General features: G+C 40.8%; 1 long non-coding RNA gene across 1 annotated transcript; it reads right to left on the reverse strand.

The window, feature by feature from the left end:
* Window positions 1–16,744: 16,744 nt before the first annotated feature.
* On the reverse strand, window positions 16,745–46,977 carry LOC140211020 (uncharacterized). Its single transcript, XR_011889375.1, has 4 exons — window positions 46,868–46,977; window positions 39,515–39,608; window positions 37,077–37,177; window positions 16,745–16,838 (listed from the first exon to the last, which is right to left on the reverse strand). It is a non-coding gene; the product is annotated as an uncharacterized lncRNA (long non-coding RNA).
* Between the last annotated feature and the right edge of the window lie 25,112 nt (window positions 46,978–72,089).

The raw sequence follows: 72,089 nt of genomic DNA on the forward strand, positions 1-72,089 counted from the left end.
GAATTTCTTCCACCGATCCTTTCCATCTCTTTTACAATCTTCATTGAAGTTGTTTTTTAAAGCGTACCTCTTTTATTGAGCATTCACTCATTTTGTGGATTTTGCTTGATCTGGCAACCTGCCTGTGCTTTTTTTTCCATGCCTTTCTCTTGGCTACACTTGCCTTGTGAGTGGTCAGTAGAATTGCTCAGTCCAGAGGTCTGGATCCTTCAGCCATTCTGCAAAGTAGACCCAGCGTGAGTGTCAATAGGCTCAACGTCTAACTCTGATATCTTCCCAATGGCTTGCCATCTTAGACCACTTCAGTTGCTGTGAAATGTCTGTTGGAGTGACCCAAAATCAATTCAATTAATTCATAATAAAAATATATACAAGAATAAACTGTGTTCATTGTTTTCATTCATGGACAATGTAATCAGCAGTGTAATATTTTTAAAATAATAACTCCTTGTGGCTTCACGAACTGAAACACGAATGCAATAGTTAAGGGATTACCTCACCCAATCCCTCCCTGACCAGGAGCAGAACACCAGACTATTGTCCTTCCTCACAAGCCCTTGCTTTGGCTGTATCAGGCTTCAGTACTTCCCCCAGCATGTAAGACCTTAAGACCATGAGATATAAGAGCAGAAGTTGGCCAGTTGGCCCATCAAGTCTGCTCCGCCATTCAATCATGGGCTGATCCAATTCTTCCAGTTATCCCCACTCCCCTGCTTTCACCCCATTACCCTTTGATACCCTGGCTAATCAAGAACCTATCTATCTCTGCCTTAAATACATCCAGTGACTTGGCCTCCACAGCCACTCGTGGCAAAAAATTTCTCAGATCTACCACCCTCTGACTAAAGTAATTTCCCTGCATCTCAGTTCTAAACGGACATCCTTCAATCCTGAAGTCGTGCCCTCTTGTCCTAGAATCCCCTACTATGGGAAATATTGTAACTTTGCCATATCTAATCTGTTCAGGTCTTTTAGCATTTGGAATGTTTCTATGAAATCCTCCCCTATTCTCCTGAACTCCAGGGAATACAGCCCAAGAGCTGCCAGACGTTCCTCATACGGTAACCCTTTCATTCTTGGAATCATTCTTGTGAATCTTCTCTGAACCCTCTCCAATGTCAGTATATCCTTTCTAAAATTAGGAGCCCAAAACTGCACACAATACTCCAAGGGTGGTCTCACGAGTGCCTTATAGAGCCTCAACATCACATCCCTGCTCTTCTATTCTAAACCTCTAGAAATGAATGCCAATATTGCATTCACCTTCTTCACAACCAACTCAACCTGGAGGTTAAGCTTGAGGGTATCTTGCACAAGGACTCCCAAGTCCCTTTGCATTTTGAACTCTCCCCATCTAAATAATAGTCTGCCCGTTTATTTCATCCACCAAGGTGCATGACCATACACTTTCCAACATTGTATGTACTCCTGCAACATTTTTAACCAAAATAAACTTTATTCAAAATAAAAAAAAATATTTTCCCCTGCTGTCTGTAAGAATTTTTGTATGTTCTCCCCATGATAGCATGGGTTTCCTCCGGGTGCTCCAGTGTCCTTCCACATTCCAGTATGTTAATTGTTCACACCGGTGTAATTGGTCTCATTGGGCCAAAAGGGTCAGTTACCATTCTGTATCTCTAAATAAATAACTAAATAAATAAACTCTGCAATGCCTTTTCATTCTTAAATTCATTGACACTGTATTAGGTAATGTTCAATTACATTTCTCAAGATTAAAGATTAGCTTTATTTCTCAAATATATATATATAAAATACAGTGAAGTGTGCTGTTTGCATCAAATCAAATCAGTGAGAATTGTGCTGGGAAGCCTGCAAGTGTTGCTACACCTCGGCACCAACACACTGAAGCAGGTCACAACTCATTAACTGTAATCGGTACATCTTTAGAACGTGGGAGGAAACTAGAGGAAGCTTACGTGGTCATGAGGAGACCGTAGAAACTCCCTGTGACAATGGCGGGTTTCCACTCATATGGCCCCCTGGTGTGGCACAATACTGCAAGAATTGAGGGGCTTCCTCAACCAACCTGGCTCCTCCTTTTCCAGCAGCAGAAGAACCCTTAACCATGGTCCTCCTCCGCTGAGCTCTTGTGATGGATGCACCAAGCTTCAGTGTATTGCTCAGCATGTACTCCTGCAGACTGGACTGTGCCAGTTGGCAGCAGTCCTCTGTGAACATCCTGATGTGTTGACACACAAACAAGTTTTGGGCAGAACAGAGGACGTCTTTTATCGAGTTGATGATTCTTCAGTGACATTTGATGTCTGTCTCTGTGATGTCACTGGGAACAGGCCCTAGATTAGAGAGTCCACTGTCATGCAGCAGTTTGGGATGAACGATGACAAAGGCCCTTGCATCTTTCTCTACACCTTCTTCGCAAACCCACAGTCTATAAAGAGGAGAGCAACTGTTTTGTCCCTACTACAGCGATCTCAGAGACAGTATGCGGTGGGAACGATTTCCAGAGAATGCATGAAGGATCTGACTGGGAGCACCTAACTCACTGCCAGCCAAACAAGATCTTGGTGCCTTTCGGTGAGATCTGGCGATCCGCTTACCTGCACTTTTTAACTCAAAGCAGGTGACTCTATTGAAATTAATGAAGTGGTTCTTCTTTTGAGAGTCATGGCAGAAAGCTGGGACTTGGGATGCAGGGTGCATCCTACTCCTTAACTCTGCTCAGAGAGCAAACTTGTGTGAACTAGAATCTGATCTCTAGCTCTTACCTGACTTTGCATTTCAGTGCAACGCGCGGAAGTCAGAGTGGGACTGGTGTGAAGGGTTCTCCATGCAACCTCCAGCCAGAGGTAAATGCAACCAAGTATCTTCATGAGTGTCTTGGCATCAAATTTGATTGATAATGCTCTGATGAAGCACTTTGAGCTGTTTTAGTACATTAAAGGTAGTGTTGAAATGCGAATTATTACCTCATTATTATTGAGTCAGACCCCTACTACTCTTTGAGTAACTTTACCATGCAGGCTGCAATGATGCAAGAAGCTCTCTCAACAACAATTAGTGATTGTCAGTAAACTCTAGCCTAGCCAGTAGTATCTCTACTTCAGGAGTGAAGAAATAAAGGAAAATACTCATGAACGCTATTCTAATTCTTTAAATGAGAGCATTAACCATAAAACCATAAGATACAGGAGCAGAATTAGACGATTTGGCCCATTGAGTCTGCTCTGCCATTTCATCGTGGCTGATCCATTTTTTCTCTCAGCCTCAGTCTCCTGTCTTCCCCCCCCCATATCCCTTCATGCCCTGACAAATTTAAGAATCCATTAACCTCTGGTTAAATATACATAAAGACCTGGCCTCCATAGGAGCCTGTGGCAACAAATTTCACAGATTCACCTCTCTCTGGCTAAAGAAATTCCTCCTCATCTCCATTCTAAAAGGACGACACTCTATTTTGTGTCCTCTGGTCTTAGACTCTCCCACAATAGGAAACATCCTCTCTACATCCACTCCATCAAGGCCTTTCACTGTTCAATAGTTTGCAGTTTGGTCACTCTTCATTGTTCTAAATTCTGGTGAATATAGGCCCAGAGGCATCAAACGCTCTTCAACATGAAAAGCTGTTTAATCCTGGAACCATTTTCATGAATCTCCTTTCAACCCTCTCCAGTTCAGAATGTCCTTTCTAAAATAAGGGGCCAAAAGTTGCTCACACTACTCCAAGTGAGGCCTCACTGGTGCTTTGTAAAGTCTCAACATTACATCCTTACTTTTATATTCTAGTTCTCTTGAAATGAATGCCAATATTGTATTTGTTTTCCTCACCACAGACTCAACCAGCAAATTAAACCTTAGAGAACCCTGCACAAGGACTCCCAAATCCTTTGTGCCTCAGATCTTTGTATTTTCTCTCCATTTAGAAAATAGTCAACCATTTACTTTCTTCTGCCAATGTGCATGACCATACACTTCCCAACATTTCAGAAGATTCAGGAATACTTAACAATAATTTACTCTTTTTTTGCCTTCAATATACTCCAGGGCAATTTTAAATTCAAAGCTCAAATATAATACAACTGGAAATGCCCTTCAGGAGTGATATAAGTATTCAATATATAAACTGGATAATTGTGCAAGGCAGCAAAGAAGTACAAGTCAGATCTAGCCATCATGTTGATGAGAGTTAAGCTCCTTAACTTTTCCACTGCAGCCTTATTTCATGTTGTCACAGGATGATAGCTTAAAAAAAAGATGAATTCTTGATTTTGAAAAAATCAGGTTTTTTTGTACATAGAGTTTTAGGTTATGCACTTAATAAAAACCACACCATTATTTTAATGATTGCTGCAAGGTGCAATTATGATGAACTTTCACTCATAATCAGATCTTTTGGGGTCATGATAATGAACATAAGTTTAGTAAAGGTGCCCTCAAACGGGAAGTCTAAAGGGAGGAGTAGGGAAACGTTATGGCAGAATCTCAAAGGCCTCCCATCCTGTTGGATCGTTGACATTAAAAACATACTTTCTAAATTTTTAATTTCCAAGCGAACGTACTCAAGGGATCAGATATAGAGCAGTTTTGGCTCTTCAGCAAAGAGAATATTTGGATTATAACAAAGCGGGGGATGAATAGGCTCCTCTCTCAAATAGCATGGAGTGTGTGGTGAAATAATGCATTTTGTATTACATTCATAGAAGTATATAATTCCCTTTGAAATATAGGAATATCAATTGGATGTCTTCTGGCAAAGGTACTGTATGTGAAAATGAGAGAGTTAATACCCTCTAATACCAGCTTGATCAGGTATTGGCAGAGCAAAGGTGAAATGCATAGGGCAGTATTTTGTTCTCCATTGTTACCTATGAACTCTTTTTCTACCCCACATGAATGCATTTACAATATCCACACATTCCATACATGTATTAAAGGTGTTAATACAGCATTACTTATTATACTGTTTATATATTACTAATGTTACGCCATAGAAATGTAACACCCTGGTTAAGATTTTTACTGCTATGCTATAGGCATTTCATTTTAGCAGGTTTGTAAGAGCAGCCTGTTTTACTTTTAGCATGTTTGGGTTTGGCTGAGAACCCTCGGCAGTTTTTCTTGTTGCACTGGTTCTCATTTGTAATGTTTAATATCTACAAAACTCTGATTAAAACTGACATTCAATCCTTCACAAACCAAAAAATTGTTGTATGTAACAGAATACAGCAAGAACATCAAACCCCAAAATCCCTCCCCTTGCACAACAAAACGGAAAAGGAACGGACAAAAGGCACAGAAAATAAAAACTATAAGTCTGAAAAAATCCACAGTCCATAACACAATGGTCCTATCCATAAACCCAGAACCACGGTAAGACCCACCAACGTCACCTAAAGAGAGGGACACCACACGAACACAGAGAGGCCCACCCACCTGCCACAGTGAGCCGCACCGTATATCATTGTGATGATTGTACGTTCTAGTATCAATTGTTTGGTGACAATAAAGTATAAAGTATATTTGTTCTGCTATTTGTTGACATAATAGGGTAGGGATAAAGGAGAAACTAGGGGCAGTTGAAGAAGTAGCGCCTTTTCATCTTGTAGCACACTGACGTACAGTATTTCCTCAAGATGACTTCAAACTTTCTGCATAATCACCCAGAGTTGAACTGCATGTGCATGTAACAAGAGCTGTTTAACTCATCTCCTTCTACCTTAGGCCACAAACTTATCAATTACCCCTGCTGCGGACCACTTTCTGGAGGTCCAAGATGCCGACTCCTACAAAGCAGGGATCCATATGCTCCATGACCGCTGGACTAAATGCCGTAAATATAAGAAAAATAAATGTGGTAGGTTTTCTAAAATTAACTCCTTCTACCTTAGGCCATGAACTTATCAATCACCTCTCGTAAAATGGAGCCGATGTTCGACTCCAATTTGCCAATTAAAGTGTCCATTAATCGCAGTTTAAAGCATCGAGGAAGATTGAGAAATTGGGACGAATATGGAAGGAGAGCGAGAGTTCATCGACAACTGCCTGCCTTTTGATTGCTGCCGGAGAAGGAGTTGGTGAGCAGCCTGTCGCTGTGCGGCTCACTGTGGCAGGTGGGTGGGCCTCTCTGTGTTTGTGTGGTTTCCCTCTCTTTAGGTGACGTTGGTGGGTCTTACCGTGGTTCTGCGTTTATGGATAGGACTATTGTGTTATGGACTGTGGATTTTCTCAGACTTATAGTTTTTATTTTCTGTCCTTTTTGCCCGTTCCTTTTCCATTTTGTTGTGCAAGGGGAGGGATTTTTGGGTTTGATGTTCTTGCTGTATTCTGTTAGTTTTTTTGTGCAGGGGAGGGGTTGATAAGGATGTTCTTGATGTCGTACGTGCAGGAGAGGGGGATATGGGAGTCGATGTACTTGTTGCATTTTGTGCAGGGGGAAAGTGTGGGGTGGGGTCAATTTTGTGCGGGTGAAGGGGATTTGTGGGTTGATGATTGGGATACAATTTTTTTAATGTGTGTGCATGTGTGTGTGGGGGGGGAGTGGGGTGATGTTTCTCTCTGAACGACTTTCATATTTTTTCTTTGTTTCATGGCTATCTGGAGAAGATGAATCTCAGAGATGCATACTGCATACATACTTCGATAATAAAAGAACCTTTAAACCTTTGAAATTCAGTCTCATTCAAGTGTATTTTTATGGTGCATCAGATGCTATATAGTTACAAAAGCTGCTGCATTTGTGATGGGTCTCATGTTGGTGAAGGCCTAACAGCACTGTGCAGAGCAGGAGGATTACTATGACAGTCAGCTGAATTGGTGCAGTCACTGTTAGTTTAGGGACTGAACTCGAACATGTTTATCTACCTGTTCTACCACTTTCAGGGATCTTTGAATTTGTAGATCAAGGTCCCTCTGTTTCTCTAAGGTCCTAGCATTCTCAGTGTAAGTATCTGCCCTTTTAGTCCTCCCAAACTTCATCTGACACTCATCAGATCGGGATTAAATATTCATTTGTGTGTATTTATGTATACTGGCCAAAGACTGTGATTGTAGATATCTTATGAGGAAGGCAAGGTATATCATATTCTCAACAGTTCTGGCTGGACAAGGTTGCCATACTTCATCTTGTCCATGGCCCCGACATGTTGAGCCTTGCCACCACTGTGATATGTCCTTGAGTTGTTCAATGCCTGTTAGCTGGTTGGTGGTGTACCATTGTTCAGGACTGGCTGTAGCAGTGTTGTGAGTCTTGTTCTACAAGGATGTTTGTGAGATTGCCTATTGCTGTCTATCACATGCTTCTTGCTCTTCAGTGTGCAGGTAGTCCAGCTTTACCAGGTTAGCATCTCAGTTTTAGAAGTTACACATGTTGCTCTCAGCATGCATATTTGCATTCTTCATTAAACCAGGGTTGATCCTGTAACTTGTTTGAATGGCTGACTGAGGTTTTATGATCTGATATGCCAGACCATGAGTTACAAATTGTGGTGAGATGTACACTTTTTTGCGACTACAGATGGTCCATCACAACTTATTGATACTTAGCTTTGAGCTGCCATATCTGATCTGATACTAACCTATCCACCTTCCAACATGATGTAGATCAGGGGTTCCCAACCTTTCTTTATGCCATGGAGCCTTACCATACCCAAGGAGTCGGTGGACCCCATTTGGGAACCCCTGCTCCAGATGAAGCTGGTCTCCACAAGGATATGAGATGGTCAGTTCTATCAATGATGTCCTGTACAGATGCATTAGCAATTTCGTAGCTGTGTCTTCCAACAACTGGATAGCTGAGAGTGAGTGATGCCACCAGTCCACTCTTATTGAAGTTTCTCCGTACTTGCTACTTTCAATGCTTTTTCCAAGTATTGTTCAGTGTAAAGGAGGAAGATTTATCAGCTGAGGGAGGAGGCATTGTTTGATTTGAGAGTTCATGGTGTTTTGTAGTGAACAATTCAATAGTTCAATTCTCCCCGCTACCTGTAAGGAGTTTATATGTTGTCCCAGTGATCGTGTGGGTTTCCTCTGGGTGCTCCAGTTTCCTCCCACAGTCCAAAGATGCATTGGCTGGTAGGTTAATTAGTCATTGTAAATTATCTTGTCAGTAGGCTTGGGTTAAATTGGGGGATTGCAGCGCGGAATGGGATATTTCGCACTGTATCTCAATAAATAAATAAATTCAGTGACTATCAGGGTAGATAAAGAGAAAGGAGAAATGGAAATTGGTAATCATTTATAAGACTATAAGATATAGGAGCAGAATTCGGCCATTTGAACCATCAAATCTGCTCTGCCATTCCACCATAGCTGAAATTCCTCCTCATCTCTGTTCTAAAAGGACATCCTTCTGTTCTGAGGCTATGCCCTCCGGTCCTATATTCCACAACAATAGGAAACATTTTCACTATGTCCACTCTATCTAGGCCTTTCAGTATTCAATACTGTATACTGAATGTTGCAATGAGATTCCACCCCACCCCCCGCTATTCTTTATACTCTGGCAAGTACGGGCCCAAGAGCCATCAAATGCTCCTCTTCTGTTAACCCTTTCATTTCATTCCCAGGATCATTCTCATGAACCTCCTCTGGACCCTCAAAAATGCCAGCACATCCTTTCTTAGAAAATGGGTTTGCAAGTACCACCATCTACTCATCCTGCTTCCCAAGCCGCAGCCTCACCGACCAAGGGTAAGAACAGGTAAATCGCACACCATCCTGAACATTTTGCCGCTCCTTCATTGTCACTGAATTGAAATCACAGAACCATACTCAACAGATCACAGGAGCACCATCACTAGAAATATTGCAGTGATTCAAGAAGTCAGTTGTCCACTATCTTCAATGATATTTAATTTCAGCAATGAATTTTTGCCAGTGCATCATTGGATAGCTAGCTGTGTGTGTTTGGGATATTATAGCCACTGCAGGAACATGGCTAAGGGAGGGACAGGACTCGCAGTGTAATGTTCTGGGGCACAGGTGCTTTAGGTGGGTGCAGAAAAGAGAGGATGGGGAGCTGTGTTTCTGATTAAGGGGAAATTTCGCGGTAGTAGTTGGAGGTGAAAGTGCTGAAAGATGATACAGTGAGGCTTTATGGGTGGAATTGGGAAATAAAAAGGAGATAATCACTTTAAAAGCTTTCTACTATTGGGTCCCAAACAGTAAATACAAATTAGAGGACAAATATGGAAGCAGATTGTGGTGAGACATGAGAATAATATGGTTGTCATAGAAAGAGATATTAACTTGCCTAACCTGCCATACTGTTACGGGCTTAAACAGGGTGAAATTTGTTAAATGCACTTCCTTGGACAATATATAAAGGGCCCTACTAGTGAGAGGGCAAAGCCTAACCTAGTCTTGGGTAATAGGGCATTGGGGGAGCACGTTGGGACCAGTTTCCATAGTTCTAGTAATTGTAAACTGGTTACGAAAAGAGGAGGAGTTGGTCCACAGGTTCAAGTTTTAAATTAGACAAGGTTGAACAAGTTAGATCTTTATTCTTTGGAGTGTAGAAGGTTGAGGGGGGACTTGATAGAGATGTTTAAAATTATGAGGGGGATTGATAGAGTTGACGTGGATAGGCTTTTTCCATTGAGACTGGGGGAGATTCAAACAAGAGGACATGAGTTGAGAGTTAAAGGGCAAAAGTTTAGGGGTAACATGAGGGGGAACTTCTTTACTCAGAGAGTGGTAGCTGTGTGGAACGAGCTTCCAGCAGAAGTGGTTGAGGCAGGTTCGATGTTGTCGTTTAAAGTTAAGTTGGACAGATATATGGACAGGAAAGGAATGGAGGGTTATGGGCTGAGTGCAGGTCGGTGGGACTAGGTGAGAGTAAGAGCTCGGCATGGACTAGAAGGGCGGAGATGGCCTGTTTCCATGCTGTAATTGTTATATGGTTATATGGTTATGGCTGCACCAAGTCATGGCTGAACACAACAGCAACAGTAAGAATGTCCCACCAATGCCACTTAACGGGATCATTAAATATTTCTGTGTGATTTGCTTCATGATTTTGATTGTACAATACTTTTCTGATATAGCTAAAGCTTTTAAAATTTCCAACCTGGTAAGTAAAGCATTTGGATTCCTGGGCTTTATAAGCCGTACAGTAGAAAAGCAGAGTTTAAATACTGAATCTTGATAAAGCATCGGTTAAGCCACAATTCATGAATTGCATCTAGTTCTGGTCACCTGACAGTAAAGAGGATTTGAAGGTCTTAGAGAGCATGCATAAAGATTTATCAGAATGGCACAAGAGCTGAAGGATTATAATTTAAAAGTTAGATTGGACAAATTCTCCCAGGAATAAGAGCTCAACAGAAGACTTGACAGGGGTGTATTAGACCAATCAAGGTTCTAGTGAATGTTTCAAGGATGAGGATACATATGCTTGAATTGATGGGGATGAGGTACAAACGTTGTGCAGAGTGGTCATGATCAGTAACTTGCTTTCTGTGATAATTAATCTGCGCTTTAAAAACAGAATTAGATAGGAGGAAAACAGTGCATGAACAGACTGGATGGTCTACTTCAGAAAGACACACTTGGATATGCTAAACTCCTTCCATTGTATAGCAACTCTGCGATTGTATGACCTCCACGAGCAATATGGCAGAAATTGAAGATCTTTTTTACAAACTAGCTGCCCCAAAACATGTTGGCAGATGTTCCTACTCTAATAGAATGACTTAAGACTGTTCTTTTTTTTTACAAAACATGGCACCTCAAGGGTCACTTACTGAATATCAATTCTCTTAAACAAGTCAATATCATTTAACATATCAAGATGTTGATTGATTTTTTTTTTATTTTGATGATGTGACCAAGAAAGTCGATGAGTTTAGGGCAGTACATGTGGTCTATATGGACTTCATTAAGGCCTTTGATAAGATTCCTGTGGTTGGCTGCTGTGGGAGGTTAGATCACATGGAATCGAGGGTGAGCTGGTTAAGTGGATATACAACTGGCTTGATGGCAGAAAGTAGAGGGTGATGGTGAAAAGGGCATGACAAGGCATAAAGGCATCATGGCAATCCACTGTAGCCAAGGAAGTCTCCAGTCGTGAAAATTTTTCGTACCATTGGGCCAAGACTTTTGAAGCCAAGAGAGTGGAACTGGCCCAGTGCAATGGCTTTTTCACTATAAAACTCCTCCCGCAGGTTTACGTCATCTTTGGAAAACAACAGGCAACCAACACACATATTATATCATGTGGGGCATGGATAGGGTGAATGCACTTTATTTTTCCAGAGGAGGGAAATCAAAAACTACAGTGAGAGGGGATTTAATCAGAGCTTGAGAGGCAACATTTTGCATGTATGTGGAGTAAGCAGCCAGAGGAAGTGGTGGAAGCAAGTAAAATTACAGACAGTTGGATGGATATATGGATTGGAAAGAGGAAGAGGGTTATGAGCCAAACACTAGCAAAAGCACCTAGCTTAGATGGGGCTCCTGAGACGGCATGGAAAACTTAGTCTGAAGGGCCTATTTCCGTTTTGTGTAACTCAATGAACTCAGTGGACAATAAGACACTTTATATGATATTCCATACCCTGGGAATTACGGCTTTGTGCTCTTAGCACGATTCAGTATCTTTTATCTGTGAAGCAGATGGCTACGCCATCCACAGCCTGAATGGATTTTGTTGACAGCTTTTCACTGTCTTTTGGGAAGGGTGAGGTGAGGTACTTCTGCTATGGGGTTTGGGATAACATATTTGTAATCTTCATTTGTTCTCTTCATTCTCTCCCCTGCTCCTTCCAAATGTTGGTTTGTTTTTGCAGCACAGATGTTGACTGCTTTCCCAGCATGCTTGTGCGGCCATTTTGTGTAATCTTTGTAAATGGGATAAGTTTGCTACTCATGAATCTTCCCACTTCGTAGAGGCTGTTGGAAATGCAGCCCACTGGCAGGTGAGGCGCTTGGATCAGGCTGGGTGCTGCTTGTCCGAGTCGTCATCTGCATGGTGGCATTTATCAGCACATCTCTGATTGACATGCAATGGTGCAGGATCAAGAGGAGCTCCAGGTTTTGGCAGCAGGGTATGCATTGGCCAATTCTGAAATGCAGAGTATTCTAGCCTTCCTGGTGACATTCTACAAAGTTCCGAAACAGGTCCACCCTTCTTATTGAAGTTTTAGTTAGATGCAGACGATTTATGTGAATGTCCTGTCTAAGGTGGCAGCGAGGTACTTAGGATGAAGCTAACAGATAAACTGCCTTCTGCAGAAGGAGACCTTTGGTTCTTTCCCAGCATCCTTGTTCTTCAGATGAAATGTTGACGTCAATAACTTGTCTGAAGTGGGCCAAAAGCAATAGGTTTGGTAATAGCCATTCCAGTATGTGCATGGCTCTTTGAACACCTTCCTTGCTTCCTCTAGAGCTAACAGGGAAATGTTGTTAACAAAGATAAACATTCAGTATTTATTGTAAGGCATATCTGCTGTGTAGTTGTTGAGAGCAGCTGATGCAAGCACAGACCCTGTGGCAAGCCAGTGTTGGGTGTTTATGTTCAGCTGGTCTTGTTGCTAAGAGAGTGTGGAACTTACATTTTCCTGCAGGGTGTAATAATCCTGGTAGTTTTGTGACACAGGATGATCCTTCAAAATTTCAGTAGTAGACCATCAGGTTTGGCAATATTCTAAGCCTATAAATCTATCAAGTCAGCTCAGGTTTTCATCCACCTTAGAAACATTTCCTTAGAGGGCCTCTGCTAAGGTGTCAGAAGAGTAGGGATTACTAAGTGAGCTAAATATTTGAAGAAAGAGGAAGAATCAATGATCTCAGTTGGAGGATACAGCCACTTTAAATCCACAGGGAGTAATTTTCAGAGCTACTAGTGATACGTTTTGTAGCTCCAAAACATCAACTTAATTCAATGAAAACACGGGAGTTCAGGAATGTGGGTCTGGCTTCATCTTCACTTTAAGCGAGGTTTGCAAGGTGTGGCAATTGATGTATTTTTACATATCACCTGTAATTAATTATTAATCAAGAATGATTAATCAAACAATATATATGCAAGATTACTCAAATATAACTGAAATATTAAATCACAACGATTAGTACATCAGTAATAGTTGCTTACTGAAAGCTGTCACCTGTTCCAGTCACAAATACCTTCCAGAGCATGGCACTTATTGTTTTGCTGGTTACTCGGAGGAGCCATGGTCATGCACCGGTTTGCTTCCAGACTGGAGATGAGGTGGTTCAGAGCAGTGTTTCAGTAACAGCCTCCAGGCACAGCTGATGTTTACAACAGTGATTCCACCAGATACTCTATCTAGCTACGTAGACTGTCCTACAGGATTGAGTATGTCTCATCTCTTCTCCATTTCTGTGAACTTAGTAGTGAGTTGACTATGCTTAATTGCTCCCTTTCAGATAACAGCTGCTAGTGTGAGCACAAAGCATTGGAAGGAATACAGGCCTCCCTTTAGTGCAAAGGGATACACGTGCTTCATTTCCCAGCTCCAACATATCAAAGGCAGAATGTACCACAAGTAAAAGTGAGTCATTGCCTCCAAGTTAGACTCCCTCCTGAATAGAACATACAGGTATATCATAATTGCTTTATTGATGGCCAGTTGAAATACTGATGACAGTATTTCAATTCAATGTGAAGGTTACTGAGTGTGTTTAAGCAAGCAAAAGGATGGGTAATAAATATGAGCCCTGGAATTCACTGCTGATAGGTAATGTTCAAGTCAATAGAATGAACAAATAAACTCGTCTTAGGCTTCCAGCCGTGTACAAGAATCGGTTACAACCGAAAATTTCAATGACAAACTCTACCATCTTCATCAGGGATGATGCCTGGACATGTCCAGTCCAGTGGTATCTATACCACTATTGTCCGTCCATCCCGATTGGTTAGTCCTCATCCAATCATGTTTCTGCTCTCCCACCTTGTTCACAATCAAATTCCAGTTCTTGCTTAGGGCGAGCCGTAAAGCCATTGGTGTGCACAGTACTTTTATGCTGTTGTCGTCAATCCTACAGCCATTGCAACTGCAACATTCTGCTATCATCAATTTCTCTGGGTAACACAAATGGATTCACCTCAAGTGTTCCTTGATGCGGGTTTCCACCATGTATCCTGTCTAGCTGATAAACACTGCTCTGCATTAACAGGGAATCCTGGAAATGCCAGCTGATCAGAGTCCCAAGTCATCTTTGACCTGCATAAGCTGTGATTTGAGCTTCCTTACGGGTTTATGGATGGTACTAATCTGATAGTTCTTCAGAATCCTGGAGAAACATAAGGAAGACAGTCCTGGTAAAGGAAGCTATTGAAATAAAACTAGAGGAAAAGAATTTTAACAAAGACGAAAGTCTCGCTGTAAGTAAGAACTGGAACTTGATTGTAAACAAGGTGGGAAAGTGGAAACCTGTTTGGATAAGGACTAACCATCAGGAAGGATGGACTACGGTGGTATAAATACCATCGGACTAGAAATACCCAGGCATTTGTCATTGAAATGTTGGTTATAATTGATACCTGTACCCGGCTGGAAGCCCGAGAGGAGCATATTCATCATATACATGGGGAAAATACGAGATCCTTTTTCAGTGGAATGAATTTCAGAAGCATAGTATAATGAGCTAATTCTATTTGAAAAGCTGATTAGTAATATCAATCAGGGATAACCTTCTATGCTGCCACTTAATCAGCACATTAAACAGCCCTGAGACAATTGTATTTAAAACAACAATGGAGGTACTGAATCATGTGTCTCTGCTTATTTATGTCAAACACAACTGAAAACACACTTTTCCCAAAGGAAATACAATCAGAGTCATTTCCAAATCATGTCACATTAATTCAGAAATTTGCCTGGGCACTTCCCGGCATGAGTTGCATTTGTCCTGTCAGATGATATTCTCCACGCATGCAATGCTTCATTTGGAGTCTTGTGAAGGAAATTAATCCACTTTGAACCAAGAGTGATTACAGTTGGTCATCTTCAGTTGTAGGAATGCTAGTTTGGATTGTGATTGCTCTAAACTGAGTTTATCCTTCACAAACCAAGTACCCCTTTCCGCTCAACTAACCTGTCAAAGTAGGGAAATGTCATCATCCAATCCGTTCAGTCCTCCCTGATCTCTAGTTGCTCCTGGTTCTAGTTCCTAATCTCAACAATCACTGCTCCATCACTCCAATATTGCCTAGATTCTTCTGGGCCAACTGCCATAATCCCCTAATCAGGATCCCGATCTTCAATCCTCAATTAAACAGAGATGCTGCTCTCCACCCAACTGATCACCTGACTTCATATCCTGAGTTCAAAGAGTCAAAGAGTAATACAGCATGGAACTGGTAATTTAAGTCAGTCCTTTCTGCTCACATTTGGCCTGTATCCATAAACATGAAACATAGACACAGATTGCCTTTGGATTGCTGAGAATGGCTCTGCTACTGGAAAGGGGAGAGCCTGCCACTATGCCCCGGAGAAGGTTACCCAGATTTTCTGTCTTTCGAATATGGACTTGGACTACAGACATTTGCATTCTTATTTTTATTTTCTGTGCCTTTCGCCCTATCTTTCTCATTTTTTTTATGTGCAGTGTGGTGATGTGATGTGTAAGAACATGATTAGAGAGAGTTCTGAGCATGCGCAGGAATGATAGAAAGATCGAGAAAGACGATAGTGTGAAAACATTGTGGTTGTTGTTAAATAAAATTTCTGTTTCTTACAGAAGAGTGTTCTTTATTAGTAACCCATGGTACGTATGAATATAAAGAACATGACATGGTGTCAGAAGTCGGTCTGGAAGAATAATACTTTTCCTAACACTGGAGAATCGAAGATAATTTTCTGAAAAAAGAGTTTGAACTGTTTTGGTGCTTGCTTACAGTTTTACAAATGGAAGGTTTGCGGCCTCCATCGACACTTCAATTGTCTGGGAACGTAGCTGAGAATTAGAGAAAATTTAAGCAACGTTTTGAATTGTATTTATCGGCGATCGATGCGGATTGAAAACCAGAAAAAACGAAAGCTGCGCTTCTACTCCACATAATAGGTGACGACGCAATTGAGGTATATAATCATTTTATTTTTGAAAATGGAGATAATTTAAAGTTAAAATCGATAATGGACAAATTTGAAGCATTTTGTACACTGAAGCGTAATATGACGTACGAGTGGCATAGATTTTTTACATGTACGCAGAGAGTTGGTGAAACTATTGATGAATATATGACTGAGTTGAGACACTGGAGTAAAACATGCGAGTTTGGAGAACTGACAGACTCTCTCATTGAGGACAGAATTGTTTGTGGCATTCTGGACAATAGTCAGAGAGAAAGACTGTTAAGAGAACAAGACTTAGACTTGGAAAAAGCTTTGATGCTCTGCAAAGCTTCAGAAACCATGAAGTCACAGGCTAAAGACCTTTTCATTGAGAACTGCAATGCAGATGCTGTGAGGAAGTGCGAATATATTAGAAAAAATAATAACAACGAAACACAAGAACTGTGTGAACCACTGAGAAGGTCTACTCGTGTTCATAAACCCCCCAACAGATTGACAGAGACATGTTAAATTATGCATTTTCTCTAGTCAATATTGCTAATTGTTTTTCTTTTTGAGGAAAGGAAGATGTGGTGATATGATGTGTAAGAACGTGATTGGAGAGAGTTCTGAGCATGCACAGGAATGATAGAAAGATCAGGAAAAATGGTATTGTAAAAACATTGTGGTTGTTGTTAAATAAAAGTTCTATTTCTTCCAGAAGATGGTTCTTTATTAGTAACCCACGGTACATATGAATATAAAGAACACAACATACAGGAAGGGGGATTTGGGGGTTGACGATCATACTGCCTTTCTTTTCTTTCTTGGTTTCATGGCTACCTGGAAAGGAAGGATTTCAGAATTATATACTTCGGTAATAAATGAACCTTTGAATCTTTGATTGGGCCTTATTCAAATCCTAATTTCCACAGTCAGAACAGTCATAGATTAGACTTCAAATATTTGAATCCACTTTCCCTCTTGAGATCCTCATCCTGGCTCTAACTATTAGCCTCCCACACAACCCGGCATCCTACCCCTCTCCTCTGCTCCTCCCAGCAGTCAGCCTTAGTCTAGACACCATATTTTCCTTCATGAATAAGGAAAAGTGCAGAGGAGTGTTTCAGTAACAGCCTCGAGTCACAGCTGCTGCTCATTTCACCAGATACTGCATCTACCTACATAGTCTGTCCTACATGGTTGAGGATGCCTCATCTCCTCTCCATTTTTGTGAATTCAGAAAGTGGCTGAAGACTATAAAGCTTAAGGAGCACTGTGTCCTTCTGGATGCTTCCCTTTGCTCAGAAGCCCAGGATATATATTTCTCAAGGAAGGTTGGGACATTGTTGAAGTATTTTCTCTGTATCTTAAAAATCTGTTCACATGAACCTTGCGGTATTAGGTTTGTGGAAGAACTGGTTCATCATAGTCACAGACCCACTGCTGGGAATGTTGACCAAGGAGGGAATGCAGACACCGATTCACCTGCCTGGTATTATAAATTTCCAGACTATTATTTACCTGCATTATGATAGTACACTTAGCTAAAAATCCAAAGTATGGAATTTCATCCTCAGTCAGGAGTGAATTTGTGAGGTACATGCAACATGCTGCATTTCTTCAAATGGAGAATGAAGTTTCATGCAGAGATGTTTAACTAAATTTTAAAATTGATTTGAAGTATATCACGATTGCTTCCTGTTGCCTATCAGAACAATTATTGATACACTTCAGTAAAACTTTAAATAAATTTAGTCTAGATAAAGCTCATAGCTACCATCAAGAAGGAGGTACAGGAGCCTGAAGATGCTCATTCAATGTTTCAGCAAAAGCTTCTTCCACCCACCACACCCCCACTCCCCACCATCAGATCTCTGAATGGTGTATGAACACATAAACACTACCTGACTATTTGCTCTTTTATTACACTACTTATATTTTATATATTCTTATTGTAATTTTCAGTGATTTTTATGTCTTGCACTGTACTGCTGCTGCAGAACAACTTTCATGACAAATGTCAGCGATAATAAACCTGACTCTAATTCTAATTTAAAGCCCTGAGAAACTACTGGTATCAATTTTAAATGAAATAAAATTAGGACCAAACAAGTCTGAGGGAGCTACTTTAGATCTAATATTTATTAAAGCTTAAAGCAGCAAAGTACACAGAAGTTTCTTGATCTAATTTACCTGCCTTGATTTCTTAGATTTTATATTAAATACTGCATTTAATAATAATATTTAGATTATTTGGCAGGGGTTTATGGGTGGCAGGAACAATTTTGCACAATGCAATATCTTTCCTAGGTAACTTTTCAATGGCTGTTGAGGAAGCACCTGTCTGGAGCTGCAGATATAATTGTCATTCTTTCCCATTCTGGTCCTTTAATGCTCCCTATTTGCTTTTGATGCATAGTATTCTTTATCAGCCTTTATTATTATCCTTATCCTTGTCATTGTAGCTTAGGGATAAATTTAGACTAGCTGTTTGCAAACTGACTGATGCAAGCGTGACTGATAACTGTAAGTTATCTCAATACCATAACTGCCAGCCTCATGTTCCGATCTTTACCCAATCAATGTACAATACCGAAAGTTCTCAATAACCCCATGTGTATACAGAGGGAATGGTTTCTGAGTTATTTGTGCAGGCAGCATGTCCCAGTTACAACACCTTGGTGCTCATCACAATAATTCAGTTGAGGGTTTCTTGCCAATTAATTAACCTTGGGTCAAGTAACTTGCTGGAAGTAGTCCCTGGACAGTTTTGGGGAACAGCAGAAAATGCAGGGCTCCTGTTCTCCCCGTTCCACATCATACTTGGTTTTATGCCTTGGCACAGGTTGATAGGGTGGTTAAGAAGGCATATGACATGCTTGCCTTCATTAGTCAGGGCACTGTTCAAAAATCGGGAAGTTACGTTGCAGTTTTATAAAACTCGAGTTAATTGCATCTGGAGTTTTGCATACACTTCTGGTAGCCTCATTATCAGAAAGATGTCGAGGCTTTGGAGAGGGTATGGATTTACTAGGATGCTGCCTGGATTAGAGGTCATGTACAATAATGAGAGGTTGGACAGACTTAGGTTGTTTCTCTGAAGCAGTGGAGGCTGAGGGGAGTTTTGATAAAGAATTGTAAGATTGTGAGAGGCATAGATAGATTGGACAGACTGTATATTTTCCCCAGGGTTGTAATGTCTAAAACTGGAGGACATGCATTTAAGGTGAGGGGGGGTAATTTCAAAGGAGATGTGAGGGTCAAGTTTTTTTTACACGGGTAGTGTTGGGTGCCTGGAATGTGCTGCCTGAGGTGCTTGTAGAGGCAGATACATGAAGGGCTTTTAAGAGACATTTAGATAGGCACCTGGAAAATGGAAGGATACAGACATTTAGAAGGCAGAAGAGTTTAGTTTAAATGGCCTCCAAGTTTCTTCAAATTTAACCGAAGGTTCAGTGGTACCACTCCTAATTTTTTCCAAATTTAAACATGTTATAGTTTGGGAAAACTATTGAAATGTAGTAGGGGGATTAGAATCTTTCCATTTAAATAAAATGGATCTTCTGGCTATTAATGTAACAAATGCAATCAAACGACAAGCTGAAGGGGATAAATGACTAAAGTCTATCACTGGTAATCCAAAAATTTCAGGAATAGGATGAGGTTGTAAATCGATACACAAAACTACTGAAATAATATCAAAAATGTCTTCCCAATATTTTTCCAAAAGAGGGCAAGACCAGAACGTATGTGTCAAGGAAGCTACCTCAGAATTACATCCGTCACAGACAGGATTTATATGACCATAAAAACGAGCTAACTTATCCGTAGACATATGGGCCCTATGAACCACCTTAAATTGTATAAAAGCGTGTTTAGCACACACTAAAGAAGTGTTAATTAGTTGGAGAATTCAACATTTTTATATGATGTAAGTTGACCTTTTCCGAATCCTTTTTAATAACTTTTTGCTTATGTATAGAGGAGCAGAGTTAATGACAAATAATGATCTTAACCAATGAAATATGGCAGCCCAGTTTTTGTATTGTTTTGTTTTGTTTTGTTATTTTTTAGTGTAGGGGGTAAAAACTTTTTTAAACCTTTTTCATCTTCAGTTATTAAGAGATTGGGAGGTTTAATTAAGTATGTTACTCGGAATCTATGTCTGTATACATTAATCGTTATTAATGTAATCCCGATCTCTTTGTATCATTATCATTATGTTTATCAATTTGAAACTCAATAAAAAAGATTGTAAAAGAAAGAGGAATTTAGTTTAGTTGGCCATTTGATTACTATTTTAATTAGCTCAGCACAACATTATGCCTGTATCTGTGCTGTATTTTTCCATTTTTTATGTTCTATGTTCTCTGATGATAGAACACCTACAGCTCCTCCAGCCTCTGGATAAGTTAAACCTGGTGATAGTATCTTATGCTTCTATCAGGTGACTGCTCCAATATCTGAAAAATAACTATCAAGTCAAGCACAGAAAGTTTGTGTCTGAAATTGTTCCTTGTTCCACCCAGTTACGCCCAAATAGTAGTTGGATGTACGAAGTTTGGAAAGTTAGGAACACTTTCTTCCCCTCGCCATCAGATTTCTGAACAGCAGTGAACCAATCCTTGAACACTACCTCACTATTTTTGCTTGTTTATTTAAATACTTATTACATTAATTTTTTTAATATACTGTTTATATGTCTTATTGTAATTTATGTTGTTTTGTATGTATTGCATTGTACTGAAGCTACAAACCAACAGATTTCATGGTGTCCATGATATTAATTCTGATTCTGTCTTTTAGGTCCACTGTGAGTCATCCACTTTATTTTACTGCTTCAAGTGTTACCGATTCTCCATGACCAACAACATTTAAACAATTTTGTTTATTAAATTACAGTTCGAACTTTGTTGGTTGCACTCTTTTCTTTGCATATGATGAAAATAATTAAGTGTATTATTGATACTGCATTTTATACATATTTGTTTTTTTTAGAATAAAACAGTGAATTTCCCCACAGATTTTTACAAAGGAAATCACATTATAAAATCCATCTCGATTTGCTGGAGTGGAAGTTGTGATACACATCAGTAAAACATAAGGTAAATGGAATTTATGCTACAGCCCAAAAATCCATTATAGTTTCATTTCCAAAAGCTATGAAATACTTCATACGCCACAGTTATTTCCAATAAATAATTAGGTTTCATAGATTGCTTCCCTTTTCAGGATAATACGATCCAGAAAATACATATTTCTCCTTCACTTCAGAGGAAAGATACAACTTAATAAATTTTTCACCAGTAACATTTAGAATCATGAAAATGTGTGCATTGTTCAGTGGCTGCTGCAGACCACATAAAAAGTGAAAAGAAAGAACTTGCACGCTGTTGCTCACGAACTCAGGACACCTCTGTGCTCGTTGTAGCCTGTGAAGTATTTTTTTGAATTGAACTGTGTGTTGCAAAGTCAGAAACACAGAAACTGCATTGCTTAAGCTCAAACAATAAAAATGAAACAGTGCCGGTTGGGGGATAAATATCAGTCAAAATCAGATGGAAATCCCCTTGCTTGTATTTCAGATATGTTTGCAAGAAAATAAATCTCAGGGTAGTGTATGGTGACATACATACTTCGATAACATTTTCTTTGAACTTTGCAATAGGTTTGTGAGATCTTTGATGAAAGGTCTTGTCCTAATGAGGTGTCTTGGCCTGAAATGCCAACTGTTCATTCATCTCCATAGATGCTGCCTGTTCTGCTGAGTTCCTCCAACATTGTGTGTGACGTTGTGGGATATTTTACTTGAATCTGAGAGAACAGACAAGCTTTGATTTGATGACCTAAAACTTGTAGTCAGCAGTACCAGAAATTTGTATTGGCATACGAAATAGTAGAATAATATTTACTTTCTACCAAATTTTCATTTGTGTTAATATCAGAGCTAACTGTACAGACACTATGGATCCAAAGACAAAATTCTTAAGATTTCAAATTGAAACATAAAAATAAACCATATAATATTTAAAGTGTGAGGTGTTGTCTTGGTTCAGGACTGAGAATCAGTCTTAATCCAATAAAAGAAAAACATAGTATAGTTTTGATTTAAGATATCCCAACAATATTGTTTGCATTAATGCAGATCATTTAAGCTAATATTAGATGTTTTTAATATTTACAATTTAAAGTTAGAAAGAGAAATTATGTTCTTATTGTTATGTTGAAAAAACAATTATCCCTTCCAAAGGTTTATATTAATAGTCACTCAGTTCCCTTCCCATGTCTATTGCATCCATTCATTTTGCCCATATAGCTATTCTTGCCTGAATTATGCTGTGAAATGACTGTGGTTTCTACTTGCCATAGACCTAGCTAGTGTATTGGCCTATTATTGCAATTGTTGGAAACATTTTGCCACAAGATATGGCCACTGAGTGGAGAGGAAACTGGCCAGTGTCAACTTACATTAAAAATAATAGATTGTAAATTTGGCTTGTAAAGAATTTACTGTAAGATGTAAAAAGTTGGAAGGTGCAATTTTGAAGGTTTAAACCCACCTACAAATATCAGCTATGTTTAGATATGGTCCAAGTGAGGAGAACGAGAGAGACACTGAAGCAGGTCGATAGTTCACAGACCAATGCAAAAAGGATTTTAAGGGAAAAGAAAACAATAAATGCTCGGCAAAACAAGGCCATTGGCTAAACTCTCAAGCAGAAAACTAGTTGTTAACACCATGGCTGAAAGGAATATCTCAATATAAAACAAATACCGCTAGTCTTCAGCATCAGCCAACTCGATAATCCCTTTTCTCAGGCAAGGCTGAATGCAAGCAGGTAGCGTATCGTTGCTGTGCTTTGCTCAAGTCTTGACAAGTGCAACAACAAAAAGAAGGAGGTTACATACCATCATGATGAAATAGTAATTAGCTGATAGGTGCATATTCACAAGCACAATTGCCGAATCTGCTTTGTAACCAGCTTGCAGAGGCCATGTACACCATGCAGCCGAGTCCATGGTTGTTACAAGGAAGTACTCACTGCTAATTATAATGCCAATCGGTGTAGAGAAGTAAACAACTGGCACTCCATATAGCTGCATCACCGAGGCCTGCACATAAGAAAGGGTGCCAGATCTCAGTACACTGATGCAACTCTGCTGGAGTTGATTTTGTGAGGGAGAGGTTCCTCCAGATCCCCAGGAAACTGCTTGTTGATTGTGCAGCTAATCATCTGCTGAACTCAGATGGATAAAGCAAGCCAGCATGTTAAGCAAGAACACTATCAGCATTGCCTAATTGAATTAAAAAACAAATTGTAGTGCACATGCGACGTGCTAGTTTTGTAATGCAGACATTAAAATTGCCAACTGTCTAAAAGCCAAACAAACAAAGCTTGCAAACCATTATCTGGAATTCATTATACATAGAAATTTACAGCACGTTACAGGCCTTTCAGCCCACAATGTTGTGCTGACCATGTAACCTATAGACATGGTCAAATGGTTAAACATTGGCTTCTTTTAATGCCCTAGGCCTGAGTCGACATATTAGTAGTAGTCTTTTAAAGTCATGACCCTTGTCACTCCAGTCTGCATTCTCGGTAAAATTAGTTAACCTTAGGAAACTGAGACTAAATCCAAAAATAAGTCAAATCAAATAGTTAAAATAAAATATTTAAGTTACAATGTATGCATTGCATAAATAGTTATGTATTGATTAATTTTGTTGTCCTTGTTCCCTGTTGTCTTCAGTATTTTAAGCAGATTGATGAATTTGTAAAGGAAATTTAAAAGTAATTAAGGAAAATATAGAACAGAATCAGAATCAGAATCAGGTTTATTATCATCGGCATGTGACGTGAAATTTGTTAACTTAGCAGCAGCGGTTCAATGCAATACATAATTTAGAAGAGAGAAAGAAAAAAATAATAAATTAAATAAAACATAATAAATGAACAAGTAAATCAATTATGCATATTGAATAGATTTTTAAAAATGTGCAAAAACAGAAAAATTGTGTATTAAAAAAGTGAGGTAGTGTCCAATGCTTCAATGTCCATTTAGGCAAACATGAGGAAATCTGCAGATGCTGGAAATTCAAGCAACACACACAAAAAATTCTGGTGAACGCAATAGGCCAGGCAACATCTATAGGAAGAGGTACAGTCGACATTATTTAGGAATCCAGTCCATTTAGGAATCACAAACACGAGGAAAATGTGCAGATGCTGGAATTTCAAGCAACACACATAAAAATTGCTGGTGAATGCAGCAGGCCAGGCAGCATCTCTAGGAAGAGGTACAGTCGACGTTTCGGGCTGAGACCCTTCGTCAGGACTAACTGAAGGAAGGGCTGGTAAGAGACTTGAAAGTGGGAGGGGGAGGGGGAGATCTGAAATGATGCAACACACATAAAAGTTGTTGGTGAACGCAGCAGGCCAGACAGCACCTCTAGGCAGAGGTACAGTCGACGTTTAGGAATTGAATGGCAGAGGGGAACAGTGAGAAAGGGCATGCCCTGGGTGCTGAACGTCCTTAATAATGGATGCTGCCTTTCGGAGACACCGTTCCCTAAAGATGTCCTGGATACTTTGTAGGCTAGTGCCCAAGATGGAGCTGATTAGATATACAACTTCCTGCAGCTTCTTTCGGTCCTGTGCAGTAGCCCCTCCATACCAGACAGTGATGCAGCCTGTCAGAATGCTCTCCACTGTACAACTATAGAAGTTTTTGAGTGTATTTGTTGACATGCCAAATCTCTTCAAACGCCTAATAAAGTATAGTCGCTGTCTTGTCTTCTTTATAACTAGGTTGATATGTTGGGACCAGGTTAGATCCTCAGAGATCTTGACACCCAGGAACTTGAAGCTGCTCTTTCCACTTCTGATCCCTCTATGGGGATTGGTTTGTGTTCCTTCGTCTTACCCTTCCTGAAGTCCACAATCAGCTCTTTCATCTTACTGATGTTAAGTGCCAGGTTGTTGCTGTGACACCATTCCACTAGTTGGCATATCTCACTCCTTTACGCCCTCTCGTCACCACCTGAGATTCTACCAACAATGGTCGTATCATCAGTAAATTTGTAGATGGTACTTGAGCTATGCCTAGCTACACAGTCATGTGTATACAGAGAGTAGAGTAGTGGGCTATGCACGCACCCCTGAGATGTGCCTGGATTGATCGTCAGTGAGGAGGATATGTTATCACCAATCCGCAGAGATTGTGGTCTTCCGGTTAGGAAGTCGGGGATCCAATTGCAGAGGGAGGGACAGAAACCCAGGTTCTGCAACTTTTCAATCAGGATTGTGGGAATGATGACATTAAATACTGAGCTATAGTTGATAAACAGCATCCTGATATAGGTGTTTGTCTTGTCCAGGTGGTCTAAAACTGTGTGGAGAGCCATTGAGATTGCATCTGCCGTTGACCTACTGTGGCGATAGGCAAATTGCAACATAACTAACTGTTGGTTTTTTGCACATACTGTGCTTTATGCCATGAATTGTACTACAGCTACTGATAGGGAGGCATCACTCCACCCTGTGGACTGCATGGTAAATTGGAAAGGGGGGATATGTTATAAAACAGAATAGTTTTTGTTCTGTCTGTATTCTTATGTGCAAGGAATGGGGGAGGGAAATGTGCAGAAAATCAAGACTCTGAGGTAAGATATAACAACATGGTTTGGGGATCTTTGTTTGAAATGGTATTGTGAAGAAGGACTTGCACCTAGAAACTGAATAGATTTTTTTCTGCTGGTCTAATATATCACTATATCAGTTCCTCTATACCAGACATGACATGCTCAATTAACATGCTCTCTGTGGTACAACTGTTGAAATTTACAAAGGTCTTTAATGCCCAGTCTTTTTGAACTCTGAATGAAAGATAGCTGCTTTTGTGACTTATTTGTAATTGCGTCAATATGCTGGGCCCAGGATAAATCTGCAGAGATGTTGACACTCAGGAACTTAAAGCTGCTCACCCTTTCCACTGCTGATCCCTCAGTAAGGACTGGTGCGTGGTTCTTCAGCTTCCTCTTCATGAAGTCCATAATCAATTCTGTGGTCTTACTGGCTTTGAGTGCAAGGTCGTTGCTGCGACTCCGCTCAACCATCCAATCTATCTCACTCCTGTGCACCTTCTCGTCACTATCTGAGTTTATGCCAACAATAGCTGTGTCATCGGATGCTGTTTGAGCTGTGGCTAGTCACACAGTCATGAGTGTAGAGAACTAAGCACACATTCTTGCAGTGCGCTGGTGTTCATTGTCAGTGAAGAGGAGATGTTATTTCTGAACTGCATTGACTGTAGTTTCCTGATGAGAAAGTCAAGGATTCGGTTGCAGAGGGAGGTAAAACATTCTGGAGTGAAGTGGACCCAAAGCTACTGAATAACTTGCTTCCTGAACCTTTTACTGACTGTGACTTTATTTCCAAAAGCTTTAATCTGTTTGTTTTGAGATTACACTGGTTGCTTAAAATAATCATCACTTTTGCATGTCATATGGCTGTGATTTGTAGTTAAGTGTCTTTCCAATTTTGCTGGAGCCATTGTTGCATTTGTAATTTGTTTGCCACAGACTAGGCACAATGGAATAGGCCAACCTGGATCACCAGTCCATGCAAAACCCATTGATAAGTATGTTCCATTGAAAAGATATGGTACGGGCTGATTACTTTAGTCCTGTCCACTGTGTCTCAAGGACCCAGAGGAGGCTGGTAGGCTTCTTCTGGGGCAACAGAAGGCATTGGGACTCTGCTGCAGTCCTGAGTCTTCTGATCATGGAGGGGAGTCAGTCATTGTTGTGTGTGTGTCTTCTGATCATGGAGGGGAATCAGTCATTGTTTTGTGTGTGTGTGTGTGTGTGTGTGTGTGTGTGTGTGTGTGTTTGTGTACTCAGCTGACAGCTCTCTGCCTCAGAACCCTACAGAGATACCTGTATAGCAATCACCCTCCGAGATGGCATGTGCTGAAGACACACTTTCACCGCTGGGGATACTGCTTGCAGGAGGGCATGCAGCTTCCAGCAGACAGCATCAGCTGCACTGTTTTGAGGGCACTGCCTCGGCTTTACCGAGACCTGTTGAGGGTATGGAGTCTAGCCTCATCCAGACAGGGTGTTCCCACGTGGTGGGGTACAGTGCTCCAGCTGCAAGGAGGACTGGTCCCCATTCTATCATGGTAGGCGTCGAGGGGGCTCAAGGAAGAGGAGAGGTTCAGGCTTCATCACCACCTGATGGACCAGAAGTGCTTGTCGGATCCAGGCCTTGGGATACCATGAAGGAGAGCTCCCGCACAACGTGAGCTGTCTTGCAGAGATGCCAACATAGTGCTCTTCCATGACGCTCCAAACATTTCTTGTACCGGCTGCTCTTACACACCCTTCACTTCCTTGCGTTCGTCTGCCAACCAGAATGACGTTGGTGGTCTGTTTTACCATCTGGCAGTGGAGAAGGCCCCAGTGGAAATCTCTTTATTAAGGGGTCTTTCCCCTCTACATTGGGAACGTGGCGTGGAAGGCACTGCGTTGGGCAGAGCCGTGCAATAGGTCTTTAAGCAGGTTCACTGACACGACGTCCACCTGTCTACTCTGTCACCGGGAGAGGTCAGTGTACCCCACTGATATGGAGTGTGAGAGGTTGCAGCCCCTTGTTTGAGTATCTGAAGGGGCTGCTGCTCGGGTTCTGGTTGCAATTCAGCCCCACGCTCCTTATACAGGGGCACCCAGTACGGAAAGGGGTGGTCGCGAGGAGGATTTACTCGTTTGATTGCTCCTGAGCCTGGCCAAGATGGCCATTCACGGGTCTGGCGGCGGAGTGTTGAGGGCTCTGCCAGGGCCGACTGGCTGTCACTCTTCTGAGGATACGTCCATGCCCGGCTGTCCTTGGAGAGGGAGCAGGCGGTTACAATGGGTACAGTGGGGGGTTTCTGAAAGCAGTGGGCTCCCCAGGAAATTGACAGTTTTATAGACAATAGTAATCATATTTTAATTTACTCACTGCCTTGTAAATACTTAATGTTGGCACTTTGTGTATTTGTTGTGTAAATAAACTTTTATAGTATTGTAGAAAATAGATGGACTTTTTTATGTCCATTTTTGCACTAGTGCAGTGAAATTACTCAGAAGATTGTAATTCTTCATCGTTAATCATATCAGAATTGTCCATAGGCCTAGGCCTAGAATCTACCTATTCCATCTTACTCCTCCTCTTCAAAAATCACCACACTGGACCGTCTTTTGAATGAAAATTTTCCTCCAATTTTCTACTACACCGGTAGATTTTGTTCACTGCCATAAGTCAGACAATGGCATGTAAGGGGAAATTGAGGATAATTCGGGATGGGGAGGCTGACATCACAGCCCAAGTTGGGTGAGTCCATTCAGTGCTTGGAAAACACATTTCACACTCCTCATCAGCCTACCGTCCTCTCCTCCGTGCAACCCAACACTCACTAATTATCAGCCTACCGTCCTCTCCTCCGTGCAACCCAACACTCACTAATTATCAGCCTACTGTCCTCTCCTCCGTGCAATACAGCGCTCACTAATTATCAGCCTACTGTCCTCTCCTCCGTGCAACCCAACACTCACTAATTATCAGCCTACTGTCCTCTCCTCCGTGCAACCCAACACTCACTAATTATCAGCCTACTGTCCTCTCCTCCGTGCAACCCAACACTCACTAATTATCAGCCTACTGTCCTCTCCTCCGTGCAAAACAGCGCTCACTAATTATCAGCCTACTGTCCTCTCCTCCGTGCAATACGGCACTCATCAAATATCAACAGCCTCCCCTACCTTGCATCAAAGACTGAGACTGGACGCAACCAAATAAACACGGTCCTACTGTGCACTGCCATACTTGGCTGAGAGACTTCTAACGAGACTGCTAATGGGGCTGCTCGGTCACTGCCCACCACTGCGAGTACTGGAATCACCTGTTGAGTAAAGATCAAAAAACGAAGTTTTTTTTAAATCACGACCTCTCACGGAACCCCGGTGAGAAACCCAAGCTAAAGGATGGGAAGCTTTAGAAAAAAACCAACAGCCGCAACTGAAAAAAGCAATAAGGAGAGCAAAGATGAAATATGATGGTAAGCAGCCAATAGTATAAAAGAGGATGCCAAAAAGATTTTCTGATATATTAAGAATAAAGGAGAGTCAAAAGTGGACTTTGGATTGCTGGAATGATAGTAATAGGGAATAAAGAAACAACAGGTATTGTGCCTAACTATTTTGCATTAGTCATCACTATGGAAGACAGCAGTTGCATATCCGAAATTCAACTGCACCTGAGGGGAAAGTGCTTGGGAAACTGAAAGGTTTAAAACACTACAGCACATACAGGCCCTTCAGCCCACAATGTTGTGCTGACCTTTTAATCTACTCTAAAATCAGCCTAACCCTTCCCTCCCACATTGCCCTCCATTTTTCTATCACATATGTGCCTACCTAAGCAACTATTAAATGTCCCTAATGTATCCGCCTCTCCCACCACCCCGGCAGCATATTCCGCACAACTACTACTCTGTAAAAGACCTGCCCTCATATTCCCTTTGATACTTTCCTCCCATCTCCAAAATTATGCCCCTTGTATTAGCCATTTCTGCCCTGAGAAAAAATCTCTGGCTATCCACTCTGTTTGTCCCTAAAATGATTAGCATTTTAATAAAATATGACAATCTACTCTCTTGATTTCTGTAGCTGTGTCAGCAGTAATATATATTGGACCCTCACCTCCTTCTTACCTAGCAACAGCCATGAGCACATTTTCAGATAAGGTCATTAGCCCACCCTTTATCCTGGGCTTTGTATGGGCACTATTGTGCTGTTGAGTCTGAGAAGAAACATCATTGTCTCGTTGCCCTTATTGTTCTTGAGAAGAGCCAGATTAAACACAATCCAATGGCTTCCCACTGGATTTACTGTTCTATAATGCAAAGAGAAACATAGAAACATAGAAAATAGGTGCAGGAGTAGGCCATTCGGCCCTTCAAGCCTGCACCGCCATTTATTATGATTATGGCTGATCATCCAACTCAGAACCCTGCCCCAGCCTTCCCTCCATACCCCTTGATCCCCGTAGCCACAAGGGCCATATCTAACTCCCTCTTAAATATAGCCAATGAACTGGCCTCAACTGTTTCCTGTGGCAGAGAATTCCACAGATCCACCACTCTCTGTGTGAAGAAGTTTTTCCTAATCTCGGTCCTAAAAGGCTTCCCCTTTATCCTCAAACTGTGACCCCTCGTTCTGGACTTCCCCAACATCGGGAACAATCTTCCTGCATCTAGCCTGTCCAATCCCTTTAGGATTTTATACGTTTCAATCAGATCCCCCCTCAATCTTCTAAATTCCAACGAGTACAAGCCCAGTTCATCCAGCCTTTCTTCATATGAAAGTCCTGCCATCCCAGGAATCAATCTGGTGAACCTTCTTTGTACTCCCTCTATGGCAAGGATGTCTTTCCTCAGATTAGGGGACCAAAACTGCACACAATACTCCAGGTGTGGTCTCACCAAGGCCTTGTACAACTGCAGTAGTACCTCCCTGCTCCTGTACTCGAATCCTCTTGCTATAAATGCCAGCATACCATTCGCCTTTTTCACCGCCTGCTGTACCTGCATGCCCACTTTCAATGACTGGTGTATAATGACACCCAGGTCTCGCTGCACCTCCCCTTTTCCTAATTGGCCACGATTCAGATAATAATCTGTTTTCCTGTTTTTGACACCAAAGTGGATAACTTCACATTTATCCACGTTAAATTGCATCTGCCATGAATTTGCCCACTCACCCAACCTATCCAAGTCACTCTGCATCCTCTTAGCATCCTCCTCACAGCTAACACTGCCACCCAGCTTCGTGTCATCCGCAAACTTGGAGATGCTGCATTTAGTTCCCTCATCCAAGTCATTAATATATATTGTAAACAACTGGGGTCCCAGCACTGAGCCTTGCGGTACCCCACTAGTCACTGCCTGCCATTCTGAAAACGTCCCGTTTATTCCCACTCTTTGCTTCCTGTCTGCTAACCAATTCTCTATCCACATCAATACCTTACCCCCAATACCGTGTGCTTTAAGTTTGCACACTAATCTCCTGTGTGGGACCTTGTCAAAAGCCTTTTGAAAATCCAAATACACCACATCCACTGGTTCTCCCCATCCACTCTACTAGTTACATCCTCAAAAAATTCTATGAGATTCGTCAGACATGATTTTCCTTTCACAAATCCATGCTGACTTTGTCCGATGATTTCACCGCTTTCCAAATGTGCTGTTATCACATCTTTGATAACTGACTCCAGCAGTTTCCCCACCACCAACGTTAGGCTAACCGGTCTATAATTCCCTGGTTTCTCTCTCCCTCCTTTTTTAAAAAGTGGGGTTACATTAGCCACCCTCCAATCCTCAGGAACTAGTCCAGAATCTAAGGAGTTTTGAAAAATTATCACTAATGCATCCACTATTTCTTGGGCTACTTCCTTAAGCACTCTAGGATGCAGACCATCTGGCCCTGGGGATTTATCTGCCTTCAATCCCTTCAATTTACCTAACACCACTTCCCTACTAACATGTATTTCGCTCAGTTCCTCCATCTCACTGGACCCTCTGTCCCCTACTATTTCTGGAAGATTATTTATGTCCTCCTTAGTGAAGACAGAACCAAAGTAATTATTCAATTGGTCTGCCATGTCCTTGCTCCCCATAATCAATTCACCTGTTTCTATCTGTAGGGGACCTACATTTGTCTTTACCAGTCTTTTCCTTTTTACATATCTATAAAAGCTTTTACAGTCAGTTTTTATGTTCCCTGCCAGTTTTCTCTCATAATCTTTTTTCCCCTTCCTAATTAAGCCCTTTGTCCTCCTCTGCTGAACTCTGAATTTCTCCCAGTCCTCAGGTGAGCCACTTTTTCTGGCTAATTTGTATGCTTCTTCTTTGGAATTGATACTATCCCTAATTTCTCTTGTCAGCCACGGGTGCACTACCTTCCTTGATTTATTCTTTTGCCAAACTGGGATGAGCAATTGTTGTAGTTCATCCATGCAATCTTTAAATGCTTGCCATTGCATATCCGCTGTGAAGGAGCCCTGAGTCCCTTGAATAAATAGATTAAAAAGCTTAATGAGACATAAAAAGTCAGACTGTATCCATATTGTAACTTCAAGCTTCTACGCGAGAGAGACAGGAGTCAGCGCTGAACCGCTACTCTGGATTCACCTTCGTGGACTCTGTGGTTTATTTGTTTATATTTTTATTGTTCAGAATCAGGGTTAATATCGGCATACGTCGTGAAATTTGTTAACTTTGTGGCAGCAGTACAGTGCAATACATAGTAACAGAAAAAGAAAATGTGAATCACAGTAAATATGATCTAAAGGTAGATCATTCACCTGGTCTGTACCCTGGGGTTCCGAAAGAGATAGTTGAAGAGATTATGGAGGTATTAGTCATGATCTTTAAAGAATCACTTAATTCTGGAATGGTTCAGGAGGACTGGATATTTGAAAATGTCACTTCACACTTTGAAAAGAGAGGGAGACAAAACATAGGAAAGATAGGCCAGTTAGCCTGACGTCAGTGGCTGGCAAGGTATTAGAGTCCATTATTAAAGATGAGGTTTCAGTATACTGGAAGTACATAATAAAATAGGCCAAAGTCAGCATGGTTTCCTTAAGGGGAAATCTACCTGACAGATCTGTTGAAATTATTTGAGAAAATAACAAACAGATTAGACAAAGGGTGATGTTGTGCACTTAGATTTTCAGAGGGTCTTTGACAATGTATCATACATGAGGCCACCAATTGCCCACCATTGAGAACGTTTACCATAAACACTGCCTGGGCAGGGTGAAAAGCATTATCAAGGATGCATCTCACCCTAACCATGGACTTTTTACTCTCCTCCCATCCGGTAGGCATTACAGGAGGAAAAGCTTCCTCCCTGAGGCTGTGACCCTGCTGAACCTCACATCACAGTGCTAAGCAGTATTGCACACATATTGTACTGTCTCAGTACTTTTATATTTGTGTGCTGTAGCACTTTTTATTTTCAGTTATTCTGTAAGTAACACTATTCTTTGCATTTCTGGTCAGATGCTAACTGCATTTCATTGGCTTTGTACCTGTACTCGGCACAATGGCAATAAAATTGAATCTAATCTAATCTAATCTAATCTAATCTAATAACCTTTAACACCTTTACTAATCCAGAATCTATCAAATTCCACTTTAGATATACCCAATAACATGACCCCCACATCTGTAGCAATGAATTTCACAGATTCGCCATCCTCTGGATAAAGAATTTCTGCACAACTCTGTTCTTCAGGGACATCTTTTTATTCTGAGGCAGTGCCCTCTGGTCCTAGACTCCCCTGCTATTGGAAACATCTTCTCCACGTCCACTGTATCTAAACCTTTCAATATTAGATAGGTTTTAATGAGATCCCCCATTCCTATTCTTCTAAACTCCAGCAAGTACAGGCCCAGAGCCATCAAGTGTTCTTTCATCCCCTGGATTATTTTTGTGAATCATTTCTTCACCCTTCCCAATGTCAGCACATCCTTCCTTAGATTAGGTGCCCAAAACTGCTCACGATACTGCAGTGTGGTCCAACCAATGCCTTGCAAAGCTTCAATTCATGTATATTTATGTTTGTGCAGCGGAATTCCTAATTTAAATCAACTTTCTATAATGAGAAAGTTATTAAAATCATTTAATTCTTATTTTAAAGGACAAGGTTTGCTGTCTACGTTTTTGTAGTTGGGTTCAAGAAAATAGAGGTAAATATATAAACTTAAGAGATTCTGCAGATGCTGGAAATTCAGAGTAATGCACACAAAATGCTGGAGGAATGCAGCAAGTCAAGTAGCATCTATGGAAGGGATAAACAGTCGACATTTTTGGTCACGACCCTCCTTCAGACTGGAAAGAAGGTGAAAAGAAGGGGTGGAAGTACAGTATATTCATCTTTATGTATCATTAACACAATGAAAGGACAGACAGTGTGCTGGACGGTAACAGTTTCATTATAATGTCAATACCTCTGGAGGCTTCTGTTTTGCTGCTTCGGTATGGGAGAACATGTATCTGACTGACATGATGGAACATTGACCTTACTTATTGATTATCCAGTCAAGTTTGCAGAAATAGATACAGTCAAGATAAGCCAGTGATGGAAGTCAACTAAAACATGCATCCAAGACAATCATTATCCTTCTTAATCAGAAAGGCCATTAGCTTTTGACACATCTTACATTGAATAAACATGGATAATTGCTTCCTTTGTAAGATTGGTTTTGAGTGCTGTAAAAGATAACACACAGCTACTCACAGCTCATTGCTCTGACATAGACTATCGCTGATTGTGCAGTTAAACAAACACACATCATTGCCACAACAAGCAACAGACCTAGGTAAAGCAATTTACATTTTCCTTATATGAGCTTTCTGTTTAGTTTGCTATTGACCAGATTAATAAACTCCTATTATTGCCAGAATTCTTCCATTCAGATTTGAATGCTGCTTGGCCCATTTGGTTTGCACTGTCCAATTGATGAAAGGATTTTATTCTAAAACCTGCTTCTTGATCTTGTGTGAGACGATAAGAGCATGAAATGTGGAGCACAGTGAGGCTTTTCAAGTACAAGTGCTATTCAGTAAGATCAAGGCTGATTTTCTACCTCAAAGTTAGCTTTCTACACAAAGGTCAAATATTTTAATTCGCTTGGTATCCAAGGTTCTATCTACTCCTGTCTTGAACCTATTTAGCAAATTAGGCATTCGCAACTAGGCTACAGTGTTCAAAGACTCACAAACTTTTGAAAGAAAACAGTTCTTTCTCCTCATTTAGATCCTAAAGAACAGACTCTTGATTGTGATTGTGACTGCTGGTACTAGATTGTGTCAACAAGAGCACTCTGCTCCTGGCTTTTACCATATCAACAAATATCTATGTTTCAATGGGGTCATATCATATTTTTCTTACTTCTGGGCAATATAGAATTTGTTTTATCAGTTTTGGCTCATTATATAATTCTGCCACTATTTTCTACTCCTGGCTTCACTCCATATGCCAACAATCATTCTAATAAACCCTTATTTTGATTCTCCTTAAGGTAAGCGTATAGAACCAAAGGTAGGGAAACAAAAAACACATTTTCATTAAAAAAACCCCACAAACAAAAGGAAATCTTCAGATGCTGGAAATCTGAGCAACATACACAAAATGCAGGAGGAATTCAGCAGACCAGGCAACTTCTATGGTAAAACTACAGTTGACGTTTCATCTGAAACCCTTCTGCAGGACAGGGGAAAAAGAAAGCTGAGGGGTAGATTTAAAAGGTGGGGGAAGGGGAGTGAGAACCACCAGGTGATAGGTGAAACCGGGAGGGAGAGGGATGAAGTAAAGAGCTGGAAAGATGATTGATGAGATGAGGTGAGAGAGGGGAAAAGGGGATGGGAAATAGAGAAGGGGGGAGCGGTGGTGGGGGTAATCACCGGAAGTTTGAGAAATCGATATTCATGCCATCAGGTTGGAGACTACCCAAACGGAATATAAGCTGTTGTTCCTCCAGCCTATGTGTGGCCTCATCATGACAGTAGAGGAAGCCATGAATGAACATATCAAAATGGAAATGGAGAGTGGAAATGGGTGGCCAGTGGTAGATCCCACTTGTTCTGGCAGACAGAGTATAAATTCCAATATAACTTTGTTTTAATGCAGCAACCTTTTTTCAAAAATCAGGGTTGGAATATCACCCAACCTAGCATACTAACAGGTATAACCTTGATATGAATTTCATATTCTTCATGTATAACCATGCCAGGTCCTAGTGCAAATCAACTTTTTCCAGTCTCTCAGTGGAGAAATTGCACTTTTTTCCTACTTTTCTAATCAAAGTAAATACATCACCATTTTCTGTATTATATCCCACTTGCTGCATTATTCAATTTCATTCCACTGTAAGGTTTTTTTCTCAATTTATCTATAAATTAATCAAGATATTAGTTGAAGCTCAGTAACATCCCATAGCTATAGTCTATAATCTGAAATGGCCTCTTAATTCTTACTTTCTTGTTCCTGTCTTTAAGTAGACTTCACTCTGTTTCATTCTATTATACCAGAGCCTTGGTTTGTTGCACCTTCTTGAATGGTGCACATCAAACAAGCGACTCTATAGTGCCTCAGCACACTTTTATTCTTCCATGCTGCCTAACTGAAGGCTGAAGCTGAACATGGTTTGGAGATTAGATCTTGGCACGCCAATGAGTCTGGTGAAGAAGTAATGATGTGCTGGGAAGAGGGGCTGTGTGAAAAGTGCTTGGAGTTTTACGTCATACATTCATCAACCCAAGTAATGCCATCAGAGATTTTTTTTTAAATGTTCAAATTACTTTGATAGTGCAAGCTACTAAAGGCAGCCAGGTCAATGTGGGATCAGGACTTCAGTAAATACCACATGAGTCCTATTTGCTGCTTGGCTTCCACTATGCCTGTCTGGTTTCCTCTTGGGTTGAAAGGTTGACGTGAATGGGCAGAGGAATATGAATGGTGAGGCCAGCCAGTAAGCTATGGCTGATACAACCTGGAGAATGAGAGGTCTCAGCCTGAAACATTAACTGCTTATTTATTTCCTGACCTGCTTAGTTCTTCCAGCATTATATGTGCGCTGCTCTGGATTTCCAGCATCTGTAGAATCTCTCGTGTTTACACCCTGGAGGATATGCTTTTTGTTCAGAAATTCTATGTGCATTATATCCACCTCCTTACCTATCCTTCTAATCACAAGCTCAAAAGCACTAAAGATTTTCCAAACACAACCTCCCTTCCATAAATCTATGCTGACACTACTTAGTGGCATGGAAATAGATTTTGTTGTCAAGATTTAGCATTGAATCTCACATTGACCTTAAAGAAAGATGTTTGAAGATCTAGCCAAGTCCTTATTTTGCATTGCTGATGTCAGTTGCTACAGAATAACAGATGAAAATTGAAAATATGGAAGTGCACAGCAGTTTATGCATAATTAGCAGGCTAGTTAATATTTAAGGTCAATTACCTTTCATTATGCTTTACAACCACATCCTGTGCACTTAATTTTCAACCCTGAGAGCTATACAGCCCAGACTTGGAGAACAATCCTCTCTGCTAAAAAAAAACCTATAAGGAGCAAAAACATAATATGTGAAAGAGAGCCAGCCAATATAATAGACAAGGACACCAAAAGTTTTTTCAGATATGTAAGGAGTAAAAGAGAAGCGAGAATGAATATTAGACCACTGGAAAATAATGCAGGAGAGATAGTAATGGGAGACAAAGAAATGGCAAATGAATTGAATAAGTGTTTTCCACCAATATTCACTACAGAAGACAGTATGCCAGAAATTCGAGAATGTCAGGGGATAGAAGCAAGTGTAGTTATTATTAAGGAGAAAGTGTTTGGGAAACTGAATGGTCTGAAGGTAGATAAATTCACCTGAACCAGGTGGATTATACCCAGGGTTCTGAAAAAAAATAGCTGAAGAGATTGTGGAGGCATTTGAAATGATTTTTCAAGAATCAGCAGATTTTGGAATGGTTCTGAAGAACTGGAAAATTACAACAGTCACTCCACTCTTTAAGAATAGAGGGAGAGAGCAGAAAGGAAACTATAAGCCAGTACGGCTGACTTCAGTGGTTAGGAAGAAGTTGGATTCCATTTTTAAGGATGAGGTTTTAGGGTCTTGGAGTCACAAAACATGCCAAAGCCAGCAGGATTTCCTCAAGGGAAAACCTAACCTGATAAATCTGTTGGAATTCTTTGAGGAAATAACAGGCAAGATAGACACTGGAGAGTCAGTGAATGTTTGAATGGATCTGAAGAAGGCCTTTGACAAGGTGCTGCACATGAGGCTGCTTAACGAGTTAAGAATCATTAGTTTTACAGGAAAGATACCAGCTTCGATAGAAGATTGGCTAACTGGCAGAAAACAAAGACTGGAAATAAAGGGACCTTTTCTAGTTGGCTGCTGGTGACTAATGGCATTCCACAGGGTTTGGTGTTGGGATTGAGTCTTTTCACATTATATGTTAATAATTTGGATGAATTAATGATGGCTTTATGAATAAGTTTATGGACAATGCAAAGATAGGTGTAAGAGCAGATAGTGATGAGGGTGTAGGGACACTGCAGAAGGACCTAGACAGATTGGGAGTGTGGGCAAAGAAGTGGCAAGTAGAATATAGAGTTGGGATGTTTATGGCCATGCACTTAGGTAGAAGGAATAAAGGCACAGACTATTTTCTAAATGGGGAGAAAATTCAAAAATCTGAGGTGCAAAGGGACTTGGGAGTTCTCGTGTAGGATTCCCTAAAGGTTAATTTGCAGGTTGAGTCAGTGTTAGGAAGACAAACCAATGTTAGCATTCATTTTGAAAGGGCCAGAATATGTCATGTTGAGGGCTTAGAAGACATTGATCAGACCACACTTGGAGTATTATGTGCAGTTTTGGACTCCTTATCAAAGAAAAGATATGCTGGAATTGGAGAGGGTTCATACAAGGTTCAAACAGAGAATTTTTTTTAAGAAATTTACAGCACATTACAGGCCCTTTGGCCTACAATGTTATGCCAACCATGTAATCTATGGAATCACAAGAATGATTCTGGAAATGAAAGGATGAATATACAGTATGACGAGTGTTTGATGGCTCCGGGCCTGTACTCACTGGAGTTTAGAAGAATGAGAGGGGATATCATTGAATCCTATTGAATATGAAAAGGTCTAGTGGAGAGGATGCTTTCTGTAGTGGGTGAGTGTAGGACCAAAGGGAACAGCTTCAGAGTAGAGGGATATTCACTTGGAACAGAAACCAAGGTGGTTTTTGTAGCTGGAGTGTAGCGAATCTGTGGAATTCATTTCCGCAGCTGGCTGTGGAGGCCAAGCCACTGAGTATATTCAAAGTGGAAGTTGACAGGTTCTTGATTAGTCAGGGTGTCAAAGGTTACGTGGAGAAGGCAGGAGAATGGGATTGAGAGGGATAATAGATCAGACATGATGGAATGGTGGAGCAGACCTAATGAACCAAATAGCCTTATTCTTCTCCTATGTCTTATGGTCTTGTGGTTTAAAGGTTGTTATTAACTCAAAAGAAAGTATGGTGCATGGCATCACTGGAGCTATCATTGCTGAGATTATGTACAGTGGATAGGACTGAAAGTACAACAGGTGAAAGTACCCTGTCCTCCTTATATTCTAGACTCTCTACTGATTTAAGGATCATTCATGTTATATATATATACATACACCTTTCCCCTCTCCTGTAGTGACTATCTTCCACTTGAGTCTTTTTGTACTCAGCCAGGAATTACAGCCTGCTAGGTAGTGATGAAAGAACAGAAAGACATTACCACAGCAAAATATCCAGGTAAGTCGTCTTTTAGCATATAGCATTGTGCATACCTCAATTTCTAGCTTAATAAATCTGAGGGGATGTTTCCTGAAAAACATGTACTTACTGCAGGTATGGTTGTTCATTGCTGCAACGTGCCACAAAAAACTTCAGACTGTGCTTTGATTTCATCCTTGAGAAGGATCCACAACGTTCATTTCCTTGAGCAAATATTTTTGTTAAGATTTGGTAAAAAATCTGTATTTCAATTTAGTCTACAAGCATTCTTGATGCATCTCCATAATGACAGTTTTCTTGAAGGCATTGTCAAGATTGCCAGTGTTTACACCCAACCCAGATTATGTAGAGCCAACTTTCTGTGATAGGATCTTGACCTGCTGAATATTTCCAACATTTTCTGCTTTAGTTTTATCAGAGGAAATGTTAAACGCAAAGGAACTGGAAGACTTATTCCGGTTTCAAGCAAGAAATTATCTCAAAGATTTTATCACCTTTTATTGTTTCTGGCACTTTAGAGAGCCAGTTTTACCAAAGAAAAAGATCAAAGTTGGGTTTTATGGACATGACCGGGTGAACAAATTAAGAAATTAAAAGAAATTATTTCTAATGTTAGAGAGGTTAATGGTTAAGACGAAAAAGTCCAGTACTAAAACAATTTCAAGTAAAATTACTTTTTCTTCAAGTTGTTTACTTCAAATTAGGGAACAATCCAAATATAGAAACCATAGAAACTACTGCACAGAAACAGGCCTTTTGGCCCTTCTTGGCTGTGCTGAACCATTTTCTGCCTAGTCCCACTGACCTGCACACGGACCATATCCCTCCATACACCTCCCATCCATGTATCTGTCCAATTTATTCTTAAATGTTAAAAAAGAACCCGCATTTACCACCTCGTCTGGCAGCTCATTCCATACTCCCACCACTCTCTGTGTGAAGAAGACCCCCTAATGTTCCCTTTAAACTTTTCCCCCCTCACCCTTAACCCATGTCATCTGGTTTTTTTCTCTCCTTGCCTTCAGTGGAAAAAGCCTGCTTGCATTCACTCTATCTATACCCATCATAATTTTATATGCCTCTATCCAATCTCCCCTCATTCTTCTACGCTCCAGGGAATAAAGTCCTAACCTATTCAACCTTTCTCTGTAACTGAGTTTCTCAAGTCCCGGCAACATCCTTGTAAACCTTCTCTGCACTCTTTCAACCTTACTTATATCCTTCCTGTAATTTGGTGACCAAAACTGAACACAATACTCCAGATTCGGCCTCACCAATGCCTTATACAACCTCATCATAACATTCCAGCTCTTATACTCAATACTTCGATTAATAAAGGCCAATGTACCAAAAGCTCTCTTTACGACCCTATCTACCTGTGACGACACTTTTAGGGAATTTTGTATCTGTATTCCCAGATCCCTCTGTTCCACTGCACTTCTCAGTGCCTTACCATTAACCCTGTATGTTCTACGTTGGTTTGTCCTTCCAACGTGCAATACCTCACACTTGTCAGTATTAAACTCCATCTGCCATTTTTCAGCCCATTTTTCCAGCTGGTCCAATTCCCTCTGCAGGCTCTGAAAACCTTCCTCACTGTCTACTACACCTCCAATCTTTGTATCATCAGCAAACTTGCTGATCCAATTTACCACATTATCATCCAGATCATTGATATAGATGACAAATAACAATGGACCCAGCACTGATCCCTGTGGCACACCACTAGTCACAGGCCTCCACTCAGAGAAGCAATTCTCTACCACCACTCTCTGGCTTCTTCCATCGAGCCAATGTCTAATCCAATTTACCACCTCTCCATGTATACCTAGCGACTGAATTTTCCTAACTAACCTCCCATGCGGGACCTTGTCAAAGGCCTTACTGAAGTCCATGTAGACAATATCCACTGCCTTCCCTTCATCCACTTTCCTGGTAACCTCCTCGAAAAACTCTAACAGATTGGTCAAACATGACCTACCACGCACAAAGCCATGTTGACTCTCCGTAATAAGCTCCTGTCTATCCAAATGCTTGTAGATTCTGTCTCTTAGTACTCCCTCCAATAACTTACCTACTACTGACGTTAAACTCACCGGCCTATAATTTCCCGGATTACTTTTCGATCCTTTTTTAAACAACGGAACAACATGAGCCACTCTCCAATCCTCTGGCACTTCACCCGTAGACAGCGACATTTTAAATATTTCTGCCAGGGTCCCCGCAATTTCAACACTAGTCTCCTTCAAGGTCCGAGGGAACACTGTCAGGTCCCGAGGATTTATCCACTTTAATTTTCCTCAAGACAGCAAGCACCTCCTCCTTTTCAATCTGTACAGTTCCCATGGTCTCACTACTTGATTCCCTCAATTCCATGGATTTCATGCCAGCTTCCTTAGTAAATACAGACACAAAAAACCTATTTAAGATCTCCCCCATTTCCTTTGGTTCCGCACAAAGCCGACCACTCTGATCTTCAAGAGGACCAATTTTATCCCTTACAATCCTTTTGCTCTTAATATACTTGTAAAAGCTCTTTGGATTATCCTTCACTTTGACTGCCAAGGCAACCTCATGTCTTCTTTTAGCCCTCCTGATTTCTTTCTTAAGTATTTTCTTGCACTTCTTATACTCCTCAAGCACCTGATTTACCCCCTGTTTCCTATACATTTCATTCAACTCCCTCTTCTTCTTTATCAGAGTTGCAATATCCCTTGAGAACCAAGGTTCCTTATTCCTATTCAATTTGCCTTTAATCTTGACAGGAACATACAAACTCTGCACTCTCAAAATTTCCCCTTTGAAGGCTTCCCACCTACCAATCACATCTTTGCCAGAGAACAACCTGTCCCAATCCACACTTTTTAATCCTTTCTCATTTCTTCAAATTTGGCCTTCTTCCAGTTCAGAACCTCAACCCTAGGACCAGATCTATCCTTGTCCATGATCAAATTGAAACTAATGGTGTTATGATCACTGGAACCAAAGTGCTCCCCGACACAGACTTCTGTCACTTGCCCTAATTCGTTACCTAACAGGAGATCCAATATTGCATCCCCCCTAGTTGGTCCCTCTATATATTGATTTAGAAAACTTTCCTGAACACATTTTACAAACTCTAAACCATCTAGACCCCTAACAGTATGGGAGTCCCAATCAATGTATGGAAAATTAAAATCCCCTACCACCACAACTTTATGTTTCCTGCAGTTGCCTGCTATCTCTCTGCAGATTTGCTCTTCCAAGTCTCGTTGACTATTGGGTGGTCTGTAATACAATCCCACTAATGTGGCCATACCTTTCCTGTTTCTCAGCTCCACCCATAAGGACTCAGTAGACAAGCCTTCTAAACTGTCCTGCCTGAGCACTGCTGTAACATTTTCCCTAACAAGCAATGCTACTCCCCCACCTTTCATTCCTCTGCCTCGATCACATCTGAAACATCGGAACCCTGGAATATTAAGCTGCCAGTCCTGCCCCTCCTGTAGCCAAGTTTCACTAATTGCTACAACATCATAATTCCACGTGTCAATCCACGCCCTCAACTCATCCGCCTTCCCCGCAATACTCCTAGCATTGAAATATATACACCTCAGAAGATTTTTACCACCACTCACAACCTTTCTATCAGCGGATTTGCTTAAACTTTCAGCATCATTTATTTTCACCCCAGCCACACTGTCAGCTCTGGCACTCTGGTTCCCACCCCCCTGCAAATCTAGTTTAAAGCCTCCCCAATAGCACTGACAAATACTGGCAATAAATTCTGACATTGCTGTATTGTATTTGTTTTCAAAACCAAATCTTTCCATTTCTAAACACAAAAATGTCTTGAAATATGAAGAGTATACTGTTTTAAGCAATACATTTAAAATAGGTAGAGTACCTATTTTTGAGAAATTTGCAATAAGCATGATGCAACCCTGAAATTATTAATGAATATAATTTATTCATACCAATCCATGTCCTCATAATTGCATTAGTAAAAGATAGCTCCTCTTCCCTAAATGCATTTGATAACTTCTCCCCCCCTCCCAGAACAGAGTGATGTTGGAAGTTTTTTCAGTTCTTACTGCTGGTCACGGTGCCTGAAAAATCACACTGCTGAGGGAGATGGAAATTACTGCAGTGGAACACAATTCAGCTTTGATTACATAACTACTGTGTGATTTGCAAAAGTGACCACTGGACTGAGAAAATTGATTTTAAATAAAAGGCAAAACATCATGATACCTGGAAATCTCAAACAGAAACTGCCACAGTTTGGAAACACACGGCAATTCAGGCAATATCTACAATGAGAATGAATATAAGTCAGTATTTTAACGATGCCTTCTTTGTTGAAGCTAATCATCTGGTGGCCTTGCAAGAGAGCTGAAATAATGATTGCATACTTTATCAAAGAAAGCATGGAAAATGAATAATGATCTCAAATGTACGGTGGTTTTAGGGTATTTGGCTGATTGTCTTGGTAGGAAATGAACAACTAATCCCAGGCTGACTGAAGAACAGTTTGAATCTTGGTTGAAAATGAGTTCTAGCTGGCATTATGTAATGTGAGTACTGGCTGTTATGGTGGTTAGATCATGGCCACTGAACTAAAACGGGCTAGAATTGAAAGTGTTTCACTGGTTATACCAAAGTGAGATTATAAAAATCCTTCAACACTTGGACATTGATGCGAAAGGTATCAGAATTATCAGAAATTTTTATTGGGAACCAAAACAGGAATGAGAGCTGAAAATGAGACAAGTGATCTTGTCCAGATTAATTGGGGAGTCAGACAGGGTTGTGCTCTCTCGCCTGATCTAACCACTCTTTCTCGTGAGAAGGTTCTAAGAGAAATTAACAGTATTCCAGGCATGGTAATTGGTGGATACAGTTTGAACAACCTACAATATGCAAACAAAACAGTACTAATAGCTACTTCTAAAGTGAAGCTCCCAGAAATATGAGATAAAGTTGTCAAAGGAAGTACAAAGAAAGGATTAACCATCAATTACTAGAAGACCACATGTCTCGTTGTCACAAAGAAGAAATGCAGAAATCCGAACTGAAAGTGGGCATGAAAGAATTAAACAAAATGGAAGTTCAATTGCTTAACAAGCATGATAACATTTGACAGTATGGCTGATGTTGAAATTCAAAGAAGGATTGGAGCTGCTAAGTGTATGTAAGTTCAAGCACTTGAGCAAGATACAAAAGAATAACATAATTTCTATGAGTATGAAACTCCAGAGTGTTGTGGTGCTATGTTCATTCCACACTAACATATAGAAGCAAATGTTGAACAATATCAAAGCAAAATGAGGGAAGATTTGAAGCTGCAAAAATGTGTTTTTTGAGAAGAATGATGAAAATATCTTGGAAAGACAGAGTAACAAATGAGGAAGTGCTGCGAAAAGCCGGAATAAGAAGAGCACTGATATCATCAATCAAGAAACAGCAGCTGGATTTTCTGGGACATGTACTGAGGAAAGAGAAGCTCAAACATTTTGCAGGTCTGGAAACAACTGATGGAAGAAAAATTCATGATCAACAATACATGAGTCATGAGTTACATCAAAGGATGGACAGGCGAAGATTCTGAAGAGCTCATTAGAACTCAGATTAGAGACAGATGGAGGATCATGCTCACTCACATCATATGACATGGCACATGGTGATGATGACGATGATGATGATGAGAACTGAAAGTGCTGGCTGATGGTAGACATGAAGCCTGGGTCAGAGCTATTGATTGATTAATGTAATAATTTAGATTGAGAGGGACTGCAACTTCTCTGATTCAGCATGGGGTGACATTGGAGAACTGTTTGAGGGTGGGTGGATTTGAAGGTTCCAAATGGCAATGTTTTGGGGTAAAGTTCAGATTAAAGGCGTTTGGTTGCATGGGTACTGATCCTTCAACAGGAAGTGTGAGAAATTCAGAATAGGAGTTGCAAAGTTCAGGGTCATTTTAAAGTTAGTGCTCCTACATTTGGTTGAGAGTGATAGAATGAGAGATCCAAAATAGAGAGACATGGCTGACAGTGGGCTTGAGTAAACAATGCTATGTGATAATTCTGATTAGGAGTTTCAGTATTAGTATGTTATCACAAGGATAAGCTCCTGCTAAGCAAACAGTTGATTCGTGCAGTAATGAGATGTTTTGTTGGTTTCTGTACCACGCTCCCACATTGAATCAGCTCTAATCTTCACTGCCAGGTTGGTGCTGAGTAGACTTGGCTTAACCCCATTCAGCTGACACATAGAAGATTATTTTTGATAAGAATCCAAGTACTGTCTGTTGCTGACTGTAGTTAAATATTTTCACACACTCCTTGGAACAGCATAGGCACACGAACTGCAAAATTTAGTACAGTTATGAATTTTCACTAAAATAAGATCACTGTGAAGTTGTTTTAGGGGAGTTATAAAAGCATTTAGGGAAGAGGAACTACCTTTTACTAATGCAATTGTGAGCACAGGAATTGGTATGAATAAATTATTTTCATTATTGTTTAAGGTTTGTATTATATTTACGACAATTTTCTCATTTTGCTGTGGGGAATATGAAAACATTTAGATAACTGTTCTTTAACTTTAGAAGTAATCAAGCAGCATCATATGGGTGCCATGGTAGTGTAGCGGTTAGCATGACACTGTCACAGCTCAGGCCATTCCAGGGGCTGGTGTTCAGTTCTGGTGCCCAGTTCTGTACAGAGTCTCTTCATGTCCTCCCCATGGAATGTACGTGTTTTCCCCAGGTGCTCTGGTTTCCACCCACACTCCAGAGATGTACCAGGCTGGTCATGGTAAAGTGTCCCATGAACAGGTTAGGGCTAATTAGAATGAAGGGGCTGCTGGGCTGCACAGCTCAAAGAGCCAGAGGGGTCTACACTGCACTGTATCACTAAATAAACAAATATTTCCAAAGTTGTTTAATTTTCTTGGAGACCTTCAGAAACTATTCAACAGGGGATATAATGAGGATTCCTCAAAGTGTGGCTCTGTTTGCAGTGGAGTGATGGACCTGCACTTAGCTTTAACTTATTGGATCAGACTTGCTTTTAGCTGTGAGTCTCTTTCACTGGGCATTACCCTCTTCTGAAGGTTTCATTCACATATACATTGATGTCTGCTTCCTACCCTAAACCATTCCAATCTATATGAATAATTATTCAATGGCAAGGCTTTGGTGAAGATACTGGTGTCATGTGGTGGAACAAAGAACGTCTGCCAGTGAAGCAACTTAAAAAAACTCATTGACAACTGGCTAGGCCATACCATAAGGCTTTGCCAGCAGTCAAATCCCTTTGAACGTTCTTGATTGTAATTGAATTTCAGATGCAGTGAGATTTCAAATAAATATTTAAATAAGAATTATTAAAAAGGTGAAAAACATGTATCAGTTAATGCCACTAAATAATTGAAACATGAACATATTCAATTCAAAGAACGTATACTATCTTTTACTTACCATTAACCCTTGCAGCCATTTTGCTCCATTCAAAAGAAAGGGCTCATTTCTGTACCAACTCTAACCTGATGAATGTCATGCAGACAGGTTATTTGGTGAGGGGAACTGAACCTGGGGTGGTCTGTTGCTGCAAGTTTCTGATCTTCTCTTGGATACTATGGGGGATTTAACTTTGGAGTGCAAAGGGGAAGCATCAGTAAGACCAGTAATGCACACCCAACATTAACGACGCAAGCTGATAGATGGCAACAGCTGAGCATGGGATTGCCATCATTCCAAGAAAGTTCTGGCTCACTTTACGACACATGATAATATGGAGCAACAGACTGTAAAACAAGTGATGTACTTTATTAATTAGTGGCGCACAGGATCAGTAAAGCCCATAAATATCTGACCACATCATGGCCCACTCAGAGTTGACACTGCCTTGGGAATTGTCAAGAACTGTCTGACTATTAGAGCACACTGCTCCTGCTTCCTGCTTCCATATGCAGTTCTCCACAGGGAAGCTCGTTCTCAGTTGATCCACCAGCTCTCAAAAAGTATCATATAGCTGTTTCTTCAGACGTGAATAATTGGGTGGAAGCTCAGTCTAGATGAAGGGTCTCAACCTGAAACTTTGGTTGCCTATTTTTCTCCACAATGCTTCCTGACCTGCACAGTTCCACCAGCAGTTTTATTTTTGCTCCAAATTCAAGTATTTGTAGTCTCTTGTGCCTCCATTTCCAGACTTCTGTTTTTGGACAGAGTCCAGAATGGTTCTGGCAGTGAATGGATAAACCAGTTTTCTATGCTATACGTAAAGTCTCTCAGGTTTGAGGAAGGTGGAGGGTCATGCTTATGGAGTCACCTTTACACATACAAAATGCTGGAGGAACTCAGCAGGTCAGGCAGCACCTATGGCGAGGAATAAAGAGTACTGATGAAGGGCCTCGGCCTGAGATATTGACTCTTTATTCAACTCCAGACATGTTGCTTGAGCTGCTGAGTTCCTCCAGCATTTTATCTGTGTTACTCTGGATTTCCAGCATCTGCAGAATCCCTTGTGTTTATTGTCCATGGGAGCTTATGATTTTAATAGGGTGTGGACTTGTTCGAGTATATTGGCAGCAACTGAAAAGCTGTGATGAATGGTGAAGTGGAGACTAAATAACTGATGAGAATTTTTTGTGGGTTGGATTTGGGATGAAGTCGAAATGAGAGGGAGGAAGAGACTTTCAGAATAAAGCTTTACATGGAAGTGACCAGGGACGGTGTTGATGGAGAAAGCATGAGACATAATAAGATGGCAGGATCAAAGATTCTACTTGATGAATTTACAGAGAAGACTGGAACAATACATACTCAGAAACAAGAGTGAAATATGGGGATGAATGAGATAGTGGTTGAAATTACTGAGAATTCAAAGATACTGGAGGCTGAGGGATAAGAGATCTCAGGGGCAAAAGATTTTCAAAATGTTGAATGGAGAGAAACAAACCTTTGATTTGGAATGCTTATTTTTGTTATTGTTTTCTGATTATGTCTGCTTTGGCTTTTGGTTGCACAGATCTATTTTTATATAAAATAAATCATTTTTCCAATAAATCTATTTGCTTTAGGATTACAATAGATTATGGGTAGGATGTGATTATTTACCAATTTTTGTAGTGGCCAGAGAGATGTGATTGTGGTGAGCATTCACTTATGTTTTTTTAATAAAACACTGTTACTGAGGGGTACTTGTTAGTCATGTGGCATGCAATCCTTGATCACAGCATGCATAATAAAGTCAGATTCAGCTCATAAAAGAACCATCTGTTCTAGCTGAGAATAGTGTACTAATAGGCATCAGGAGTTGGAAACCCACAATGTGTCTAGGAAATTTATCCTGAAGTAGATGTAACTCCCTTCATTAAATAAGGCATTCAATAAACAAAAGGCCACACTAAGAATTGAATATTCCCTGTCCCTATAATTGTACTGTGTAGTTTTATTAGAAGATGTAAAACATATTTTCAGCACTTATTCTGAATATGTATATACAAAATAAAGGCAAATGAGGGTTATATTTCCTATTTATATGTGTGCTCCTCCAGTTCTGGCCTCTTTGCCATTCCGGAATATTATTGTTCTGCTAAAAGGTGTTTTGTCTCTAGTTTGTGAAAAAACACTAAACACTTGAACTCTCTTTATTGCCTCTGCCTCCCTCCTTCTCTTTCCACCAAAAGTCCAAAATGTAAAACTAGTTTAAAGGGAAGCAAAGGATCTGAGTGATGAGAGTCTTAATTTGTTTTTACTTTAAGTGAGACGTGCATGAGAGCAAATGCCATTTATGTACTTTTACAGAAAACCAACAATGCATTATGTAAACAACAAAGAATGCTTAATCAAACATTATACTTACAATTTTATTAAATATTATTGAAATATTAAACACAATATCTTGAAGGATAACATCTTTCCTCACTAGGGGGCATTCTACTTAGCAGGAGAGAATTGTGCCTCTAAAACCATCCGAGGTTCTGGGTTCAGTGAAAGAAACTCAGTTTCTGGTGCCTCCCCTGTGGTGGCTGTGGGAGTTGACTCTGGGACTGCAGAAAGTTGTTCTGACAGCTCTGAACACCTTTCGTCTGGATGTGTCGGCCTCCCAAATCATGCATGGCAAACTTCACCGGATGATATGTATCATAATGTGTGAGTACAGTGTCTGACATCACCATCTCTCTTACCTTTTGGAAAGCAACCTCACTTTGCTTAGTCCATTGCCATTTCTACCCGATCAGCAGTGATGAGTTCAAGGTGTGGAGCATAGTAGCCAGGTTTGGCAGGAACCTATTACAGGTTTCCCCCGCCATCCAAAGGTAGAGCATTCCTATGAAATGGTTCGTAAGCCGAAATGTCGTAAAGCGAAGAAGCAATTACCATTTATTTATATAGGAAAATTTTGTGAGCGTACGCAGACCCAAAAGTAACCTATCAAATCATGCCAAATAACATATAAAACCTAAAATAACAGTAACATATAGTAAAAGCAGGAATGATATGATAAATACACAGCCTATATAAAGTAGAAATACTTCTCTACAATGATTGCCTGCACAGATCTCCGCAGCGAAAATCTCACGCAAGCGCTGTTGGCATAAACGCGCTCTCCAGTAACCTTTAAACTATGAAGCTGCCAAATCTACCAAATAACACGTAAAAATACACAGCATATATAAAGTAGAAATAATGTATGTACAGTGTAGTATCACTTACGGGAATTGGGAAGACATCGAGCACACTGATGATGGTGTGTTAGATAGAGTCGTCGCAGGTTGGATGGTGCAGTGGCCCCTATCCTCCAGGCCGCCGACCGATACATTGCCGCGAAGCACACAGGGGTAGCCGGGAGGCACACAGCACATCTTTAAGAAAAAAGCCGAAGTAAACATGCTAATTAATTAGGTGCTGCCCGGTGCAGATCAGAGGCGATTGCCGATTGCATCGGCACTGATCTGGGCCGACAATTATGTGCTAGGCGGCACCTAATTAATTGACATGTTTATTTTGGCTTTTTTCTTAAAGATGTGCTGTGTGCCTCCCGGCTACCACTGCATTCTCCGTGAATCAGTACAGTATCTGTCCGGGGCCCAGGGGTTGTGGTGGTGAGACATGGGCGTGTCATCTCATCATCGATCAGGGCAGGCAGTTCATCTTCTCCTATGACTGCCTGCCTCGATGTCGAAGGTCGAGTTTCATCATTTGCTGTGGCTAATGTGGAAGGCTTGCTTGACTGCTGAGCCTCGAGCATTTTTCTATCACACAGTTCTTTGTAAGGACTCAAAACATCCTGCAAAACTCCCCTAAGCCTGCGTACCCTTTCAAAATTAAAGTCGTATTTTATCATTGCAGCGAAAATCTCATGCAGTTGCTTCACGTTCAGCTCCTGGACGACTTCACTTCCGCTACTGCATTCGGTTTCCATTGTTATCCTTTCCTTTTCCAATTGCATCAGCTCTTCATCTATCAGTTCTTTGTCATGGGATGCCAAAACCTCTTCAACATCATCTTCGTCAGCTTCCACAAGCCAAACTCACTTTGTCCTTGCTTCGTTCACCACGATCGAAACGCTTAATTATGTCTAGTTTTATGCTAAGTGTAACACCCTTACAAGCTCTTTCAGCCTTTTCCGACACCTTATAACTCATCTTGCTAACAGCTGCTCAATGCAATATGTTTAAGCAATGCCGTTCCGAATCCGAGGGAGAGTGGCTGCTCGGAGTGCACGCTGCCCTTTATTGCATGCTGATTTTTTATCGCACGCTGCCTTTCTTTGTAACAGTGAAAACACCTTCTGAAAGTGAAAACAGGGTTTTAATGTAGGTCTTTCATAAAGGTGAGGTTTCGTAAAGCGAACGTTCAAAAAGCGGGGGACACCTGTAAAGTAATTGACAGATCCTGAAAAACACCACAATTGTGATATATCCTTTGGCCTTGGGCATCCACCACTGCTTGGATTTTGTCATGAGCCCTTCAGACCACCGAAGGGTGCTTGGTACTGGCAGGTCTTGATGCACCTGAATGTCATTTATTTGAGTTTATTAAAGTTGCTTTGTTTTCATTAGGCTGTCACTGTGTTTTTTGTAATGCTCATTATGTGAATATGGTTTCCTTGTGCTTCTCTTTCTTAAGTGATTAGTTTTTGATTTCGATCTGCAAGGGTTTCCTGTGTTTTATATTCTATTTAAGTTTATTCTGGACAAGTGCTCATTGCCGAGTCCTGGATTCGAGTTCTGTGTAGATTACTGTTCCATGTGCTCAAGTCCTGAGTCAGTGAACTTTTTGTTTGATTATTCCCTGTATTATTCTCTGAATAAATCTTCATCATTAATTTCTAATATTGAGTCCTAAGTTTGCTCCACATCTGGTTGGAGCAGTTAAACTTCTAAGCAAAATGTATGCCTCTAAACCCAATCAGTAAAACTGGTACTTGCTTCTCATTGGCTATTTCATTTGCTTCAAAATACTGTTCCAATAGCTCAGTACACATGAGTCAGTTATCCACTGAGTAATCAAATGTGTCTATCTTTCTGATGTAGCCAGCAATTTCTGCTGCTTCTTTTGTCATCATTATCACCTGATGCTCACTGTTTATGAACCCATGAATTCTTCCATTTTCTGTATATTTTTAACTTGGCAATCTCTGTGACTGCTAAAAGAAGCACATGCTGCAGTATTTTTTACTGAACTACTTCTCGCTACACTTATTTTAACCTTGAACATCTCGCTGCATTTCAACTGGTAGGTTGTCATTTTGGGTACATCTAAAACTTCTCCATCACTGCTGTTATGCTTTGTAACTCCAAAACACAAAACTAATTGAAAGGAAAGCAAGAGAACTGAGAGATGTGAGTCTTAATGTGAGAGATGTCAGGGGTAAGTTTTTGTGCAGAGAGCGGTGAGTGCATGGAATGGGCTGCTGGTGATGGTGGTGGAGGCTGATACGGTCTTTTAAGAGACTCCTGGACAGGTACATAGACCTCAGAAAAATAGAGGGCTATGGGTAACCCTAGATAATTTCTAAGGTGATGACATCTTCAGCACAGCTTTATGGGCCGAAGTGCTTGTATTGTGCTGTAGGTTTTCTATGTTTACTTTAAGTGAGGCGTGCATGTATATGATGTGGAGCTGTGATGATGTATGCCATTTACGCACTTTAACATATAACCAGAAATACATTATGTAACCAGAGGGAGTACAACGAAGGTTCACCAGATTGATTCCTGGGATGGCAGGACTTTCATATGATGAAAGACTGGATCGACTAGGCTTATACTCATTGAAACTATCAATGACAGTTTCTTGTCACATTCCTGAATTTTATATTGTCTTTATGGCTATAATGATCAATAATTATCTCACCATTTGTTTTCAATTATTAGGAAACATTTTGTTTTCTATGTTCTTGCTAAAACCCTCACTAATTTTTATAGATGTACTGTAGAAAGTATTCTTCTAGGGTGCATCACAATCTGGTATGGAAGTTGTCCTCTCCAAGACCGGAAGAAGCTGCAGAAGATCGTGTACACGGCGCAGCACATCACACAAACCAATCTTCCGTCCTTGGACTCACTTTACACCGCACGCTGTCGGAGCAGTGTTGCCAGGATAATCAAGGACTCGACCCACACAGCCAACACACTTTTTGTGAAGGGTCTCGGCCCGAAACGTCGACTGTACCTCTTCCTAGAGATGTTGCCTGGCCTGCTGCATTCACCAGCAACTTTGAAGTGTGTTACTTGAATTTCCAGCATCTGCAGAATTCCTCGTCTCAACAGAATGGAGACTGATTTTTGTGGTGGTCTGGATATGGAACAAAGCTAGTTAAAATTTTTAGGAGTGTCAATCAGAACAAGTATTCCATTGAATAAATACATCAGAAATAGGTTAAAACTTGTTAGATCCCAGACTTGTCACTGTGCAAGAAGTGCAGGCCTTTGCCAACATTATCAGAGTTGCATATGGACATTTTCATAACATGAGCACTGGTGCCAAGACAGGTTATTATGGCAATAGGACCTTATTACCTCCAGATCTTCATTCTGTGCTTCCCGCAGAGCTGAAAGCCTTCACAGTAGTCTCCTGTGACCTCTCACCCCACACCCTGATATATAAACAACCAACTTAATTTAGTGTGAAAACGGCTATACCTTGTAACTACTTCATGTAGACACAGACACAGCTGGAGGTCTGATTCTGTACAACATATCTGCACATGTTCAAAAACAATGCATCACAGATGACGCTAGAAACCAGAAGTAAAAATTGAAAGGCCATTGGCATGTGACAGATGCTGTCTGAACTGCTGAGTATTTCCAGCATTTTCTGTTGTTCGTTTTCACAGGCAACCAGCACAGAACACTTTCCAGGACAAACTGAAAGAGTGTTGAGAGTGGGAAAGTAAGTGTGTATTAAATGAGCCTGCAGTATTCTGAGATTATGCTTCAGCCTGAACAATTTCCAAGCCAAATGTTGTTTTATATAACATGTATACGATACTGAATGATTGATAATTGCAACAGCTGGCTGACTTGGCAGTTTGAATCTTTTCCTCCTCCTGTCAAGGTTTGTTGAACACATTTCTCTCTTCTGCATCTCACATACATCAACAGGATGACACTTTTTATGTATGGCAAATGCATTGTTTGTGTTTCCCAATGGGATAACCTCTCAGTTATCGTTCTGTAGGGATATTAGAGTAAGTTCTATCATTCAGTGCACCTTTCTTTTCCAATCCAGCTTTTTGTGCTGAGCAGTTCAAATTATTTCCAGGACTTACACAAGCAGCTCACGCAGATTCTGTCTTTCTCTTCAGAGATGCTGTCTGACATGTTGAAACTTTCCAGTATTTTCTATTTTTCTTTGGTGAAGGCTGGAGGTTAAAGCATGAGCCGACATTACACAAGAAAGTAAATGATGAGGGTAGAAGTGGGAAAGTTCAGAGTCATAATAAAATGCATAAGATGCTTTAAAGGGAAGGGTGGTTTGCCATTATTTTAAGGTCTGCATTTTGTGAATGACCTCAAGCATTCAAACATTATTTGCCTTTAACAAACCTAAAAATGAACCTCTGGGATTGTGGGAATCTGATAATATTGTTTTTTTTTTACTTTCATGGGAATGTTCTGTGGCAAATTGAATCAGTGAAGTTGCTCTTATAGTTATCATCAATGACAACATTATAACCTTTTAGCACCTTCAACTGAGTGAAGTTTTCTAAGGTGCTTCAGAAGAATGTCATTAGATTTTTCTTCACCAAGCCACTAAGGAGATATTAAGGAAGATCACTGAAAGCTTAACCAGGGAAGTAAGTGTTAAAGAAGGAAATCTAGCATCCCTGAGGAAGCTTCCAGCTACTTGAAGAGCGGGCTGAAGTAGGAGCAGGAATATACTAATTAATCCAGGCAGATTATCTGATGCATGATGCCAAAAAAGCTATATTTAATGTTTTGCTATCTAGGGCTTAAATAAAACAAATCACAATACTTGAAGCACTGAAAAAGTAGAGCTGAATATGGGCAATCAATCAGTATATATGAAGTCAGTTTTACCTAGGCAACAGCTTGAGATTTCTCTTCTGCTAATTTGATTTCTGATTGTATAGAAGTAGAATTCCTCAGGTAACAAGTCAAAGTATTTTTATAAGGCTACGTCCACACTATGCCGGATAATTTTGAAAACAAAGCTTCACTTCGTTTTGACCCTCCATCCACATTGAAACGGTGTTTTCATCCCCTGAAAACAGAACTTTTCTAAAACACTCTCCAGGGTGTGTAAAGTTGAAAACGATAGTTGCGCGTTGTAGTGCGGACAGGGTAAATGGAGAGATTTAAAAACGCTGTCATGACAAAACCACAACAACAATGCTTTTTCTTCTTCTGCTTGCTACTGTGCAAGCACTGCTGGACAGCAGGCATGGTTTGGGAGGGTTTAAACTAATTTGCAAGGGGGATGGGACCCAGAGCGATAGAGCAGTGAAAGAAGTGCATGGAGTAAAGCCAGATCTAACATATAGAGAGGCTTTGAGGAAAGAGAAGCAGAATAAACGGTGAAAAGATAGTAAGGCAGAAGGGCTGAAATGTGTGTACCTCAATGCAAGAAGCATCAGGAACAAAGGTGATGAACTGAGAGCTTGGATACATACATGGAATTATGATGTAGTGGCCATCACAGAGACTTGGCTGGCACCAAGGCAGGGATGGATTCTCAATATTCCTGGATTTCAGTGCTTTAAAGGGGATAGAGAGGGCAGAAAAATGGGAGGAGGGGTGGCATTACTGGTCAGGGATACTATTACAGCTACAGAAAGGGTGGGTGATGTAGCAGGATCCTCTTTTGAGTCAGTATGGGTGGAAGTCAGGAACAGGAAGAGAGCAGTTACTCTACTGGGGGTATTCTATAGGCCCCCTGGTAGCAGCAGAGATACAGAGGAGCAGATTGGGAGGCAGATTTTGGAAAGTTGCAAAAATAACAGGGTTGTTATCATGGGTGATTTTAACTTCACTAATATTGATTGGCACCTGATTAGTTCCAAGGGTTTAGATGGGGCAGAGTTTGTTAAGTGTGTCCAGGACGGATTCCTGTCACAGTATGTGGACAGGCCGACCAGGGGGAATGCCATACTAGATCTAGTACTAGGTAATGAACTGGGTCAGGTCACAGATCTCTCAGTGGGTGAGCATCTGGGGGACAGAGACCACCGCTCCCTGGCCTTTAGCATTAACATGGAAAAGGATAGAATCAGAGAGGACAGGAAAGTTTTTAATTGGGGAAGGGCAAATTATGAGGCTATAAGGCTAGAACTTGCGGGTGTGAATTGGGATGATGTTTTTGCAGGGAAATGTACTATGGACATGTGGTCGATGTTTAGCGATCTCTTGCAGGATGTTAGGGATAAATTTGTCCCGTTGAGGAAGATAAAGAATGGTAGGGTGAAGGAACCATGGGTGACAAGTGAGGTGGAAAATCTGGTCAGGTGGAAGAAGGCAGCATACATGAGGTTTAGAAAGCAAGGATCAGATGGGTCTATTGAGGAATATAGGGAAGCAAGAAAGGAGCTTAAGAAGGGGCTGAGAAGAGCAAGAAGGGGGCATGAGAAGGCCTTGGCGAGTAGAATAAAGGAAAACCCCAAGGCATTCTTCAATTATGTGAAGAAAAAAAGGATGACAGGAGTGAAGGTAGGACCAATTAGAGATAAAGGTGGGAAGATGTGCCTGGAGGCTGTGGAAGTGAGTGAGGTCCTCAATTAATACTTCTCTTCGGTATTCACCAATGAGAGGGAACTTGATGATGGTGACGACAATATGAGTGAGGTTGATGTTCTGGAGCATGTTGATATTAAGGGAGAGGAGGTATTGGAGTTGTTAAAATGCATTAGGATGGATAAGTCCCCGGGGCCTGATGGAATATTCCCCAGGCTGCTCCATGAGGCAAGGGAAGAGATTTTTGAGCCTCTGGCTAGGATCTTTATGTCCTCATTGTCCACAGGAATGGTACCAGAGGATTGGAGGGAGGCGAATGTTGTCCCCTTGTTCAAAAAAGGTAGTAGGGATAGTCCAGATAATTATAGACCAGTGAGCCTTACGTCTGTGGTGGGAAAGCTGTTGGAGAAGATTCTTAGAGATAGGATCTCTGGGCATTTAGTGAATCATGGTCAGGGACAGTCAGCATGGCTTTGTGAAGGGTAGATCGTGTCTAACAAGCCTGATAGAGTTCTTTGAGGAGGGGACCAGACATATAGATGAGGATAGTGCAGTTGATGTAATCTATATGGATTTTAGTAAGACGTTTGACAAAGTTCCACACCGTAGCCTTATTCAGAAAGTCAGAAGGCATGGGATCCAGGGAAGTTTGGCCACGTGGATTCAGAATTGGCTTGCCTGCAGAAGGCAGAGGGTTGTGGTGGAGGGAGTACATTCAGATTGGAGGATTGTGACTAGTGGTGTCCCACAAGGATCTGTTCTGCGACCTCTACTTTTTGTGATTTTTATTAATGACCTGGATGTGGGGGTAGAAGGGTGGGTTGGCAAGTTTGCAGATGACACAAAGGTTGGTGGTGTTGTAGATAGTGTAGAGGATTGTCAAAGATTGCAGAGAGACATTGATAGGATGCAGAAGTGGGCTGAGAAGTGGCAGATGGAGTTCAACCTGGAGAAGTGTGAGGTGGTACACTTTGGAAGGACAAACTCCAAGGCAGTGTACAAAGTAAATGGCAGGATACTTGGTAGTGTGGAGGAGCAGAGGGATCTGCAGGTACATGTCCACAGATCCCTGACAGTTGCCTCACAGGTGGATAGCGTAGTTAAGAAAGCTTATGTGGTGTTAGCTTTCATAAGTCGAGGGATAGAGTTTAAGAGTCACGATGTAAAGATGCAGCTCTATAAAACTCTGGTTGGGCCACACTTGGAGAACTGTGTCCAGTTCTGGTCACCTCACTATAGGAAGGATGTGGAAACATTGGAAAGGGTACAAGGATTTACCAGGATTCTGCCTGGTTTAGACAGTATGGATTATGATCAGAGATTAAGGGAGCTAGGGCTTTACTCTTTGGAGAGAAGGAGGATGAGAGGAGACATGATAGAGGTGTGCAAGATAATAAGAGGAATAGATAGAGTGGATAGCCAGCGCCTCTTCCCCAGGGCACCACTGCTCAATACAAGAGGACATGGCTTTAAGGTAAGGGGTGGGAAGTTCAAGGGGGATATTAGAGGAAGGTTTTTTACTCAGAGAGTGGTTGGTGTGTGGAATGCACTGCCTGAGTCAGTGGTGGAGGCAGATACACTAGTGAAGTTTAAGAGACTATTAGACAGGTATATGGAGGAATTTAAGGTGGGGGGTTATATGGGAGGCAGGGTTTGAGGGTTGGCACAACATTGTGGGCTGAAGGGCCTGTACTGTGCTGTACTATTCTATGTTCTATGTTCTATAACGCGCAGTCGGTGTGAACGGCGTGAGAGTTAAATTATAAAGTGAGCTTTTTTGACTATTTAGAAACGCTGTCATGACGTGCCGGATCAGATGGTGGCAGCGCGGCATTTCATTGTTTTCTTGAACGCGACCCCCACACAACCTAACAATTTCAGAAAGACGGCAACAAGACTGAAGCCGGAAGAGTTAGAAATGTACTCACCAAATACTTTGACCCATACCTTCCTGGATAAATAAGTATACTCACTTTGCACTGTTTTCTGTCCTTGATTGTATGAAGGTGGTTTACCTATTTATGCAAGTACTTCTCTGACAATAGATGTGTAACAGCCTGATGTAACGTTGTGTGGAAATACAAGATAACACTGATGCAGACATGTTTTGTACATTTAACAAGGTGCTTTATTAGTGCAACAGTCAGTTTTTCAATGTTCATCGTCAGCTGGGTCATACTGTCCGTGAACTCCCTGTCGGTTGCCTCCATACGCTCCAATATTTGTTTTTTTTTAGTTTTAAGTCCTCCTCCGCTAGAGCCAACAGCAATTCCTTTAAAGTTTTTCTAGTCTGTAACTGGACAAACGCGCACTAAGTATACCCTTGTCTCTTCGCTTGTTTTCTGTGTGTCCTGCGCATGCCCAGTAGGAGGAGATTCGCCCAAATACCCGCTCTAATGTGGATGGAGATATTTTGAAAAACACTTGGTGTGGACGCCTGCCGTTTTTACTCGAAACCGGCTTTTTGAAGATTATCTGGTCTAGTGTGGACATAGCCTGAATCTTGATTTTGGCATTGTTTGTGTTATTGGTATTATATGTGGGGTTCACATGATATCAAAACTCTTGGAATCCTACAATCAGTTCAGATCAGTATCGTGGTCGGTTACAGACATGATGGGCCAAAGGGCCCATTCCTGTGCTGTACTTTTGGATGTTCTGTATCTCTTTCATGTTTACAGTTTACAAATCTATTAGTCTTAATCTGATGTATAAACTGCTCACCAAAACCTGGTTATCAAATATGGAGAGAATTTTTTTTTCTGGTTCCTATTTCCATCAGAACCGAGATACAAATTATTTATCATTCAGTAAGACGTAAGACCATGAGACATAGGAGCAGAATTAGGCCATTTGGTCCATCGAGTCTACTTCTGCATTTCATTATGGCTGATCCATTTTCCCTCTCAGCCCCAATTTCCTGTCTTCTCAACGTATCATTTCATGCCCTGACTAATTAAGAAATTATCAACGTCTGCCTTAAATATACCCAATGACCTGGCCTCCACTCACCGATTGCAACAAATTCTACAGATGCAGCATTCTCTGGCTAAAGAAATTCCTCCTCATTTCCATTCTGAAAGGATGCCCCTCTACTCTGAAGCTGTGTTCTCTGGTCTCAGACTCTCCACCATAGGAAACATCCTCTCCACTTCCACTTTTATCAAGGCGTTTCACCATTCAATAGGTTTCAATGAGGTCACCCTTATTCTTCTGGATTCCAGTGAGTAGAAGCCCAGAGCTATGAGATGCTCTTCATATGGCAAAACTTTCAATCCTGGCAACATCTTCATGAACTTCCTTTGCACCCTCTCCAATGTCAGCACATCCTTTCTTAGGTAAGGGGCTTAAAACTGCTCAGAATTGTCCAAGTGTGGCCAGGATACACAGACTAGAGAAGGTATCCCTCTATTGATTTATGTTGTAACTGCACACATCAGTTGGAACTTGGCCCAGTGTTTCCAAACAGATATTTAATGATTGTTATCAGTATATTCATCGAAATAACTTAAACTCCTAAATAGCAATTATTAAACCACACTGTACAAAACAGATTGCAAACAAAGTGATTACCTAAGATTAAAAAAATGGCTCCTTTATTATTCAATGAATAATAACATTTGACTATTAAACAATTTCATATAGGATTATATTGCCGTATCCTGTGAGATGGGTAATTAATGTATTAATTGAATCCCTGTCTCCCAGTTTATTGCTAAGCTTGCACAATTATGTATTTTAATTACATTTCTTCAAAGAAGTTCCTCTGTTACTAATGAAACAGAGAAAAATGCAATTGGTAGAACGGATCTCAGGTCACAATTCACTGTTTCTGTGGTGTTATAGGGTGAAATGAAGCCAAAGAGAAAACCTTATCAGGCCAGTCTAATTGTTACACAGTTTAAAATCCAGTTTATTTTCCATAGATTATGAAATATTGGTGGTGTTGCGTAATGCTTCTTGTTGTTCGTCCATCATCGTCGTCAATGAAGACCTCAACACCATTTGTCACTTTGAGACAGGTTGCGGTGTGTCCGAAGACTGGTCAGGCCAATTTGGGCACGAAATGTCCTGCACATGTTAGGCAGACGTGTGTAGGCACTGCAGTTGTTGCGTTGGTGGCTCTGGACTTGCTCAGCTCGCGCTTATGTTGTGCTTCAGCAATGCGCCTTGCTTCATAAGCTTGACAGGCCTTGTGGATAAGACCGCGCCAGGTAGGGCAGTTTTGTGCCAGCGTTTCCCAGGTGATTGAGTCTATGTCAAGCAACTTCAGGAGGCCTTTAGTGTGTCTTTGTAATGTTTCTTCTGGCTTCCAGCAGAGAGTTCCCAAAAAGGAGCAGCTTGGGTATGCGCTTGTCCGGCATGCGGATGACATGACCTGCCCACCAGGTCTGTGCTCTCATCAGCAATGTGTGGACTGATGGTAGACTTGCTCTAGTGAGAACTTCAGTGTCTGGTGCTTTGTCTTGCCATCTGATGCCTATTATTCTGTGAAGACAAGTCATGCAGAAATGATTGAGCTGTCTTGCATGCCTTCGATACACACTCCACGTTTCACAGGCATACAGGAGGGTAGTGAGTACCACAGCTCTTAGACATTCAGTTTTGTTGCTGGACTGATTCCTCGGCATTCCCATACATTGGAGCGCAGTCTACTGAAAGCAGAACATGCCTTTGCTATTCTGCAGTTAAATTCTGTATCGATAGTCACTGCTCGGGAGAGGGTGCTGCCATGGTCAGTAAACTCGTCAACTGCCTGTAGTTTCTGTCCTTTGATTGTGATTGTAATGCTTCTAGAAGTGTACACTATGCCAAATGTTTGGTATGGTATCCAGTTACAACTAAAAACATTTACTACAATCATTGCTTTATCATCAGTATTACTCCAAAAAGATATATTTACAGAAGGCAATTTACAAACTTGGCAAATGCTGACAGAAGCCTCAATGTAATGGTCTATGAAGGGAAGTAGCTACACAGGCATTGTCTCATAGATTGTGTATGTACACCAAATAACAACACATATATTGGAAAATAAAGCATTTGCACACATAATTTGCACGCTTTAGTTAATTGTATATTTATACTTCACAAGCTCTTCATGCATTATCTTGAAGTATAGAGAAGACCAGGAAAGGGGAATGGATGGATGGTGGATGATCAGAACTCCAGTTTCCCGTTCAGGCCCTGCCACAACTCCATAATGGTTACCATTAACAGCCAGAAGCTCTTCCCAACAGGAAGGATTTCTACTCCCACAAATTTCAGTTGGGTGTAGGTCATCAAAGGTTTTTCTGATGGTGAAAGCAAAGTTTCTGGGAAACTCATGTTCATCCTCAGGGAGACCAAATGGCCTGAGATTTTCTGCACCAGCATGACTTGGAGGAAAACCCTGCTGGATGGGGGCCATTCTCTACTTCCCTGGCTCCTAATAAAATTCACAGTCCTACCATAAAGCCCGATTGCTGACAAAACAAAAAAATATGAAGCGTCAAAACTGTAGTATTGTGAGCAGTATTGATCCCTTTATCTATGAAAGGATGTGCTGGCATCAGAGATGTTTAGAAGCATGATCCCAGGAATACAAGGGCTAGCATGTTAGGAGCCTGTACTTGCTGGAGATTAGAAGCATGATGGGAGGATCTCACTGAAATTTATCGAACATTGAAAGGCCTTGATAGAGTGGACGTGGAGTAGAAGTTTCCTGTAGTGGTAGAGTCTAAGACCAGAGGGCACAGCATCAGAATAGAAGTATGTCCCATTAGAACAGAGATGAGGTGGAACTTCTTAAACCAAAAGGTTGTGAATATATGGAATTCTTTGCTATAAATGGCAGTTGAGGCCAAGTCGTTGGGTATACTTAAAGTGGAGGTTGATAGGTTTTTGATTAGTAAGGGTGTCAAAGATTATGGGAAGAAAGAAGGAGAATAGAGTTGAGAGGGATAATAAAGTGGCCATTCCGGGAAGGCAGAGCAGACTCGATGGGCTGAATAACCTAATTCTGCACCAATGTCTGTGGGTCTCATGGCCTTATACAATCGCTAAGGGAAATATCATTGGCTACCTGGAAATGAAAGGCTTGATAAAACAAAGATCCTCATCTGACAAATGGCACTCTCTAAGTGCCAGCTTTTAGCATTAGTATGGCTCACCATAAATCAGTTGATTCTACAAACTTTTAGTAACAAATGAATGAATAAATTCATGATGCATTCATGGAAATGGCTCAACATAGTTGCCTACAGTGATGGGCAGGTCAGAGTATGATAACATGAAATTTATTTCTGCATTGCTTGACTAAGAGGAGATCTTCACACCCAGAGGAGACATTTGAAACCTCCTTCAACCAGGCTTACCCTGGTTTCTGTGAATACACAATTCAAGGCCATGCTGGAGAGCAGATTCACAAGTGCCTAACCTTTCGCTTCTTCCCGGACCACTATTGCACGGGTGTTCCCTAATTTGTTGAACTGAGGCCCTTCAATTTTATTCTAGGTACAAATTTTTGTGTGGATGCAGGGATGGTACAAGCAGCAAGAACAGGTCATAGGCTGGGGTTACAGGTTTCCCCCACCATCCGAAGGTAGAGCATTCCTATGAAATGGTTCGTAAGCTGAAATGTCGTAAAGCAAAGAAGCAATTACCATTTACTTATATGGGAAAATTTTGTGAGCGTTCACAGACCCAAAAATAACCCACCAAATCATGCCAAATAACACATAAAACTTAAAATAACAGTAACATGTAGTAAAAGCAGGAATGATATGATAAATACACAGCCTATATAAAGTAGAAATACTTCTCTACAATGATTGCCTGCTCAGATCTCCGTAGCGAAAATCTCATGCAAGCGCTCTCAACAGAAAACCTGACGCAAGCACTGTTGGCATAAACGCGCTCTCCAGTAACCTCTAAACTATGAAGCTGCCAAATCTACCAAATAACACGTAAAAATACACAGCCTATATAAAGTAGAAATAATGTATGTACAGTGTAGTATCACTTACCGGAATTGGGAAAACAACGCTGAGCACACTGATGATGGTGTGTTAGATAGAGTCGTCGCAGGCTGGGTGGTGCAGTGACCCCCACCCTCCGGGCTGCCGACCTGATACATTGCCGCGAAGAATGTAGCAGTAGCCGGGAGGCACACAGCACATCGTTAAGAAAAAAGCCGAAATAAACATGCTAATTAATTAGGTGCCACCGACACGTAATTAATTAGCATGTTTATTTCATTTTTTTTCTTAAAGATGTGCTGTGTGCCTCCCAGCTACTGCTGCGTTCTTCGCGAATCAGTACAGTATCTGTCCGGGGCCCGGGTGTTGGGCTGGTGGGACATGGGGGTGTCATCTCATCATTGATCAGGGCAGGCAGTTCATCTTCTCTTATGACTGCCTGTCTCAATGACGAAGGTCGAGTTTCATCTTCTGCTGTGGCTGATGTGGAAGGCTTGCTTGACTGCTGAACCTCGCGCATTTTTCTATCATACAGTTGTTTGTAAGCACTCAAACCACCCTGCAAATACCCCCTAAACCTACGTACCCTTTCAAGATTAAAGTCGTACTTCATCATTGCAGCGAAAATTCTCACGCAGTTGCTTCACTTTCTGCATTCGGTTTCAATTGTTATCCTTTCCTCTTCCAATTGCATGAGCTCTTCATCTATCAGTTCTTGGTCGTGGGATGCCAAAACCTCTTCAACATCATCTTCGTCAACTTCCACAAGCCAAACTCACTTTGTCCTTGCTTGGTTCACCACGATTGAAACACTTAATTATGTCTAGTTTTACGCTAAGTGTAACACCCTTATGAGCTCTTCCAGGCTTTGCCGACACCTTAGAACTCATCTTGCTAATGGCTACTCAATGCAATGTGTTTCAGCAATGCCGTTCCGAATCCGGGGCGGAGCGGCTGCTCGGAGCGCGCGCTGCCTTTTATCGCACGCTGATTTTATCGCACGCTGATTTTTTCACATGTTGATTTTTTATCGCACGCTGCCTTTCTTCGTAACAGTGAAAACACCTTCTGAAAGTGAAAACAGGGTACTAATGTAGGTCTTTCGTAACAGTGAGTTTTCGTAAAGCGAACGTTTGAAAAACGGGGGACACCTGTATTACAATCCAACGCAATGCCCAATGAATTGGACCAGATGGAGTAAATGTAACTTCGGCTCATCACAGATGAACATGATTGTCTTCAGCTTCCTGACCTATGCTGCAGGTTCAGTCATTGACATAAATGATACTTCCATTCATGGAATTCTAACACTGGGGTACCCACTGAATGAATATGTTAAATTAAATACTGTTTGTTAGATGTAGCTCAGTATGTGATCTGTGGATGATGTTTTAGCAGTCCATGTTCAGTTCTGATGCCGCCTAATATCAGGGGTCCTGATATTAGCAGACAGCCCCTTTAAATATATGCGTCAAGGTAGCACAATGTGGACAGAGCTGTACCATAACTGTTCAACAAAACATGCTTAATAGATGCATGTGTAAAGAAAGAAAAATGCCAGATATACTACAGGACTAGTCCATGTATGCCCCTGGTCCAATTTCTTGATGAGTGCAATGTAATTTGGGTCCAATTACTTCAACAGCATAGCAGTTAATGCGCTGCCTTAAAAGTTCAGGGTGTCAGAGTTCAGACTTCAATTCTGACGCCATCTGTAACGAGTTTGTACGCCCTCCCCATGAACAGATGGGTTTTCTCAGGGTGATCTGGTTTCCTTTTACATTCCAAAGACATACCAGTTGGTAGGTTAGTTGTTCATTGTAAATTGTCCTGTGATTAATCAAGGGTTAAATGGGTGGGTTGCTGAGTAGTGCAGCTCATTGAGCCTGAAGGACTTGTTCTGCACTGTCTCTCTAAATAATTGAATGAATGAATGAATGAATAAATAAACAAACATACAAACAAATGAAAAGATAGATAGATACTAAAGCAAATTTATCCAGTTTCTAAGCTATGGTGTCCCATTTATGGTCCATACTTATTTCCAGTCAAGAGCTCAACTCTAATGCAAAATATTCTGTTCTCTTTTATATTGTCATTTTAAAATCACTTCCTTCAAAAAAAATGGAAAATATAATTACACTTTTAAATTATCTGCAAAAATTTGTCCCAATGCTTGGTTCATCTTATACAAAGTATATCAGAAGTGGTATAAATAATGCCAAAAAGTTGAGTTTTGATGAATTAGTTGATTAAAATGTAGTGCATAGCTGTGGCTCTGAGAAGAATCTATTGACAAAAGCCTTTATCCATTTTTCTTTAGTTGGAGGAAGTTTCCACTAACATCACATATACTGTGATAATATGATATTGCTTATTATTTTTCTTTGACATATCAAAATGATGTGCAACTGGAGTTTCTAAAACTAGTTTAGAACCAGACAAATGCAGTTTCTATAACAATACCTATTCCACACATCTGTACAGAATAAGGTTGGGGAACGGCCTTGTTTGTTGCCATTTGTCACATGCAGCCATTCTGAAAAGGAACATTGAAAACAAAAGTAGGGTCATTGTGCCCCCACTTCATAACCTATTGGTCTGATCTCAGCTGAAGTAGTGCACGTGGTTCTGATCAATACATTATTGGATGGATGTGATACTGCTGGAGAGGTCACAGAAGGACCAGGATATCAGAATTAGGTGTAATATCACCGGCATATGCCATGAAATATGTTATTTTTGTGTCGGCAGTACAATGAAATACATGATAAATAAATATATAGAAAAAAACCTGAATTACAATGTGTATATATATATATATGTTTATAAAATATTTAAGTTAAAAAAAGTAGTTTGGAAATATTGCTTGGGATTGTGCATTTCAAGTATGAGCAGAGTCTGGAGAGGCTAGTTTTCCTTTCACTGGAGCGGAGGAAGTCAAGAGGAACATATAGTTTTTGAGGGGCGTAGATATATTAAAATCTTATGAGGGGTACAGATCTAGTAGAACGTAGGTAACTTCTTTCCATATCAGAGGCACAACAGTAGGACTTGAGTTTAAGATGAGAGGTCAGTAAAATATTTAGGTACTATTTAGGTATTATCTAGAAATCCTATATGTTTTCAGTGGATAAAATGAAACATTTAATTGTAAACCTCAGAGAAATTCTTCATTCTGATATTACTTACACCCTCAATATGATCATTGGCTTGGTTTGAACAAGTCCATACACGCCATGTAGTTAATATTACAGAATGAAAGATATTGTAAAAGGATCATGATCAGCACTTGTAGTCAGTAAAACTTCTATTTCAGTGTTATTTCTCCTTTTCTTTAAAACAAATAGTGGTTCAACTAATGGTAGCAGTAGGCTTCAGACTCATCTCATGAGTTTCTATAGATGGAAATATCCCTGTGATACGCTTGGCAGTTATTTCAATATTACTCTATTCCCTTAACAACCATCTATGCATCTTTTAATAAAATCAGTAGGTGGCCTACTTTAAGAATTTTCCCCTTGTTCTCTCCTTTTCCAGATTATAAAAATGCTTCCTATGGGTTCTTAGGTAATGTTCAAGATAATTATCTAGTCAATTTTATAACAGTTGTCTTGTAGGGATCCTGTTGTGGGATATTAAAAGTGTGCTTCCCATGTGTGCATTTCATAGACCAGGCACCTGTCATGTCCTGCAGTGCTCTCCCAAGGACCATAATTCCCTTCCATGTCTTATTTCTTTTTCTTTAATCTTTTGATTGCACTTTTTAAATAAACTTGATTTGCATTTAATTTGACGTTAGAGTTTTAAGCACAATTTAGTTCATAAGTGATTATTTTGACTTTTTTTTTCTAATATCCTGCTGCTTCTTCACTATTCAAACTTTCAGGATCCTCGTTAGTATTTTTTTAAGTCTGAATATAGCATTCCCATTGTGGTTGCTTATATTGGAGGGAAATGAGGGATAACAGTGTTCTCTGTGTCACTGAGACATGGTTCACACACACCACCCCTTTCCCCACCCCCACACACTCCAGACATTGTGTTCCTGCCCAAGGGACTCTCAGTCCACTGGATGGACCAGATGCCAGCATCAGGAGAGGGCAGAGATGATGGCATCTGTTTCATTATAGACTCATCATGATGCTTCGATGTAGCAGTCTTGACTCACTCTTGTTCAACCAACCTAAAATATCTAATAATTAAGTGCTGACCATTTTCCTTACCGAGAGAGTTCTCCGCCATGATCCTGACCACAATTTACATACCACTAAAGGCAGATAGTAAGCCTTTTTTGGTACTCAACGTTTGATGAAATCTCTGCCCAATTACCATCAACAGCTCACCCACAGTACCAGAGGACCCAACACACTCGACCACTGGTACACTTTTGGGAACTCTGATCATCTGCCTGTCCTCCTCCTACCTGCGTATAAGAGAGTCTAAGGAACAAGGAACCAGAAGAAGACACATCAGAGGCTATCTCACATACAAAGTGACAATTCTGGACTAAATGTGAATCACAGAGGAATGCCCAACAGCTGCGGCAGGGCTTAAATGCTGTCACCTCCTACAAAGCAAAACTAAGCAATATAAATTACAACAAGGTTTCACTCCCATTTATGCTCACTTTGACTGAAAGAACACGGAGGCCCCTGATGACCCTGTGATCTCAGTCTCTGAGGCTGTCATGAGGGTATCCTTCAGAGGATGAATTCACGGATGGCAACCGGCCAAAATAGCATACCTGGCTGAGTACTGATGATCTGTGCTAATCAACTTGCAGGAACTTTTACCAACATCTTCAACCTCTCACTTTGGTAGTCTGAAGTACCCATCTGCTTCAAGCAGGCATCAATTATACTGGTGTCAAGAAGAATGTGTTAACATACCTCAATGGTTGTTGTCCAGTAGCACTCACATCCACTGTGATGAAGTTCTTCAAGAGATTAGTCATGATGCATATAAACTCCTCCCTGAGAAGTGACCTGGATCCGCTCCAACTTGCCTACTGTCACAACAGATCAACAGCAGATGCCAGTTCATTGGCCCTTCACTCAACTCTGGAACATCAGGACAGTGAAGATGCATACATCAGGACGCCCTTCATTGACTACAGCTCAGCATTCAATATTATCATCCCTTCGAAAATATTCACTGAGCTTCAAGAAAGACTTGGGCCTTGCTACCTCCCTGTGCAACTGGATCCTCAATTTTCTCACTGGCAGACTGCAGTTATTACAGATTGGCAATGATATCTCCTTCACACTCACTAACAGCACAGGTGCACCACAGGACTGTGTACTTAGCAACCTGCTTCACTCACTTTACGCCAATGATTATGTGCCTAAGTACAGCTCCAATGCTGTATTTAAGTTTGCTGATGACACCACTGTAGCAGGCCAAAGCAGAGGTGATGATGGATCAGTATATAGGAGGAAGACTGGAACTCTGGTTCCATGGTACCACGACAACAATCGTTCACTCAATGTCAACAAAACCAAAGAGCTGATTATTAATTACAGGAAGAAGAAGCCAGGGTCCATGAGTTAGTCTTCATTAGGGGATTGGAGGTGGAGAGGGTCAGTAGCTCTAAATTCCTTGGCATTGACATATCAGATGATCTGTTCTGGGACTAGTATGTCATCACAAAGAAGACATGACAAGGTCTCCACTGTCGTGGAATTTCAGATAGATTCAACATGTCACCAAAAACATTGACAAACTTCACTAGATACACATCCTAACTGGTTGCATTGTGGCCTAGTACAGAAACACCAATGCCCAGGAATGGAAAAGACTACCAAAAGTGGTGCATACAGCCCACTCCTTCACAAACAAAACTCTCCCCATCATTGTGTAGATTTACATGGGGTGCTGCCACAAGAAAGCGACATTCATCAGTAAAGACCCCCACCATCCAGGCCACGCTTTCCTCTCACTACTGCCATTGGGCAGAGGTACACAGACTTTGCTTCCACATCACCAGGATCAGGATCAGTTATTAGCCTACAATCATCAGGCTCGTGAGCAGGCTAAATAACTTAATTCACCATAACCCTGAACTGAGCAGCTGCCTAGAGAGATTCTAAAATGCAAACACGAGGAGTCCTGACAAAGGGTCTCGGCCCGAAATGTTGACTGTACCTCTTCCTATAGATGCTGCCTGGCCTGCTGTGTTCACCAGCATTTTTTATGTGTGTTGCCTAGAGAGATTGCGTGTTCTCCTTGTGACTTGCGTGAGTTTTCCCTGCAGCTTTGGTTTCTGCTCACATCCCAAAGATCTGCGGGTTAGGAGGATTATTAGCCACCGTCATTTATGCCCCATTGTCCAGGTGAATAGTAGGAATGGTAAGAATTTGATGGGAATGTGGGGAGAATAAAATTAGAACAGTAAAATATGAGTGTAAATGGATGCTGGATAGTCAGCACAGACTAACTAGGTCTGTCTCCAATAATGGCATTCACAGCTGTATGGCTATGGAAAAAAATTCAAACAAATTAAAGAATAAATTATTTAATCCTGGTCTAATAGTGAGCATATTATGGGAAATTAAATGTTGGCATGCATAATTTGGATAAAACAATTTTAATAGGAGCATATCATTGAGAGTACAGCTGTCATTTCCAGCATTACTAGTGCTGTTATCTTCATTTGCCACCATTGCTTCAATGATTGCTAAGGGAATCAAGGAATCATTTATTTGTGATTACAAGACTGAGTTTGTTTTATTTAAAAAAAAACAAGTGCTTTATATTTGCCTAAATGTCACAAGTCAGCTATAATGGATCAGTTATCCCTGCAATTCAGTAAAACGAAACATTTGTGTTTAATATCCTCTCTGTGGTCATTTATTTTTCAATTGAAACATTAAAGCACTCATATTTCAGCTGAATGTATGATTAATAAAGATGCAGGCAAATATATCCTACTAAACTGAGGCAAATTGTTGCAACTTCTGAATATTCTACTTAGGTTATCTGTTAAATAAAACAGTCATAATACTAAACCATAACGGATGAAACTTTTTAATGCTTACAACTTCAATGACAATTTTGACAAAATAAAAAAAGATTGTAACTTCGCAAAAACCCTTGTCTTTAAGTAACAGGTTCAAATACCTCTAAAAGCATTTAGTTAAACAGGGAGGGATAGATCCAAGACTTACATTGAGCAACAAGGGTATGTCCCAGAAAAACAAAATATTGTCTAATTACTCTTGCAAATGAAGTTCCCTGGGAATTTATCTTCTGCCAATAATTCCAACCTTTGTAGTTACTTCTTGACTAGAAACAGATGAGATCAAACTGAACTGTCACAAAAAAACATCTGACTGCAGCACTTTCATTTTGTTGCTGACTCCTGCAAAACTGAGCCGACTGCAATTTGAATCTGAATACACCTTGCAACACACCACTGTGTTTAATGACAATGCCTTTCAAAGGTAGATGAAAAGTTCCTAAATGAGCAGGAGGGAAAGATAAAGTTGACCCTGGAGATCAAAGTTGGACACTTTGAAGAATGTGAACTGTGTGTTAACTTTAGGTAAGAGGTAGAGTAAGTAGATTGGAATTTAACAATTATTTGAATAAAATTCTCAAAGGCAATTTGAATCTGTTTTCATTCTAATTTATGAAAAGCAAATGTTATGATCATGACAATATTTGTATCTAATATTTAAAATGTCAACCGCTATGTTTATTTGCCCTTTTTGATAACCAGGAAGCAGTGCTATCTTAGATAAAGCTAATAACCTCTATTTGGTGAGAGATTGTGAACAGTGTGATCAAAGTTGCAATTCTGTCAGAAACTTCTGGAAAGGAAAGGAGGGGAAACCTTATGAACTGTAGGTCAATATGTTAGCATTAACTATAAAAAGGTGTCTTCCCACCTTAACCTTGTTCTATTCTTTATGAGTAGCTTAATCTCTATGCAAACAATTATAATTCATTTAATCAAAGAATAGAATAGAATAATAATTAACAGTGTAAGTATCCTTTTAAGATGACACGATTGTCATTGTAAACTACTTAATAGGGAAAGTGAACAATTATATGCAAATCAAATGAGCAGTAGATGCTGGATCTCTAAAATCAAAGCAGAAAGTGCTGTAAGTATCCCATAGGTCAGGCAGTATCTGTGGAAAGGAAAACATGAGACTGCTCCAGGTGAACACAGTAGTATTAAGTTGCAGGGTTAATTTAGAAGGATGGATGTGATGAAGGGAATATCTCTGTAGTGAGGCCAAGCTGAGGAAAAATGCATCTAGCCGATGGGTACATATCAGGGAGAGACTTGTTACATACACCTGTTAGGGTGCATTCTCCAGTTAACTTATAAGGGAACCGTAGCTTTCAGCCAGGAGCAGATGTCATCAGGTGGTTCCCAACCTTCACAGAGTGTTTCGACCCTTAACCACGACACTCTCCAGTTAGTGGGCTGGCAGTGGTGGCCAAATCACTGCCCATCTGTTCCTGGCTTCCAGCTTCCCTCCTACTCCAAATCCAACAAGAGGCTCATTCTGCCTCTTCCCTCAT

Source organism: Mobula birostris, chromosome 1 (assembly GCF_030028105.1).
Source record: "Mobula birostris isolate sMobBir1 chromosome 1, sMobBir1.hap1, whole genome shotgun sequence".
Taxonomy (NCBI): domain Eukaryota; kingdom Metazoa; phylum Chordata; class Chondrichthyes; order Myliobatiformes; family Myliobatidae; genus Mobula; species Mobula birostris.